Source organism: Prunus mume, linkage group LG8 (assembly GCF_029339155.1).
Source record: "Prunus mume cultivar Tortuosa linkage group LG8, ASM2933915v1, whole genome shotgun sequence".
NCBI classification, from domain to species: domain Eukaryota; kingdom Viridiplantae; phylum Streptophyta; class Magnoliopsida; order Rosales; family Rosaceae; genus Prunus; species Prunus mume.
In genome coordinates this window covers 20,868,657-20,940,745 of record NC_142705.1, presented here as the reverse complement: position 1 = coordinate 20,940,745, position 72,089 = coordinate 20,868,657, and the positions used below count along the sequence as shown (strand labels likewise).

General features: G+C 38.3%; 1 protein-coding gene and 2 pseudogenes across 1 annotated transcript; 1 reads left to right on the top strand and 2 right to left on the bottom strand.

The window, feature by feature from the left end:
* Positions 1-12,166: 12,166 nt before the first annotated feature.
* Positions 12,167-19,834, bottom strand: LOC148915019 (TMV resistance protein N-like). The gene is given in 11 exon segments (XM_089043378.1): positions 12,167-12,331; positions 12,508-13,189; positions 13,277-14,167; positions 14,306-14,502; positions 14,505-14,577; positions 14,672-15,086; positions 15,088-15,105; positions 15,417-15,421; positions 15,889-16,362; positions 17,358-17,370; positions 19,338-19,834. Coding segments are annotated over 10 exon segments (3,246 nt in total). The 3' UTR covers positions 12,167-12,331; positions 12,508-12,526.
* Positions 19,835-45,518: 25,684 nt separating this feature from the next.
* LOC148915018 (uncharacterized) lies at positions 45,519-46,767 on the top strand (annotated as a pseudogene).
* A 13,493-nt stretch (positions 46,768-60,260) lies between these two features.
* Positions 60,261-65,036, bottom strand: LOC148915017 (uncharacterized; annotated as a pseudogene).
* Between the last annotated feature and the right edge of the window lie 7,053 nt (positions 65,037-72,089).

Here is a 72,089-nt window from a genome sequence, read left to right as displayed (position 1 = left end):
CTTATTTTTCAAGGATGGCATGCCTCGAATCTTGACACCAGGAAGAATAGTAAATCTATGATTGGGTGGGAAATGTTTGGTCATACACTTGGCCCTTTTAACAAATGTCTTCCAACCTTCAATAGATTAAATCGTCAGCCAAAGAATCTTCCCATATCTCTAGACTGGGTGCAGCCATGAGCTCATGAAAAGTGGAAATTTGAAGATCACTAGACATTGGAGCATTCGGACAGGAATGTATAATTGGGCCCCCATTGTCGATATTAATACCTGCAAATTTCGCTCTATCTAGTGATGAGTTCAATCCCCACAGTTCTCTAAGTACCATATATAGTTGCTGGCCAGTTATCTTAGTTACATATAATCTCCCACCATGGCTATGCATGAAACGAAAGTACATGATGTTGACCTTATTGATTTCCGGTCCTAAACAACCCGGAAATGATATAGAAGTCTACTTAGAGCTATTGATTGATGATTTAAAATCTTTGTGGGATGGGATTAGAGGAGTGTTTGATGCTCATATAGGAGAATACTTTACACTCAGATCTGCATTACTGTGGCCAATTAATGATTTTACCACTTATGGAAACTTATCTGGTTGTGTCGTTAAATGATATAAAGCTCGTCCAATATACGACGATGATACACCTAGTCACAAGTTGAAAATGGCCACAAAATTTGTTACATTGGGCATAGAAAATGGTTACCAATCAATCATCCATATCGGAGGCAGCGTGCAGCTTTTAATGGGAAACCTGAATATGGCACGTCTTCTGAGCCATTAACCGAAGAAGAAGTGCTGCATATGGTTGAAGATAATTATAAATGGGGATAAAAAAAAGGGAGGTGGAAATGAAAATGATGGTGACAAAGTCTGTTGGAAGAAGAAGTCAAAATTCTTTGATCTTGAGTATTGGTAATACCTTCCTAGGAGGCATGCCCTTAATGTTATGCACATTGAGAAGAATGTTTGCGATAGTATCATTAGTATGTTGTTGGAGATCCCTGGAAAAAATAAAGATGAGATTGCTGCTCATTTGGATTTATTGAAGATGGGGATCAAGACTGATTTGCAACTCGAGTATGGAGAAAGATGTACTCGATTGCCTCCTGGGCCTTGGAATTTTTCAAGAGCCTAGCGGTGTGCAATTCTTTCTATGGTATGAAGGTCCTTGAAGGTTATTCTTCAAATATTAAAAATCTTGTATCTTTGCAAGATTCAAGACTTCTTGGGCTTAAATCACACGATTGTCATACCTTAATGCAACAGTTGCTCCCTGTGGCAATTCATTCTGTCCTAGAGAAGCCTGCAAGGTATGCAATAACTAAATTGTGCTTCTTCTTCAATGCTATATGTGCAAAGACAGTATATGTGCAATAACCAATTTGTTATGGCTTCTCAAGTCAAACAAGTATTTTTTGTTGAGTAGTGTTATCAATGCCTAATCGAGAATATAATGATGTTATTGGTTATGATGTCTTAAATGATGTGAGAATTGAGTGTGAGCCATTTACTAGAGGGATGCCAAATGTTGACACATTTGATGAACTAGCCTGTGAATCTGGGAGTCAAAATATTTGAGATGGGTGTGAAGATATATGGATTGAATGATGCTTGTAATTTATGACATTACTTATGCCCTGAATGGCTGTGTATAACATTAATTTTGTAAGAAATTGTATTGCATTTTTTTCACTTTCATTATACAGAGTTTGGGCGCAAAACTTTTAGCTGGTTCAAGTACCAAAATACGACGGTCCTGTTAACAGAATTGCAAAGACAAACCTCCAAATAGTATCAGACGTCGTTTTTTTTATCATACGTCATGCAATGGAAGACCTTAAAACAAATTAAAAACAATAACAAAAATACAAAACACGTCGGTTTAAATAAAATGGACATTAAAAAATTCGTCTGTGACAAATGAGACGACTGCGATGTACTTATTTTTATCTAAGGCATAACTCAAATGACTGCACATAATCACATAACAACGATGGTAAGGAAAAGACGTTATTAAGGCATATCACGACAGAGACTCCAAAGAGCCGACATTTAAAAGAAGATAACCTGACCTTATAACAACACACCGACATTTACCGTCGTCTTATAATATAATCACGACAATGTACTCTCAGTAATAGCCGTCTGAAAAATTTACCATGTCCCAATTTATGTCAAAGGAAAAGGAGATTTAGTGAAAAATAACCTTATAACAATACACCAACATTTACAGAGTAACCACGTCGTTTTCTAAATCTTCCTCGTCGTTTATATTGCGACATACGACACGGTGTTTATAATAACCAACGTGGTAAGGTCATTTCCGCTATCAGATTTAAAATAAATGAGTCGTAAGATCCTTGTTCTTCCCATAATTACTGCCGTCATTAAAAGTTTTCACGTCTCCTTAGTGTTTATGTGTCGTGAAATAGTCTACACAAACGTCTCTTGTCAAAAAGGGTGTGTAGTTGTATGTCGTACTAACGTCGTCTGTGTTGTACTATTAGACGTGTATATCGATTAGTACGTCGGCCTTTAAGTTATGGATGACGGTGTAAACTATTTACAACGTCATCGCTGGACATATAGATACACCTATATACACATATATTATATACGTGTATATATGTATATTATAATATAATATATAAATATATATTATTATATATTATAATGTATGTGGAACGATTCTTGTATAATATTTGTATCTCAAAGAGTTTCCGCATCATTTTCCATTGAAGATTCTAAACGTTGGTCAGCCACGTTGTCGACGTCGTTGTCAGTTGGGTCTAGTTCTGGTATAGCATACACATTCCTATGATCCATCTTCTGAACAACTTTCCAACCGCTCCCGGCTTTAGGGTCATCTAGATACACAATCTATGTTGCCATGTTTGCCAAAATGTAAGGGTCGTCATCATACCAGGTTCTGTTAATGTTCACAGATAGTAAGCCATGGTCGATTTTAACACTTCCCTGCCTATTTGGGTTGGTATCAAACCATCGACACTTAAACATGATCACTTGGTATCGGTCTTTGTAAAGCAATTGCACGACAGTTGTGAGTTTGCCATAGAAATCAATGTCCGTACTTTCGCCTCCACCTGGGACATGGACACTACTGTTTTATGTACATAGCTTGTCATCTCGTGCAGTCCCCAAAAACTTGATGCCGTTAACATGGCAACACGAGAACAATTCAACGCGAATCGAGCCGAATGCCAAGTTATATAACTCATCACTGTAAGTGGGGGAATTCGATGATTTCAACTTATTCACCTAATATTATACAAAACCATTCACATGTTATTTTAAAAAAATTAAATACTACAATATTTATTTGTCAAATACAAAACACTTATAACTTACAGAATCCAAAAACCATTGTGGAAACAATTCACGGTGTTTCTTGGCATACAAATGTGATGGATGTTCTCGCTTCATCATCTCTTCATGCTCATCTAAGTATGCTATTATCTCATCACAATTTTTCAATACGAACCAATGAGCTACCTCCATGTCATTTCTGGAAAACGACTCTCCTCGTCCAGGATCTCCAAAAGGTCGTGCGCTTTGGGCAAAAACAGAAAGTTTGTCATTTCTCAGACCTCCATCATCATTGCATTGAGGAAGCCGTTTCCACATATTTTAAATGCATTCCACAGAAAGTAAGCGACTCATATTGAACCCAAGCCTCTATAATTGATCCTTCGGGCTTTGCCCTGTTGAGTACACTTTTTTTAGCTCTCTGAGAAGCCTGTCAAAATAAAACTATATGATTCAAATTAGCAAGCGTGTGATAATGATGCATACACAAATGATAAGGATTATATAACTTTTTATTGGATACATCTATCGATAGTTGACAAGACCAACAAGCAATGCCTCTTATGGCAAGTGAACTATCAGGTGGATTATACTTGTGAAGAAAGCTGGATGGAATATCATCTCAAACTTGCATAGGACTTGGACAATGTCATGGCCAATTGATTAATGCCTGCCTTTTGCATCGTTTTTGTCATCAGTTGGGAAAAAAATCTGGACAACAACATGATTGGCTTCACTACATCTTCCGGCAATAGGTGTCGAATACCCACAGGAAGTAAGCGTTGCATAAACAAATGGCAGTCATGGCTCTTAAGTCCAGCAAATTTACCCCCGTCAACATTCACACAATGTGCGATATTAGAAGCATACCCATCGGGAAAATTTACAAACGATACAAACTTTAGAAACTCTTTTTTGCCATTCGGTTTCATAGAAAAAAAATGCAAGATCCCTTCTAGCTTTATCACTATCCCTATTCATCCATAAACCCCTTCGTATGCCCATTCTTTCCAAATCAAGATGAGGTTTGATCGTGTCCTTTGTCTTGCCCTCGATATCTAGAATCGTGCCCACCAATGTGTCAAATACATTTTTCTCAACATGCATCATGTCTAGATTGTGCCTCAATTTTAGTTTTGACCAATATGGGAGCTCAAAAAACATAGGCTTGTGCGTCGAGTTCATATGTGTAGAAGGTCTGGTCCGGCTAACTATTTTCCCCAACGGAGCAAAATCCAAACGGTTATAGTGTTCCAAGATCTCATCACCGGACCATTCTCTAGGTCTGAGGCGATGCTCTGTGTTCTCGTCGAACTCTTTATCTTTTTTCCGTCACTCGTGGTCCCATGGCAACCATCTCCGATGAGCAAGGTAACAAACTTTTCCAGCGTGCCAACCAGAAGTTTCATCTTCTTTGTATACAGGACAACCATATAACCCTTTGTGCTCCACCTAGAAACCATTGCATATGCGGGAAAATCATTCACAGTCCACATAACTGCTGCCCACAAAGTGAACATCTTCCTAGTTGATTTATCATACGTGCGCACACCGTTTGTCCATAAATCCTTTAGCTCATCAACCAACGCCTTAAGTAAACATCGATTGACCTGTCAGGATCCTCAGTTATCAAAACAATCATCATAATGTATTTTTTTTTCATGCATTTCCAAGGCAGCAAATTATATGGGAATACGGAAATCGGCCACATGTTGTGGTGTTGGTTTAGAACCCCATACAGATTGAATCCGTCAGTGGCGAGTCCGAATCTAACATTTCGGGGATCAACATCAAACTCGGGGAATGTTCGATCGAACTCTTTCCATGCCTCCCCATCAGCAGGATGCCGCATCACATCGTCGTCTACCCATTTTTCCTTATGCCATCTCATATTTGTGGCAGTATGCGTCGACTTGTACAATCGCTGCAACCTAGGTTTCAAAGGCAGATAACCCATGACTTTTTGTGGGATCTTAGTCATTCTATTCTGAGATGTCATTTTGAACCTTGACTCATTGCATGTAGGGCATGTATCCAATGTTTCATACTCTTTGTAGAATAACATGCAATTGTTTTTGCAAGCGTGAATTTTTTCATAACCGAATCCAAGACCATTCAACACCTTTTGTGCATGTTCATGGTCTTTCAGCAAACAATTGTCCGTCGAAAGCATTCTCTTGAAAACCCTCAAAAAGTAATCAAAACACAGGTTTGACATACGATACTTTATTTTTCCGTGCATTAGCTCCACAATGGTTGTGAGAACGGAAAAGCTCCGCACCTCGGGTATAACTCTTGGTTGGTATTTTTTAACAGTTTTTCATATTATTTGAACTCTGCACTGTCCATTGGTGTAGGCATGTCATCTTTCCATTCCTGATTCATGTTGGTCGATGCAAATGGAAAAGCATCATTTATAATATCCATGACTTGTTCATTAGGATCCACACTAGGTTCCACATTGTCCACTCTTATGGCATTTGAAGACGAAGCACGATCTAATTGTTCCCCGTGCAGGTTCCAAATGTTATATGTCTCAATCATTCCATTCCTTACTAAATGAAATCCAACAATTTCAATTGTCTCCCATAACGTGTTGTTACACCTCCTACAAGGACAACAGATTCTAGTTGCACCTGGGTTGTGTGTACATGCAAACTCAATAAAATCATCGATTCCATCCAAGTACTTGTCTGTGCATCTATTTGGGTTCCTGACACCACAATCAAAACACAACAATCACAACAACTTCATACGAAGTCATACTGTCACCTTATGCCTCCAGTAAGGGCCCTATCCCATTCGGAAATGCATAGTCATGTCACGTAATCTACAGCTACATGAGATCACATTTCGATGTGGATGAATTTTGGCAGCATCCCGATACAGTTCTTGAGGTGTACTGTAGGTATAAATACCTATGTACCACCCGAAGAACGTATAAAGATGACATTGAAATCTCCACAATCGAAACCTAATCTTGTAGCCATACATTACGTGACATGACTATGCATTCCCAAACTGTCCAAATAATGAGACAATTCAAGAATTAATTGGATCGCAGTCATGCTTTACGCATCCATGCACAAAATCCAACTAATCTCGAACGGGAAACTAAGTGTTACTAAAAATAAAAATAAAAGTACGAAGTTAATTTCAATTAACTTCGTACATCACAACACATTGTGCTACATCACGCACAATTTAACAACATAATATAAATATAATTTCACAAAAAAAATACAAACATAACAAACTAAGTTTAACATAATGTAATTAATTTAATATTTTTATAATAAAAATAAAATAAAATACCTTCTCAATCGTTCTCCACCAATCGTTAATTACAAATATCCCTAACGAGAACAAAATTAATAGTGTTAGTATGAATTTATATTAATACTTTTAAACTAACGACAAAAAATACTTACCCAATGAATATACTGAATTCCAGATATGAAGAAGAATGATTTCGCGTGACGAATCAATTTTTTCGTCTCGAAAAAAAAAAATTGTAGCGCAAAACCACATTTTCGTCACAAAAGTGGTCCATTTCGTCGCGCAAGTATGTGTCGACAACCCACTTTGGTGCAACGAAAAATTGGTTTCGTTGCTCAAATTCTATATCTCGTAGCACAAAAGCAAATTTTCGTCGACATCACATTTTACGCGACGACATAAGTTTCACGTCACCCAAGTATTTGGCGCCAAATAAAAAATCCTAGGTTTTTCTTACGTGACGATAAAGCTAGTCGTCGCCCTAAGTTGTCTTTTGCGACTACATTTGTCGTCGTGCAAGTGTTTCCGGCAAATAAAAAAACACATTGTTTTCTGTCTAACTTTACGCGACGAAATGGGAAACCATCGCGCTAGGTTTTCTTTCTCGATGATATATGTCGTCGCGCAAGTGTTTGGCGCCAACAAAATTAAACCCGCGTTTTTCTTTCTCACTTTGCGAGACAACTTTGTTTTTTGTCGCGTAAATTATCGTCAAGCGACAAAACTTTTGGTCGCGCAAGTTTTCGATAGTTTGCATGAAGAATATTTTTTTCCGTTGCTCAAGTGTATCTTGCGCAAATAGTAAGATGTAGTAGTGGGGGGCTAGATACGGCAATTCATGATGTCATGGGTCAGACAAAGCTGCCACCTTTTGATCTAGACCCTCCACCGAGGCTTCCTCCTAGGATGGCTTCCCCGAGGGCATAGATGAGACAGACTTTGTTGCGATTCGATGGTAGAAGAAGGAGGTGACCTTGGCGATGCATCGCCAGGAAGTGCCCCTTGTGAACGCCTTCCTAACTGAGGTGAAAATGGATGCGGGGGAGCTCGCTCGGACCAAGGCTACAGACTTCTTGGATCACGTCAAGAAGTCAATCCTTTCTTCTGCCAACATAAGTATCCTAGTACCTTGGTGAACTTTTTGAGTTTGTTTATTTGAAGCTGAGTCTTGACTGCTGATGATGTGTTTTTTGCAGGCCTTTGGGATATGTACCTCACCTTGGTGAGGGAGGAGAAGGAGATGGCCTTGGCTAGACGCCATTCCGAGACCGCGAAGGCCACCACCGTCGAAGCTTAGGCTGCCATTCGAGAGAGGAATGCACTTGATTAAAGGTGGGGAGCTTGGATCGGGAGCTGAAGGAGGCGGCTCGATGTCCGGAGGCGGTAGAGGAGGCTAGGGCTGAGGCTAAGATGAAGAAGGGCAGGAGCTAGCTGCTGCGTGTTCGAGGTGGAGGAGTACAAGGGTTACGATGAGTTCAAGAACCTTGTACTTGACGCCATGGTGAAGGAGCAGTTCGGTGGGAGAAGCTGGTGGCGAGGTTTAACCTGATTTGGATATAAACTTTGACACGGTGGCGTGCCTCCTCCCATTCCTCCGTGCAGGATTTACTATTTGTGTCCCCTCTGCGGATGCCACGAGTCCCCGATGACGAGGCGAGGCGGTGCCAAGTCAACGAAGGTGAGTCGATCCCAGGTGAGCCTCAGCCAAGAAGCGCCGGAGGAACGGCCGATGCCTGAGGGCCTTGTATTTTTGCTTTTGTTATGTAACTTAGTATTTATTTCAGACAGTTGTACTCGAGTGCCGATGGTGCTCGTCTTGTTTGGATGGATTGCCTTGCCATAAGGCAGGGTTATTTATATGATGTGTATGATAGCATGCCTTTTTCTTTCAGTTATGCTTGTTGTGAGTTGAATTTGGGAGAAAAAGTAGGAATAAGCCCATGTTAGACATTTCATTAAGTGGGTGCTGAAAGGCAGGAAGTACAAAAGAGGTATGAAGAAACATGAGGTCGTAGAGTCTAGGCATGCTTACTTATGGTAGCATTTGAGGTGATCAGCATTCCATGGATGAGGCAAAGGTTTGTCATGGGTATCACGAAGTTGATAAGTGTCTGGGCGGCAGACTTTGATAATCTCATAAGGGCCCTCCCATGATGGTCCCAAGGTGCCCTCGGCGGAATTCTTGGTGGCCAAGGAAACCTTGAGCATTACCCAGTATCCCGTCTTGAAGGTATGAGGTTTAACTTGGGAGTATAGTAGTATTTGGCGATACGCTACTTGTAGGCAAAGTTGCGCATGTTGGTTTGGTCACGAACTTGTCAATTAAGTCGAGGTTCAGGGCCAACTACTTGTCATTGGGTCGGCATCGTATGCAGAGGTTCAGTAAGATGGTTGGCCAATCTCTATAGGAACAACGGCCTCGGTGCCGAAGGAAAGGGAAAAAGAGGTCTCACCTGTAGATGTATGAAAGGTAGTGTGATAGGACCATAGGACTTCTGGAAGTAGTTTGGGCCAACACCCCTTAGCCCTGTCAAGTTTGGTTTTTAGTGTCTTCTTGATAATTTTGTTCACAACTTCGACTTGGCCATTGGATTGGGACGATCGCGCTGCCTTTGGCAGAGTAACGGTAAAGGTGAGAAAATAGTTACCCTTTTTACTAGGGTATTGTTCCCTATTTATAGGGAAGTGAAAATGGTGGAAATTAAGTGCTTATAAGAATACTGTTTTATGATTACTCTTTTTTTGGTTGAAACTGTTGTATGATAATTAATCACTAATAATTGGTTAGTCTTCTAATTGCATACCAGTTCTTCTAAGTATCACTGATAATTTTTAGTAGATCATGAACTAGACAGTGTTATTTCTATATTCTAATAGATGACTAATTTACTCTGATATATGATCTCCCTTACTAATTTTTGCCTCTTGAGAAAATAAGTTAAGGATGACTTTGCATTGCATTGGACTTGTCATTGTACATTGACTATTGATGCATGATCAAATAACCATGCCCTTGATCCGTTTTCTTGGCGGGTTTTAAAAGATTAAACAACAGCAGAATGTAAAGAATGTGATAGAAACTTACTGTAGTGAGGCTTCTTGCCTAGGTGCATATGATTGTAAATTTTTCAGTGTAATTAGAAGGAATGAAGTTTGTTATTTCCATATTTGTAAGGGGGCGAGTTCATAAGTTCTTATAGAGTGCCCATTGCCCATGCATATCTTCAAACCATTAAATACTGACTTTGATCACCACAAATCTTTCATTAATGATTAATATAATGTTTACTGGAGGGAAGGCTAACATGAGTTTTGGGCTGGGGTTGAGTTTATCCACAGAATTCACCATTTTACTCTGGTCGATTCCCTCAACGTCTCAGTGGTTTAGTTGCCAAAAACCTGTGAAACTGAGTTGAAAACGAAGGATGCAATGGAATAGCATCATCCAATTCAATGGTCATTGTCATATGAACTTACTAAATTGTATTACAGGACTTTCTAGGAAAGTGAATCAATGACCTAGGTTGCCTAGTTTCAATAGCTTTCCATTCGTTTAGAGGAAACTTTAGCTTGAAGCATGAACTTGCCACACTCAATGCGAAGATTACCCTGCTTCTGTGAGCATGCAATCTATTTGACCAAAAAGAAAAGAGAGCGAAAAAGAAAAGGACTTCTAAAGCTTATCGCTAGTCATCCGATGGCATCCAATAATAAATCAATTTATTGGAACGTTGAACACATCCCGGAAAATTATATCACCTTTTGGAGGGTGAGAGTGGAAGGTCTACTCCTTAGAGGGTTTGAGCGAGGTACAAAACTACCGCTTCTATTGTAAATAATCTTCAAACTCTTTTAACTGCAAATAGTGAATAGTCTCCTTCCCTTGGGATAGAAACTCCAGTTTAGACCACTAACTAAGGAATAGGGTTGCATAGTGGCTTTAGCAAAAAGCACCATAATCAGTATGCTTTGCTCTCAAACCGCACCATTAAAAATGGTGTGACTTGAGCAATAAAGAAGACAATTCGTTGCACGTTAACTAAACAAAATATTATATGAATCAGTGTTTTATTGTACTAAGCCAGAACGTTTTTGGTGGATTCATTATCTAACCTGTGGAAAAAAAAAAAAAATTAAATTTTTTTTTTTGTTTTGTTTTTTTTTGTTTTTTGTTTTGTTTTTTTTGAGGTGTTGTGTCTATTGGTTCATGATGCATATTTGTGCTAGAGGCATACGGTGGTTCATTATGAATAAAAGGTTTACATGCGCTGTACAGATTGAACATTAGGAAATTCTTTGTTTGTTCCCAAATTATATGTTCATTGTTCCTCCAATCAATGTTTTTTTTGGTCTGGACCACGAGGTGGTTCTAGATGGGCTTCAATTATGGGTAGCACCTTTAAGCCTTAACCACAACCCAGACTAATCCCCACTCACACCAGGTTGGCCCGTAAGGGGTAAAATGCTTTAAAGTGGTGACTCCATCTGAGAGCAGGGGTCGAACCCCTAACCTTCTCTTAAGGAATGAGAGTGCCGAACCACTCACACCAACCACCTTGGTTCCTCCAGTCAATGTTTTCATTGGTTCAATTAATGTTGAAAAGAACGATAGTGGGCGCTGGAATATCAGCCAATGAATCAGAGGACACCAGGCAGTTTTTTTTTTGGCTATTGGTGTTTTTTTTAATATGTATATATTTAGGAAAAAATACTAAGTATTGGGACAATATGGCTTTTTTTTTCTGGGGCTCACTCAGGCTGGTCATCCGGATCAGTGTACAAAGGGTAAGTGATAGGAAATGTAACTTATCAAACAGTATAGTACTGTTTGATAAGCTAACTGAAAATAGAAATGATCATCAATAACTCAACTGAAAATAGAAGAAAAAGTTAAAGGAATATATTGTCAAATTCGGAGAATTTTGTGGAATGTGAGACCTTATTCCTTATGAGGTGTTTGCTAGAAAGAAAAAAAAAAAGTAAAAACTGTGTTGACCCTGGGGTTTTGCCCCACTTGGTTTCTCCAGGAAGATTTTAACGAAGTCATCATTAACATGTTAGTTCTTATAACGTTCCTATGAATTTAATTAAATACCATCTTTTCTGTATAAAAAATAAAAATAAAATTGCGAGACTTGGTGAAGAGTTTTAATAGTTTATCACTCGTATTGATAAAGTGTTTTATTAGTGTATCAACAACAATAATATGTTGTTTCTTCTATGGATCAAACACTAATGAACAAATTAATAAGTTGCGTTTTAAGAAGATATTTCAATATTCTTTATAAAAACGATATTATTCTACTTTAATCTAATCTAAACTACGGGAAGGGAGATTTGAACTCAGGTGCAAAGTGGAGGAGCACATCCGCTCTAGCCAACTTGGCTAAGCCCACGTCTAAAAGAAAAATATTTCAATTTAAGAGGTCTAATATAATGTTGAAGTAATGAGACATGGTAACCACTATTATTGAAAACATAATTATTAATAGTTTTTATACATAAGATGCATCATAGTCACATAATGTTTAAATTCTTTTATTGTAATTTTTCATTTCCTTAATACTCGGTGCTTCGAAACAACGTACTAAGAAAGTACATAATGAGGCCACTTGCATTGGGAGGAAGGATCATTACTCTTGTTGTCCTAGTTGTGTTGGCTCTCATTGCTGTTGTGGTTCCATTCCATTCATCTGTTGAAAATCAACAATTTTATCCCTACATACAAATGAAGTAAAGCAAGCCATGAGAGAAAAACTAAGACAAAGAGGGAAAAAAACAGCCAAGATTACGCAACTGAAAGTGTTATGAAAATGTAATTTTGTAATTTGATTGATGAATTCCACATAGAACAGATTTTATTGACCTTATATGAAAAGGGTTATCAATGGTACCACTTGCATCCACTAGCTCCTACTTGTTTGTATAAGAGGGGAATTCTGAATCCACCTCAGAAATGGTGACATTGCTTCGGGTCCGGCGGCTAAATCTTGGGTCAAGCTCTTCCAAGTCTCCCTCGTACACCAGACGAGCTGCACACTGCTTCACTATTACTCCATGGCCAACTCTGGCCATAATTGAAAATGTAATCTGACCAAATATACCTTGCCACCACTCTGTGCCAGAAGGCAATTTAACCTGATCGCTGATACCCTTCCACAACTGAGGAAAGTGACGAGGAAAAAAGAGTACCCAAAGGTGATCAGACACAGCTTGGCCCAACTCTGCATTGAGAAACACAAATGGACGCCTACGTGCTGTCATCTCCTTTCCATTGATGTCCACTTTGCAAGTAATAATATGTGTATAATTGTAATCAAATCTAGGATACTTAAGAGCATGGTCGCAATTAGGTGATCGTTCCTGGATTGCAAAAGCAATGCACACCGCGAATCCCATCCATTTTTCAGTAAACCAACCTGGACATAGCTGCACACTTAATGGATACTCCACACTTTGAGGATTGAACCACTCCTCCTCATTGTATATATATTCAGCAGATTTATGATTGAACCACTCGGGAATTTCATTTCCAGGAACAACAAATTGAAATACGTCTTGAGTAATAGGGACTTCCTGCATCATAAAAAAAACAACGTCAAAACACTTAAGAAGCCAACATATTATTTAGCGTGTGAATGAGATAGAGAGCGCGAGAGAGACCCCAACGTATTGTTCCAGTAATGTAAATACCAAACTCCTAAAATTGTGCATCTCAGCAAATTTGAAGCAGTTGATACATTGTGCCCGTAACAGCAACTTGCACCTTTCTGTGGAACCTCTGGCAATTCTTTCTAATGAAATACAGTTATCAACAACTGCTATTACTGTTTGTGGAACCTCTGGCAATTCTTGAAGCCTCTCGCAATACTCCAAGTTAAAAAATAGAAGTCTAGAAAGTAGAGAGATGCCGTTGGGTAGGCTAACAAACTGGTCTCTACTGAGATCTAGGTCGGTTAATGAGGACAAGCAGCTAAGGTCATTAGGGACTTCCAAGAGATTGCAATCACTTAGAGTAAGTTTTTTTAAGGAAACCAAACCAGATAGAGAAGGCAGCAACAAAGGCGTGGGAACACGACTTCTTATTAGAAATCGCTGAAAAAGGGAGAGAAATAGGTGAAAAAGGGAGAGCAAATTCCAAAATTTAGGTGATGGTCCTTTACATCCACGAAAGTTTAATACTGTGAGGCTTTTCAACCGAACAATGGAGGAAGGCAGTTGTCTTATGGCAGTTCCACTCACATCAAGCTCCTCCAAACACTCTGCATTGCCCAACTCATTGGGCAACTTTTCGAGCTTTGAGCAGCCAGAGAGATTAAGAACTTTGACAGATTTTAAGCCATACACACTTCTTGGAAGATGCACAAGACTTTTGCAATCCTTCAAGTTTACATGAGTAATTCTTTCAAGCATTCCAAGGGATGGGTCGACCTTATACAATCGTATACAACCTTCCAGAATCAGATACTCAAGATTTGGAAAGCCTCTAAAGTCTGGGGTGTTGACAAGATTCAATGAGTGGCTGAGCTTAATGACTTTCAAATTGTATAAAATCTGTCAAAAGAACACAGAAAAAAAATTGTCTTCAAATTCTATGGAAGGCTGTCAAGTAAGAACATATAAAATAAAAATAAAAATAAAAAAAAGCTTCGATGTTTAAGGGTAATAGAAGATTAAGCAGCAATAAGATACCTTAACACCCGTCCAAAAATATTCAATGTGACTATGGCACATGTTAAGTTCTAGTAGTTTCTCTGGGTTGAAATGTGACGGGAAATATTTTGAAGGATACCCAGCCCATTCAAGACTTCGTAAATTATCAGAGAGATATTCAAGATCATTAGAGAGGTTCACATTAGCGAGATTGAGAAGTCTCAGTTTCTTCATCCTTGAAAGCATTTAGCATCCCCGTGCACCACTGGCCCAGTTTTGTCCATGGTTATACTTTCTACTGCATCTGTTCCCTATCAAACATGCACGGATAAAGAATAGTGAAACTCATATATAACTAACATATGAAAAGAACTAAACTCATTCGTAAACTAAGAGTCCCTTTACTGTATTTTTGCTCAACACATGCTTGGCCTCTTCATGGCACCACAACCTGCTGCGATTTCCTGGCTCATCAAGACACTCTCGATTGACTATTTCACGACCCATCTCTTGGAGCAATCGATGCATCCATAGAGTGCCATATGAATTAGTTAACAGAGATTTCTCAATGATGACATCTATTCCAATACTTGCACAAAAGCCGCAACTGTCTAGGATTTCTATAACTCGATCTTTTTTCTCCCCGTTAAAGAAACACACAATGTCTAGGAAAATTTTCTTCTCCTTGTCATCTAGATCATTGTAACTTATTTGAAGTGTCCCCCAAACTGTGTTACAAAGATCCCTTAGTTTACCCAACGCACTGTTCAAAGCAGTTACATGTCTTCCACGCAAAAAACTCCCCAAAACTTTAAGAGCGTGGAAGACCATCGGCATAACTCACAACCAGTGTTTTCAAAGGCATGCTTTTCGTCGGAACGCGCTCGAGCGAGGCGGCGGAAAACGCGGAGGCGGTCAGCTGTTTCGCGAGTTGCACGCTTAGCGCTAGGAAGGCGTGAGAAGGCGTTGCAAGGCGGAGCAAGGCGCGAGATCTGGACACTCAAACGGAAGAAATTTTCAGTTTCTCCAAGTTCGGCGGCTCTGCGAGAAGACATAACGCGAGGAAGATGACTTTTTTAGGTTTTTCTAACGAAACGTCGCTTTCGATTGAAGTGTTTAAAAAAACTTAAAGTGAAACGACGCGCTTCACTTGGACTGCTTTGAAAATAAACCACGCAAGGTTTTCTTTTATTCCCCTTTTTTTTTTGCCCCATTTGGAAATAGAAAAATAAACCTCTTGCAAGTGAAACGGCTTCCCTTCATCCAATATTCCTGCCTTTTCTATTTCCAGCCGTTTTCTACTTACTTTTTTTGTTTTTTTTGTTTTCTAAGTTAATATATTAACACATGGAATTATATTAACACATGGAATTATATATACATATTGTATAGTACAACCTTAATTTCTATCCTTACCAAATATTTTATTATATTTAAAAGATTGTTATGGTTCAATAAAAATTAGTTGTACAATTTAATTGTATTGTATTATTAAAAAAAATTCTTATTAAAATAAATTAATGTTCAAAAGGCTTACGCCTCAATGCTTCAAGGCTTGCGCCTCGCATAGCGCTACTAAAAACGCCTCGCCTATACGCCTCGCCTTTGAAAACATTGCTCACAACACAGCTAGACAAATCAATATAATTTTTTTCAGTGTGGTCTTTTCCAAAGGCTTTCCAACTAAAAAGCTTAAGAGCGTCATCATGATCTAGACGTTGAAATCTTCTCTCCACTCCATGTTCAACTAACAAATGCTCATTTCTGGTTGTAATAAGAACTCTACTCCCAGAGCCAAAACACTCTTGCTTTCCAGCCAAATAATCTAAATGGTCTGAGTTCGTCACATCATCGAGAATGAGAAGAACCTTTTTGTGATGAAGTAATCTTCTAATCATTGTAGATCCTTCATGAACATCAAATATGTCAATCGTTTTCATCGATATCCTTGAAAGAATTTCTCTTTGTTGGGATATTAGACCACCTTTTTGAACATTATCACTGACATTCTCAAGAAATATGCTCAATTCAAATTCAGGAGAGATTCTCTCACGAACAACTCTGGCAATAGTTGTTTTACCAATCCCACCCAAGGTCTAAAATATCAGGAGTTTCGGAAATATCGGTGGTCCAAAAACACGGATATATCGATGGAAATATCGAGAAAATATCGATATCGATAAAAATTGAATAAATATCACGGAAATTATGAGAAAAACTTGGAAATTTTTATTGAAACTTTAGAGGATGTTTACTTAGTCAATTGTCTATTATTTTATCACAAAAAATTGGAAGGAAATGCATGGTATGGTGGGTTTGAGTGATTTAAGTTGATTATGCAGCGACCTGACAAACACTGTGACTTTAGAAAATATGTAATAATTAGTGAAACTAAATAAAAAATATTTTTTAAATAATAATTTCACATTTAAAATCTAAAAAACATTTTTTTTAAGTTGCAGAGCCCCTCGTCTCTCTCCCCCTTTGCTCTCTCTCTCTCTCTCTCTCTCTCCACCGCTGTGTCTCTCACTCCACCAAAATCCATCTCAATAAAAAAAAAAATTCCCACATACCCCCCTCATCCTCTCCTGAAGTAGTTTGTAATCCAACAAAACACTCCCATTCCCCATCCTCCTCTGTGTCTCTCTCTCTCTCTGCCAGAAACCATTGAAACAATCGCAACCCAAATGAGATTAAAATAAAAAAATTAAAACCCATCGAAAAACTGTATCTTTTCTTGGAATTTTTGACACAGATAGAAGCAGTCCACAGAGGAAAAAAAAGAGAGAGAAGGTGGGGTTGGGCATAGGTTGCGGGTGAAGATGGGGTCGATCGGGTTGTGGGCAAGAAAAAAACCTGAGTTACACGGAGAGAGAGAGAGAGAGAGAGAGAGAGAGAGAGAGAGAGAGGGTAGCAGGGGAGAGAGTGGGGAGAGAGAGGGGCAGAGTAGAGATGGCAACGGGTCGGATTGGGGCGGGTATAACAATATCATTCCGTCTCCCGCTCTCCATCCCCACCCCGTCCCCAAACCCATCCCCTTTAATAGGTTTGGGAATCCCGTCCTCGTTCCCGTCAGGAACTATCCCCATACCTGCCCAAAACCCCTAATTTTTTTTTTACATAAAAAATATTTATCATACATTTTAACATTAAGTTTTATATTAAATTATCATTCAACACATCCAAATTAACTATAAAGTTGAACTCAAGTATTCAAAATCACATCAATATGAAATTCCAAAGAAGATTAGGAAGAATTAGGAGAGAGAGGTTAACTTATGTTAAACATAAATATTATAATTATATATTTATTTATTTTATTATAAACATATATATTTTCGGGTCAGGTTCGGGGATGGGGATGAAAATATCATCCCTTCCCCATACCCGTCGGAGATTTTTCAAGTTCAGAGATCCCCGTACCCGATATCCATTTTCCGTTTGGCTTCAAAATCTCCCCTCGTTAGGCTAGGGGACCCAACGGGGACCCACTCCCATGAGGATTTTTGCCATCCCTAGGGCCGAGAGGAAGAGGGCTTCAACTTAAAAAAACCAATTTTAAATATCTTTTAGATTTTTAAATGTGAAACTATTTAAAAAATAATAATTTTATCTATTTAGATTCACGTGGCATTATCTCATTGGATATGCATATACATGCCACGTCATCAATTTAATAGTAATTTTGATGGAACCTAACGAAATGGACCAAATTGATATGTGAAGTCAACAAGTACCGGCTTAATGCTATTTGGACATTTTTTCTTTTTATGCCAAAGTTAAGAAGGAAAAAGGGATAAACTCACACACATGCGTGTACAGTGATGGCTTAAACCCATAACCATTTGGGATGGCCAATCCAACTAACACCTCATTGTCATCTTATTTGGACACTCTAAATTATTTGACCACATTTAGTTAACCACATTATGTGGTAGCTAATGTTTTTGAAATTAACACATGTGCTAATATCTTTTATTAATTTTAATCTTTTAATTATGAAAAATAATTAATAACATTTTGTTTTTTTTTCTTATAATAATAATTTATTTAGAAAAAGGAGTTAATTATGGATATACTTATAGACACGGTATCAAGTCCTCAAGAAAGGTGGAGTAACTAATGCATATTTTTTGTTGTCTAAGACATTTTTCATAATTAATATGTATGTGTAATCTTCATGCATTTTCTATTTTTAGTTTTAATAACTAAAACAAATGAAAAAAAGGCAGAGGTGGAGGTAACTACCACATTGTAAGTCGGTTTTAAATTTTGAATTTTGTTTTAATATCTTTATTTAACTAGCCTCTCCACACGTGCTTCCGCATATGCAAGAGGCTTTTTATAAAAATTTATTTTATTTTAGAATTAAAAAAGATAATAAGTAGTTGTGTTCCATAAAAATAGGATCTATTATCTAATTTTTCTTTTAATTATGATTTTTTTTAATATGAAAAAGTGTGAATTTACCATGTTATACTCATTTAATTAATAATTGTAATTCTTAATATTAGCATTAACCAAGGGCATTTTTTGGTATTATAAATGTTTTACCATTCTCTACCTTTTGCTTTATATATATATATATATTATATAAGTATTTCACCATTTTACCCTTAGAATGTTAAATGGATATAACTTTTAGCAATTTAGTTAATCAAGGGTGTTTTTTGGATTTTTGAATGTTTTACCATTATTCTATGTTTCTGCCTTTTATATACTAAGCCCCTTTGCGTATGTTTTTAAATTATTTTATTTTATTTTAGAATTAAAAAAGATAATGGTTAGTTCTGTTCCATAAAAATAAGACTCATTATCTAATTTTGTTCATAATTTTAAATTTTAAAAATAGGATCCATATTATCCTTGTTTTACTAATCCTTCAATTTTTAATGTTTGAATTAACAAAAAGCTTTTTTTTGATATTTTGAATGTTTCACTATTCTCTGCTTTTTGTTTTATATATAGATATAGATATAGATATAGATAAATCATCATAGAAAAACACGGCTACTCTTTTCAAACTTTTGAAGAAACTTTCCTTGGAAAATAATAAAAATAAAATGTATACCAGTCCTTAGCCTTCCACCTAGAGAAATCTGCCACTTTCGCCAACGCAACTCTCCACTCTTGCACCTTCGTTTTGTCATCCGAACTAAATCTTTCTTCTAGTTGTGTAAAGGTTTTTTCAAAACACCCCGTTTGTTTTTGTACATGAGATGGATCAACATGATAGAAAATTGGTAGAACTGCTTCTCTCGCTTCCATGAATTTAAGAATGTGTAGAAGTTCATCCAAGCACCATGTTGAGGATGCATAATTTTGTGAGAGGACAATAAGCGCAAACCTTGATCTTTCAATCGCAGCAGTCAATTCTCGAGAAATAGCTTTTCCCTTCGAAATTTTAGGCTCATCCCTGAAAGTTATGATTCCTTGAGCTCTCAATGTTTCATATAAGTGGTCTGTAAAGCCCTTCCGAGTGTCATCACCTCTAAAACTGAAAAAGACATCATATTTCCATTGAGGTGTTGTAGATGGAGAAAATGTAGATGTTCTTCGTGTGTACATATCGCCACTGGAACGAACTTAATTACTTAGCTGTGGCAATTTCCTGAAGATTGGGATCAAATTCACTGCAAGTAATCCCAAAAGTTTCGATCATTTAAGAAGTCCCTTTTTCGACGCAGAAAATAGTAGAAATGTTAAAATTAATGCAAACTGACCTAGCAAAGTCAGTGAATCCAAAATATCATGATATCGAAGTATGCTTTAGTATAAAATAATCAAAGTGCTGTAATATAATAAACTGACCGACTAAGGTAAGTCGGTTAGAACTCTCCCATATATAGGCAAAGGTGACGTTGAGCAGGAGCAAGGTGAGCAACAGATCAAAAGTCTCACTTTGATGAGGGCCCCACAATTAATATTAATACAAATTTAATTATATACTCAATCTTCGACATAGTCTTATAAAGAAATACTATACTATTTAAAAACTATAAACACACCAACAAAAAAAAACTCAAAAATCGACAACTGCATATTTTTTAATTTAATTAATAACATGAAATACTTTTATTACTCTTTTAACATAAAATTGGAATTCTAATCCATTTATCTGGAGTTGAAGCCATAGCGTAGGTCATTTCATGAGCTCCAGTCTCTTATCTTCATCTTCAACCCTGATTTTTAGTTTTTGTTCTTCCATTTCTTGTTTTGAAATCATCTATCCCTTTGGACTTTTCGGATGGTGCAGATGTCTATTTCAGAGCCGACAATGGAGAGGAGACATAGACATCTCCATTGTCAAGTCGGTGTCGTTGTGCAAATGTCTATGTCTCCTCTCCATTTTCGTCGTTTGGTTTGGACTTAAGGTTTTTGATCTTTTACTTCAATTATGTGTTTCTCTTTGGATTTTAGTTGATTTAAGGAATGTATTTTAAGCTTTGATGATCTATTTATCTTTTGTTACTATTTAAGTTATGGACCTCATTTTTGTTTAATAATGTATTCCTATCATAGAGTATTAACAAGACAGTTCTATGATAGTGTATTAACAATGTATTTCTTTGACAAATTTATTAACAATGTAGTTCTATGAAGAGCCCCCTGCTTGGTTTTTGTGAATTTGTTTTTAATAAATTGTTTGGGTTTTTTAAAAAATCTGGGTTGGGCTTGTTTTGGTTTTTTTTTTTTTTTTTGGTTGAGCTTTTTGTGTTGGGATTTTTTTAAGTTAATCAGTGGTAATCATGTAATTTATAAGAACTTCAACAACCATTTCTTATGAAGTGAATGGATTTTGGGTGTGTTTTTAAAAGCGTTTTCTATATAGGGCTTGTTTTTTAAATAATTTCAGTTCCTATTTTGGGTATAATAGCGAAGTTCCCTAATATTAATTAAGATACTAGGGTAGCCTATATCCTAATAATATTATTAGTTTAATAAAATTAATATTGACTTTTGAGATAGACTTAGAAAAGGGTGGGCCCCATATAATAATATTAGCCTAATAATAATGTTAGTTTTCCCATTCCTATTGAATATTGGTTTTCTTATTCCTATTTATTTTTTTTTAATTTTTTAATTTAATGATAATTAGTAATTTAATAATCACAAGATTTTGATTATAGAGTTTTACCTTTTTCATAATTTTTGGTTGAAAACTTTATTTTAGGAGGCCCTCTTGTTATTTTGGCACAGGGCCCCTAAAATTTCAAAGTTGCCGTTGTATATAGGCTTGTTGGCTTGATAAATATGTAAGATGAAAACTACCAGCTCTCTTATATCCCATCTTCCTCTTCTGAACTTCTAGCTGTGTTGTTACCCTTCAGGGTGGCTTCTCTGCCACCTCTCATGTGGCCTCTCACTACTACAAAAAGGAAAAAGACGACGGGAATTCACTGTCGTGTATTACGTTTTCAAATGGTCGTGGAATTCACCGATATCTTTTCCCTAACCAAACCACAACGCTAAATACCCGTCGTTGTTAAAACAAACAACGTCATCAACAAATAAAAACTGACGTCTTTGTACTGCAAAAAGAGATAAAAAAAACAGTCGAGGATGAGAATAGACGACCAACTCTAACAAAAAAACGTCGTTAAAAAGGCAACATATGACATATATTAATAGAACATGGCCGCAAGATACACATACAACGACGAGAACTAAAACTCAACGCCATTAAATACACCTTTCACGATAAATAAAAATATGACGTCTTTAAATACATAATAGATGACGTTATTGACACTTACTACGTCACTACATTTCCAACAATCGTCGTGAAATAAATTTTCCACTTCGATTTTTCTATGAATGATGACGTTGAACTACATAAACAACGTCGGTTCCAAATAAATGAGAGCCGTATTACAGAATTTATACGTCATATTTTAAAATATAGACGTCGTCTAATGACTCTGAGACGGCATCGTTTCTCATTCCACCGCCGTGTAAAATAATTTTAACGACACGATCTGAAAATAAACGACGTGGAAAAAATGTTGGGATCATTAATTACGACACATTAATTTATAAAGACGACGCTATCGTCAATATACAACGTCGTTATCATGAAAAAGACAGTCGTGTTTCATAATTTATACATCATCATTAACAAACTTACCGTCGTCTAATTCATATTTGACGGCGTTGTTTATCCGAAATTCGCCGTGTAAAGCAATTTTAACGACATTATCATAAGAAAAGAGACGTGGATATGTCAATATAACATTGTTTTTTGAAAGGAACGACGTCCAAATATATCTTAACGTCGACAAATTTACCAATGGACTTCAAATACCGTCGTGAATTCATCTTTTCCACTTCGTTTATGAAAGAACACGCGACGTGGTAAATTTATGATGACGTCATCTTTTGTAACGTTCAGGTTAGATATCTCGTATTTTAGACGTCGGTATTATGGGATTGGAGTCGTGTTATTTTGAATTACATGGCGGTTCTTTATGCTTCTTCGACGTGTTATCCTGAATAACTGTTTCACAACAGCGTTGTGGTTCTTCATTGTTACGTTGCTTTAAGACGTCGGTAAATATATTGTGGTCGTTGAATGCTCCAAAACGTCGTTTTTTATTAGAACAGACGTTTGTTTTTCACATTTTTATCAAAACCGTCGTGTTTGTAATGTGGAACCAGTAATTTTTGTATTGATTGTTTTGTGGCCAAAACCTGTATAATGAAAACTTTTGGTAGTTAGGGTCCCAAATTTCTTGAATGACACCATAGAAACCCATATTTGAGAGAATTAGGTTTTTATCCTTGGCACTAGCAACTTGCATGGTATGTGCAAGTAAATAAACTCCACTATTTTGAGTTGTCCGCACATCATCTTGTGCCTTGATGTTGAATTTAATACCTTTAATAAGATAGCTCCTATATAATGGCACTGCCATGTTTGGTCCAGCTTGCTAGCCACCTTAAATTTTCTGATACGCCATGATTGTCTTCCTCATTAAGTTCACTTTGAATCTGCAAATTAATCATAACATAATTCAATCTAACATAGAAAGAATAAAATTAAAAGTCCAATATGGTATTCAATAACATATACCTTGAAGCGTAGCAATTGAATGAAAGTGCTATTGTGCTTATCCTGCAGCCACTTTGTTCTCTTTCTAAATTTTGGATAAGCGGTCTTGATGTGGATCATATGTTGCATACATGACATGAAAAATTCAAGCATTACGATCCCAAACATATAAGATAAACATAAGAAATAATTTAAAATGGAAACTTAAAGAATAAAACTCATACATACTCGATATAAGGTAGGACTTCCTCTGTATTCTCCAAGACATATAGATGTGCTTGATTCAACAGGTCCCGATCAACTACGCTCACTGTGCAACCTGATAATGGCTTTGAAACTCTCATCTTTTGGCTTGAAGGCACTCCAACTGTACTAACATCAGATTAATGCTCGGTACAAAACTTTACAGCTTCTTCAGCTATATACCGCTCAACAATGCAACCTTCGGGACGAAACGATTCTGAACATACCCCTTTAGCACTTTCATATATCTTTCAAGCGGATACATCCATCTAAAATATACTGGCCTGAGACGAACTTCTCTAACAAGATGTGCTACTAGATGAACCATGATATCAAAGAATGAAGGGGGAAAGTACTTCTCAAGCAAACACAAAGTAACTACTACATCTTCTTCCAACTTATCTAGCTTGGAAACATCAACAGTCTTTGCACATATAGCATTAAAGAAGAAGCACAAACGAGTTATTGCATACCTTGCAGGCTTCTCCAAAACAGAACGAATTGCTACAGGGAGCAATTTTTGCATTAAGGTATGGCAATCATGTGATTTAAGGCCAAGAAGTCTTGAATCTTGTAAAGATACAAGATTTCTTATATTTGAATAATAACCTTCAGGGACCTTCATATCATAGAAAGAATTGCAAACCTCTCTCTTCTCTGCTCTTGACAAATTCCAAGGCCCAGGAGGCAAACGAGTACGTCTTTCTCCATACTCGGGTTGCAAATCAGTTTTGACCTCCATGTTCAATAAATCTAATCGAGCAGCAATTCCATCTTTATTTTTTCCAGGGATCTCCAGCAATGTACCAATGATACTATCGCAAACATTCTTCTCAATGTGCATAACATCTAGGACATGCCTCACAGGAAGGTATTTCCAAAACTCGAGATCAAAGAATATTAATTTCTTCTTCCAACAAACTCTGTCACCATCTTCAACCATATGCAGCACTTCTTCTCCGGTTAATGGCTCGGGAGGTGTGCCATGTTCAGGTTTCCCATTAAAAGCTGCACGTTGCCTCCTATATGGATGATTGATTGGTAACCATTTTCTATACCCAATGTAACAAATTTTGTGGCCATTTTTCAACCTATGACTAGGTGTATCATCGCCGCATATTGGACAAGCTTTATATCCTTTAACAACACAACCAGATAAGTTTCCATAGGTGGGGAAATCATTAATTGTCCACATTAATGCAGCTCTGAGTTTAAAGTATTCTCCATTATGTCCATCATACACTCCTCTAATCCCATCCCACAAAAATTTTAAATCATTAATCAAAGGCTCCAAGTAGATGTCTATATCATTTTCGGGTTGTTTAGGACCGGAAATCAATAAGGTCAACATCATAAACTTTCGTTTCATGCACAACTATGGAGGGAGATTATATGTAACTAAGATAACTGGCCAGCAACTATATCTGCTACTTAGAGAACTGTGGGGATTGAATCCATCAGATGAAAGAGCCAATCTCAAGTTTCTCGGCTCATTACCAAACTCGGGCCATTTATCGTCAAGAAGTTTCCAAGACGGGGAATCCATCGGATGAGACATCTGACCGTCAATTGATTTTCTAGCAGCATGCCAAGTCAAACTCTTAGCTGTCTCATGTGATCGAAATATCCTTTTAAACCTTGGAATTAGAGGAGAATACCCCCTTTTCCAATATTGAATCTTTGCCTTCCTTCCACCTTGAGATACCACAAGTAGGACAATTAGTTGAATTCTCATACTCCTTCCTATACAAGATGCAATTATTGGGGCATGCGTGCATTTTCTCATAACTCAGCCCCAATGCACACAAAGTCTTTTTTGCCTCATACATAGAGGCCGGTACTGTATTTCTTTCTGGAAGCAAACCGCCTTGAAGTATCAATAATTCTATAAAACAGACATCACTCATCCCATGTTTTGCCTTCAAATTATACAACTTCACTAATGCCGATAACTTCGTGTACTTTCTACAACTAGGGTACAATGGTTGATCTCCATCCCCAATCACATTGGCAAACTCATAAGGATCAGATCCAAAATTACCAAAATCATTATCATCCATCTTTATTTCTTCAGGACACAAAACTGTACCTACTATGGTCATCATCTTCTTCAACATTTCTATTAGCATTAGTAGTTGCTTCCCAAGGTTCTCCATGAAATGTCCAATTCTTATAGCTTTGGTCAACTCCATTAAAGTATAAGTGATCCCTTATAATTCCAACCCCAAACAATTTCAAATTAACACATTTAACACATGGACAACGGATATGTGTTGTAGTTAGCAGATTTTCTACAGAAAAGTTCAAAAATGCTTCCACCCTTAACTCATATGCCTTCGATCTTCTATCCGAGTGCATCCATGACTTATCCATCTCCGACACTATACCCTATTATATATAATAAAGTGAAAAGACAAGCAATGACCATCACTATAGCAGATTATATAAAGTTCTAATAGCAAGTAATATACAACACATACGACGGTTTTTAAACAAAAACAGACGTATTTGACATATATAAATGACGGATTTTCAACAAACGTTGTCTAATTATAACCACGACCATAGTTAAAGAACACCGTCGTGTATAAGTAATACAAACGACAGTTTATGAAAAAACCGTCGTCGTATGCCTACAAACGCGTCGATATCCCAGTTTATTTTCAACATCCCAAAACCCTATTAAGAACACAACATATACATGAAACCAAGCATGAAACCAACATATATTAAGCATGAAAACAATAAATCCATTCCCAATTCAACATAACAGAGACTGATTAAAAGATCGACAAAATTAAATCCATTCCCTATTCAACATAACAGAGAGTGATCAAGAAAACATTAAACAAAAAATCCATGAACCCATACCTCCAACAACATTATTAATAGATTGCAAAACATATATCTAAAACCCTTTAACAAAACAACCTAATATCATTCAATGAATTTACAAGGGGAAGATAGGGTTTGTACTTACAGGTTGGCAGAGCTCACAGATTATGGCCTACTTGGATTCGACAGAGCCTGGAGAGCCCAACTTTGAATTAGAGATGAAGTGAGAGAGCGAAATGTTATGTTGCACGAAATCTGAAAATTTTAGGGTTCAGGGTTACAAGTATAAAACTAAGAGCCAAATCTGAAAATTTTAGGTAGCACGAATATTTTTAGAAAGCGCCGTCTTTAAAACATCGACGGAAAAAACAACCGTCGTTAAAAGTTCACTTTAAACATGATGCTTATTACATTAAAGAGATCGTGGTAAAACTATGTACAATGCTCAAACAAAAGTCGTCAAAACTAAGAAAAACCATGTCGAAAGTTCTACCAAAACCGACGTAAATATAGTATTCCACGACGCAAACACTTGATCTAATGCCGTTTATTTTGAAGAAACCACGTCGTCTATTAAACCAATAACGTCGTTAGAATAACCTTTTACGTTGGGGTTAATAAATTAACGATGTTGTAAATTATAATAAACGACTCACTTGAAAAAAGGACGTCGTTTAAAAGAGATACGATGGCGGATGTTTCACCATCCGACGTAAACTCTATATTCCACGACTCAATCACCGTCGTTAAAAGTAATACCCTAAACCCTAAACCCTAAATTATATATTTTTAAAATATAATTTTATAAAATTGTTTATGGTTTTACAGCCTAATATATAACAAACATAAACCCTAAACCCCAAAAATTATACTTTAACCCTAAACCTTAATAAATAACAACCCTAAACCCCAAACTCTAAACCCTAAACCCTAAACCATCAAACTATAAGTGATGTTATGACTCATCAAAACAATTTTATTTTGGGTGGTCATTTTAAACTTTTATTACTTAAACTGCATTTTTTTGAGGTTTAGGGGCAAGAAAATATATCAATGACTTCATAGGAGTTGAAGTTGCATTTTTTGGATTTATTTTAAATTTATTTTGAATATTTTGAATTAAAAATAATAAAATATTCTTATATCAACAACAAACCACGTCGGGGTTAAGTAATTAACGACGTTGTAAATAATAATAAACGACTCACTTGTAAAAAGACGTCGTTTAAAAGAGAAACCATGGCGTATGTTTCACCATCCGACGTAAACTCAATATTCCACGACTCAATCACTGTCGTTAAAAAGTAATAACCTAAACCCAAAACTCTAAATTATACATTTTTAAAATATAATTTTATAAAATTGTTTATGGTTTTACAGCCTAATATATAACAAACATAAACCGTAAACCCCAAAAATTAACCTTTAACCCTAAACCCTAATAAATAACAACCCTAAGCCCTCAACCCTAAACCCTAAACCTCAAACTATAAGTGATGTTATGACTCATCAAAACAATTTATTTTTGGGTGGTCATTTTAAAATTGTATTACTCAAACTGAATTTTTTTAAGGTTTAGGGGGAAGAAAATATATCAATGACTTCATAGGAGTTGACATTGCATTTTTTTGATCTATTTTAAATTTATTATGAATATTTTGAATGAAATAGAATAAAATATTCCTACAAACACAACAAACCACGTCGACTTTAAGAAAGTAACGACGTTGTAAATATAATAAACGACTTACTTGTTCAAAGGACGTCGTTTAAAAGAGAAACCATGGCGAAATTTTCACTAAAACGACATCCCATGGACGTACAAACGGTATATCACGACTTAAACAAAAAAGATGTCGCCGTGTAATTTAATTACCACACCATATCCGTCGTCTAAATATCCTTTTACTTCGGTTTTTGACATAATTATGTCGTTGGAAAGTTATTACACGTCGGTTACACAATTTGTTTTTTCTTTTAAATTATGAAAACCTCAACAAATTTTCAGGGAAAAAAAGGATGTATATTATAGACAAAATTTGTACATTATATATTATAGACATCTGAGATCGCCAAATGTTCGGGAGTTCCTCTATTCAATCCTTTTCCTTCTTCTTGTTGCTGGATATCTCGTTCGTACACATCTTCTCTTTGTTTCTCGAGCCAATAGTGAGTTACAGACAGAGTTCGAAAGGGTCAAATCTTTGATGATTCCATCATACATGATTGAGTTGCGAAAACTTCTGGATAGCTACATTATATAAAAATATCAAGTGTTCCAAAAATCCTCTACTCCATATGAAGGCAAACAAACTCTGCCCATTCATTAGGACTTCATCAATGGCTGCTTGGGGGTATGGCGCTTGCTCTTTTCCCTTGGCAAACTGCAATCCATAAACAATGATTATTAAGCTTTATAAATAAAAAGAAATTCAATCATAGACGACACTATTTTTCATTACCGACGTAGTATATAGATTCAACGACGGTAATTTTAAAGGACCGTTGTTGATAATACAAAAAACCACATAAAATGTATCTGAAAATTTTCTTCTTACCTTCTTCTCAAACTCCAAGGAAGGATCCATGATGATGTCCCTCATGAAGCGCATCACATAATATCTGCATTCGATCTGCTTTGGGTTGCTTTGGTGTGCTGCAGAGTTTTCCAAATTGGTGCTTTACGGCCTGGTACGCCTATGTGGGAATTATAAATTTTAAAGCACTGTTCAAGATGTTTTGGCCTCCTCATCAACCACGATTTCCAGGCGGAGGATCCAGAAAATAGACAGTTTCCCTCTTTGCTCTCACAATCAGCAAGACCCAATGACGGCTGCACAAAATTAACATAAAAAACGACGGTTAATATAAAAGTCAGCACAAGAAAACAGAGCGGCGGTTATTTATAAAAACGGCGTATTATAATTTCACATGACGAAATAACGTAGAAATCGACGTCATTATAAATTTATCACGACGGTAAATAACTAACGATGTGGTTAGTAGTTTCAAACGACTTAATAAATAAAGCACCGACATGGTTAGATGTTTCAAATGGCAAAAAATTATTTAAACAGTTTTATACGCAGTCAGTTAGTGAAAATCATACAAACAAAATCTTGTTAAGGAGACTAACCCTGGATTGTAAGGCATCATGAAAATCTGTTCACCATCTGTCTTCTGAAGTTGATATGCTACCAATCGTGATCATCGATTAGTGACCGCGTTGGCACTAACTTGAGCGGGTCGATAAAGCCAACCATGCTGCACATATTTGCTTCTCTCAAACGATCATATAAGCACCTAAATATATAAAACAAAGATATATAAAAAAGTCAGCACAAAAAACACACGACGGTTATTTATAAACAAACGACGTATTATACAATTTCACACGACGAACTGAAATAGAAACAGACGTTATAACTAATTTATCACGACGGTAAAAAAAGAACGACGTGGTCAGTGGTTTCAAACGACTCAATAAATAAACCACCGACGTCTTATGCTATAATGATTTTTTTTTTTGAAACACAAATTTGAGTGTGAAATAAATATTTGATAAGGACAAACCTCATATATACTGCAACCACAGTACCCCCAATTTCTTCCCTGCCTACTAACTGTGTAATATCTTCAGGCAAGACGAAGGTACTGCGATCTGCACCAAACACCTCATTCTCAATTGTGAAGGTCATGAGGCGTTAGTGTCGTTTCCACATAACGACAAAGGGATTGTAAGGAAGATGGCACCTCCACATTTGAATAATCAACTACTTCAGTACCCTGTTTAAAGAAATAAAGCAAAATAAAATGACGTGGTAATTCAATAAAAACGACGGTTTAAAGAAAACAACGTCGTCTGATAATAATTTAAACGACGGTAATAAAAAACCATCGTGTTGAATAATTTATTACGTCATAGGAAACAAATTCCGACGTCTAATTTGAATACAAACGACGGTTTAAAGAAAAATATCGACGTCTGAAATTTGAAAAATAAATAAATAAGGCAAAGTTATGAGAATATACCTCTTTGTCATGCTTTTCTTCATCTTGTTTTTCTTCTTTCTTCTCTTCATCATTTTTTTCATCCTTTTTCTCTTCATCTTTTTTTCTTTTTTTTCTTCCTTCTTCTCTTCATCTTTTTTTTCTTCCTTCTTCTCTTCATCTTGATTTTCTAAATCCCAGATTTCTATTTTAAGTAATAAAGAAATATATATATATAAGACAGATTGTACAGAAAGTAAAAAAATTAAATCAAAACGTCGTGGTAAGGCATAACATAAGGCGGTATGTAAGAATTATGGATGTCTTAAAATTATTAAACAATGGTAAATAATAAACGTCGTGGGATTTGTCTATTACGTCGGTAAGGACTAAAACCGTCGTCTAAAAACCACAAAGTACGACGTCTAATGGCGTGTAAATCAAGTAAACTAAATACGACGTGGTATTGAAATACAAACGACGGTTTTCTTCATAATAACGACGTCTAATAGTTTTTAAAAAAATAGAGAATTCAAAGTTCAGATATGTTACCATTTCTTCCTGATGTTTCCCATTTTTGGCAGTATCATCCTCAAAATGTAGGGATCTCACATCAGCCCCAGAGCAGCTTGCTTTGTCAGACATTGGATTTTTGGGACTTTGGTTTTGACAGGGGCTAGTTTTCGGTTTAAGCATGCTTGGATCAAAATTGGGGATGAGTTGGGAAAGCTGACTTAGTAAATTTTTCCTCTCAGCCTCTACCAATTGCTTGGTTCTAGCCTCCATCCTTAAAGTCTCTTCCCTTGACCTAGCTTCCATCTTCTTAGTCTCTTCTTGAAGGACAATTCTGACACTTTCCTTTAAATGATCAGCAAACTTAATCCCCTGTTGTTTGGGTAAATTGAAGTACGCCTAGGGAAATCCCAGCACCTACCCTCTCACTCTCCCTGGATGCTCGGGACCCGAAGCCACGGTCAACACATCATTGCTGCCAGATACACTAAGACTGCCTTCCGAGACTCGTTTTTGCAATTCATCCTAAAACAAAGATATATAAAAAAGTAAGCACAAGAAAACATACGACGGTTATTTATAAACAAACGACGTATTATAAACTTTCACACGACGCAATAACATAGAAGTCGACGTTATTATGATTTTATAACGGCGGTAGTTACTAACAACGTGGTTATTTGTTTCAAACGACGCAATAAATAAACCACCGACGTCTTATGCTATAATTACAGAAAACAGAGCAGTGATTCCATATTTAGACTTTTAACGACGTTTTTTAAAATATTCCGAGGTAGTAATATCATTCACACGATGCAAAAATTAACCACCGACGTCTTATGCTATAATTACAGAAAACAGAGTAGTGATTCCAGATTTAGACCTTTCACGACATTTTTTAAAAAAATTTGACGTAGTAATATCATTCACACTACGCCAAAATAACATATGACGTAATAAGAATTATACACAGTTTAATAAAATAGAATAGACCTTTAACGACTTTTTCAAAACATTGCGACGTAGTAATGTCATTCACACGACGATAACATAAGACGTAATAAAAATTATACACAGTTTAATAAAAATTTAAAATAGAGTGTGTAGGCTTACAATTAATTTTGCTTTCTCTGCCACCTTTGGATCCGGAATGTTACCATGTTTGTCCTGTCTAGCTTTCTTTCATAAGGTAGATCGATCAATTTCTACCCCAGGCATGGTTTCCTCCAATTGATCCTCCAAACCAGCATATCCTTTTCGAGACAATTGATGATTATACTCAAGTTTCTCCCTAATCTGTGAATGTTGAGAATGCACAGACTCAAATTCTTTGGATAACCTTGAAGCTACAAAGGCATCCCATTCTGCTTTCTCTATGAATTTATATATTTCAGGGGGTTGGCTTAATTACTCCCTCTCCTTGATGTATGGAAGGATATAATGCCTCGTTAGTGTAGACTTGAAACCTTTCCATTTCTTGGCAGCAGAAGATAACACCGAGTTCTTGCCTCCTTGACCTACCACAAAAGCCATGTCAACGGCTTCCCAAATCTGCTCCTTTAAATCCTTGGGGATTTCAGCCTATTTCTTGTCCACAAGTGGGACTCTGGAGCGTGCCAACACACCAATGTAGGACTGCATCTCAGTATGTGTAGGGCCACATCCTTTCCCCGGTTTATTGTACTCAACAACTGGCTTGATTTTCTGAATTTTTCTCTTCACAACACGAAGCATTGTGCTCATACCTTGACCTGACTTTGAATCCTCGAGAAATTGTTGTCGTCTTTGGTTGGTTCTGTCTCAGGATGAAACAAACTTCATCTTCTTCAAGGGCTTGTCTTGAGGTTACCATTCCAAGCTCCTTACCTCCATTTTTTGGAGCGAGTCCTTACTTTGGTCTTGAGAAACCATGGTTACAGAAAAAACAAACCTGCAAGTGAAAATATTTCAGGAAAAAATTAAGAACACAAACAACGGTTATTTATAAAACACGACGTATGATAAGATTTTACACGACGCAATAACATAACATCAGGCGTAATAAATGTTTAAAACGAGAGTACTTAAACAACGATGAAACAATATAAAGGAAGACGTAATAAGAACTTATTACGGCGATATTTACACGACGTCGTGATATTTAAATTCTGAGGACGTTAATATTAATATAACATCGTGGTATGGACATTCACATGACATAAATAATAAGATACCGTCGTCTTTATAAGAATCCAAAAACCTTTTTCTTTCTCTGTGAATGTTTGATTGCATGTTTAATTTCTCTGAAACATGGTTTTTGTTTTTCCTAATTTGATAAAATACAAAGAAAAAGAAAGAAAGGTTTGGCATCTTATATAGACGATGGTATCTAATATAACGTCGTGGTATTAACATTCGCACGGCGACAATAATAAGATACCGTCGTCTATATAAGATACCAAACCCTACTTTCTTTGTCTTTGTATTTTATCAAATTAGGAAAAACAAAAACCATGGTTCAAAGAAATCAAACCTGCAATTAAACAAGCAAATAAAAAAACAACGGTCATTTTAAAAAGGTAAAAAGATTTTACACGACGCTAGGACGACTGACGAACCATCGTGGTCTACATATTTAACCACGTAAATAAGAAGCTACCGTCGTCTTATTTAGTTGAAGTTGTTGTGTTCAAAGTTGGAAACTTTCCCTCTTTGTCTGTATATTTTATCAAACTTGGAAATAATTAAAATGATTTTGGCCAGAAAAAAGGTAAAAAGATTTTCAAAACAAAAACCGTATGAGCATGCAAAATAGCAACAAAAATAGTGAGAAATGAAAGCTTACCTTTTGCGTGCAATGAAAGCTTTCTCTCGGAGTTTGGTGTTTAAGTTCAGAGACGACGACGAAGACGATGAGATACTCTGTGATGCTCGACAAGGAAAAAGGCGAAAAGTTTTCTCTGGGAGATTAAAATTTTTTCTCGGGTTTGGAAACAGTGCATGTGTAAGTCAGGTAGACGAAAAGTTGTATATATATATATATATACAAACCATTTCATAAAAATAAGACGGCGGTTTACATAGAACAACGACGTATAAATAAACAAACTACGACGATAATTTGAACTTAGGACATGGTAAATAAATACTACAGTAGTGTTGTATGTACCGTCGTAGTAAACTCCAAAATAAAAGTCGATAAATTAATATCTCGCGTCATGGTAGAAATATTTAACACGTCGTTTTTTTTTTAAGATACTGACGTTTTTTTTTATAATATACGTCGTTTTTTGTAATATATCGACCTAGATTTTTGAATTAAATGGCGGTTTGTGTGTAAGGACCGCCGTGGGTTTTAAAAATTTATTGTATAAATTTGTCGCTTTCTTTCAGTTTCAGTTTTCATTTAGGTTTCCAAGTTCTTCCTCTCTCACAGACACTCTCTCTCACATCTCAAAGACAATAATTTGGACGTCTTTCTCAAAGAGAAATGGAGCTTACTCTCCAACAAATCTATGTTCACAAGAGGAAGCTTATCAAGCCTGACAGGAGACTTATGCAAGCCTGGCCTCCACTCATTGTCGAAGGAAAGTTCACTTCTCAGAAACACGAAGATCAGATGTGCTCTTTTGCTCGATTTTCTTGGCTAAGAAGATCTGTCAGATTTGTGATAGCCTGTTCCTTTATCCGTAGAGCTTCTGAAGAAGAAGATGGGTTTTCAAGAATGCGATAAAGAATAGAAATGGCTTCAGGATGGCCTCTAAAGCATGAGCAATCGAATTAGATGGCTTCAGTTGTCAATGCTTTGAACTATCCAAGTCCTGCAGAAAGAGAATGGTTAAAGAAATTGAAACAACGACGGTTTTCTGTTCTACCATCGTCTTTTTTGGTCGTCTTTTTTGTCGTCGTAGTATATTAAAGTAAGATGGCTGTAGGTTTATAATTACCGACGTAGATTATCTTGTTAAACGTCGTTAAGTGTAATATAACCGACATGGATTTTATTTTTAATTATAAATAGAGTTTTTTTTCCCGAGTTCTTTCAGTTTTAGTTTTGATTACAAAGATTGCCTTATAAATAGAGTTTGTTTTCAGAAATTTAAAATGAAAATTAATGTTCTAGAATTTGTAAAGTTTTTTTGGGTGGTGATTTAAATCAAATACGAATATAAAAACAACGACTGTTTTTTGTTATACCGTCGTCTTTTTTTGTCGTCTTAAGTGAGACTAAGAAGATGTAATGTTTGGGAGGCAATTGCCTCTCTGATTGCAAATCTGTGGCTGCCGTCATGAAATTTTAGGAGGCAATTGTTTGGATGTTGATGTGTGTGTGCATTTGTGTAGATACACAAACGCACACACATCATCAACTTCCAAACAATTGTCTTTCTAATTGCAAATCTGAGGCTGCCGTCATCAAATTTCAGAGGCAATTTTTTGGATGTTAATGTGTATGTGCGTTATTGTCTTTCTGGTAAGATTATGATGAGGAACAGAGTTCCATCTTGTAAGATTTCCTAACCCTTGTGATCTCAGAAAAATCTAATTATGTCGGCGGTTTTCTATATAAACTGTTGTGGTTATTTCAATTCTTGTCATTAAGTAGATCTACTGATGTAGGATAACAAAATCCAAGAAATAAATTGTTAAAAAAAATTCTTATTAAGACGACGGTTTAAATATAATGTATGACATATAAAGTGAATAAATACGACGTTAAATTTTATAATACGTCGTTAAATGAAAACCCCAACGTGGTGAGATTTAAAGATACCGTCGTAGAACTATACGAGAAAGACGTCATTATATTTATCTTTGCCGTAGTTGTACATTAATTTAATACGGTGATATTTTGTATTTTACCGCCGTGGATTTATTTGTAATTATACGGCGCCTTATACGAAAACTTGGTCGTGTTAATTTCTGGGTAAAGCGGCTTTTTTTGAAATCGTCGTCTTTACTTTCTACCTCGGTCGATTCATAACTTGTACCGTTCTTTGTTGGCTTTGATTTTACTACTCGGAAAATCCTATTTCAATAAGACGTCGGTTTTTTAATTAGGTACGTCGTGTTTTAGGAACAGCCATTTGAATCTCCATTTTTTAGGTGTCTAAGGTATTATTACACGACAGTTTTATAGAACCGTCGTCTTTTAAAAACAACGATGGTTTTCACTTAGACCAAATCGTTTTTTAGTCGTCTTTGTCACTTTTTGTAGTAGTGTCTTCGCCACCCTCTGGAGTGGCATTTTTACATTCCTTTTTTGTCGTTTATTTTAGGGTGCTTTTTCTATTTTGTTTGTCTTGTTGTTGGCCCAGATCTCCTCATTCTCTTCTCTCCCACTACTCTATAGCCATTTCACCTATCTCTCCCCCTTCTCCTTTCATCCACCCACACCCTTTAGCCCATTTCTCTTTCTTTCCCACGAACTCTTTAACCCTAAACCCCTTTCTTTTTCCTAGGATTTGCTTGGAAAGAGAAACACAAACACATCTTTTCTTTATTGTGAGGGACCACAAGTAAAATTATTATATATACTTCCTAAAATCTATAGGAATAAAGGACCAAATGTCAAATATTGTCAAACTTTTGAGAGGGCCCAGGCCCCTTCAGGCCTTCAAATACCTCCGCCACTGGGGATGATAATTAAGAATGTTTATAAAACAAAACCCTAACAATCTAAGCATAGTAGGAGAGATGAAAAATGGCTCACTTGACATGCATGTATGTAAAAATAGGACCACAGTGATTACCTGATCTTACGTAGCAGAGATTAGACCGGTCAAATGATGACTTCTGAGAAAACTAGGTTGAACAGCCCCAAGTTATCTACCTTATTCCCAAATTCAGCTAGGCTCCTAATTTTTCAGAGGTTTTTTTAATGTTTTTTCTGTGCTCCTAATTGTCTGTTTTCTTAGTGGGAAAGTGGGGAAAATGGGTCTAGCTACCATAAATATTGGATTCCTTTCAGTTATGAAAAATATATATATATATATCTCATGCAATCAATGTTGTGTTTTTGGTCCAAGTCCAAGTCTATGACAATTACTTTTGTTGCTTTGTCAAAACATTCACACCTAGAGTGTATTTTGGGGAATTCTTTATCCAATCTTTCTCATTTACTTATTAAATTACTTATTAGCTAATTACGAACACACACAGAGACAAATCAGAAGAAAAAAAAAATATGCTAATGACTTTTGATAAGCGTATTATTTCCTATAGTTTTATACTTCTTATATTTGATTTTTGTAGGGAAAGTTAATTAAATAGAGCATTATTACCTTACTTTCCTTATTTTCAACTATTCTGTGCTCTTGGAGAAGGATTTAGACTGAAAATCGACTTTTCAAATCAATTTTAGGACAAGGCTAATTGAAAAAGAAAGCTAAGACATTGATGAACATTGTATCAAAGTTTCATAATTTTCTATCAAGCCAAATGCTCTAGACTTGCAAGTCAAGACAACCTAAGTTGAAATCCCGTCAGAACTGTACTACTGTGGAAGATTGAAGATTTGAAGACTTTTCCAATTTTTCCTAGTGGCATGTGGTATGTGCATGGAAAGCTAGAGATTCAGATACATTTCTCATATTTTTTCAGAATTTTCTATGAAGTGAACCCAAAACGTGCGTGAGAAGAAATGGAGATGATTGAGAAGAATGAGACTTCGGAGCTAGTGGACAGACCAAGTGAGAAGCCTGTGATTGGTGTTAAATGAGTTTATAAAACCAAGTTGAACCTTGATGGCTCAATACAGAAGCATAAGGCTACGCTGGTAGTCAAAGGCTATGCACAAAAGCCTGGAATTGACTTCAATGAGACTTTTGCTCCTGTGGCCAGATTAGACACCATTAGAACACAAGACTATAAAAATCGAAATAGACGACGGGAAACCACGGTCATCCAGAAGGTTTTCCAACCGTCGTGAAATCGACCGCCATCTTTTGTACAAAAAACAACAACGGTTAATACCCGACGTTGTTAAGGCATTCAACGTCCAAATTTATTACGAACCGACGTGTAACTACTATATAATTAGCCTAAAATGAAATCTTCCACAATATTAGATGACAATTTTACGAAAACTGAGATGTCTAAAGAGTGTTACATGTCAAGATCAAAAGAAGAAGCTGCGTCTGAGATAATTATCCACGTCCTAAATGAAGGAAATAAGACATGGATAAGCTAGAAACTGTCGTAGTTAATTTATACTACGTTAAACGAACAAAGACACCGACGTCTAAAACATAAACGATGACGTGCACAAAAACCAACAGACGTTTAAAGGGTATTACATGTCATTTGTCTCTTAATAACTGCCGTAACATGACATAACCATGTCCTGCACATGGCATCACTGACGCTTATGTAATTATCCACGTCACGAAATATAATAGAGACCAACGTGTTAAGTTTATTCCACATTTGTTTCTTCCGAGAATCGTCTTTTAAATTGTACAAAGAAGCCCCTTTGACTGAGTTAGACGTCACTTTTTCTGAAAAACCGACGTCTAAATGATTTAAAATGCCATAATATTACTCAATATCGACATACAAAATTGTTCCCACGTCAGTTTTTGTCAAAGGATGACGTTATAAATAATATTGAAGGCGTGGATAGGAAAACAACCGATGTGGATTATATATTCAGCGTCGGTAGCATTAAAATAAAGGATGTGGTTAATTAGTTCACTACGTCTGGAGATCCACCTGCTTGACGTTGTAATTTCTTACCACGTCGGTTTTGATTACATAATGACGTGGTTGTCCTTTAAAAGTCACTTGTTTAACTTTCCTTGACGTATGTATGCCTAGAGACGTCAGTTGTTTTAGACTAGCCGATGTGCAGAACATCTGTCACGACGGTTAATGAAACTAAACAGCCTTTACTTCTTTTGGGGTTGTTAGAGTTTTAGTTGAATTAGTCAAAGTTTATTCAGTTAATAAATCCTATTATTTAGGATATGTAGGTAGAGTCTGACTTTTTCCTTAAACAGTTACCATGGTATTAGGATCAGTAAAACGTGGGTTGTTTGTTTCAATCTTATCTCATTGTAAGGCTTATATAAGCCAACAGCTTGTTTTGAATACAAGAAGATTTTATCCAGATATTACTTCTGAATTGCTTTGTGCTTAGAGTTTATAACAATCTGGTATCAGAGCTCCATCACGGGGCCTAAGTGTGAGAGAAAAGAAACTGCAGTTTCTTAAGAAAAGAAAGACGAGAAGAAAGAGAAATGGAGGTATGGCAGCTGAAAGTAATTTCGTTCAACCTGGAATTCCTAAGTTTGATGGTCATTACGATCATTGGTCCATGCTTATGAAAAATTTCCTTCGTTCGAAGGAGTATTGGAGTTTGGTGGAGAATGGAATCCCTGCTGCAGCAGAAGGAGTGGAGCTTACGGAAGCACAACAAAAATCAGTTTCAGACCAGAAGCTAAAAGACTTAAAGGTCAAGAATTATTTGTTCCAAGCCATTGATTGAACCATTATAGAGACGATCCTCAATAGAGACACTGCCAAGCACATCTGGGACTCTATGAAGCAGAAGTACCAGGGTTCCACAAGAGTCAAAAGAGCACAACTCCAAGCTTTTCAGAAGGAGTTTGAGGTTTTCCAGGTGAAAGAGGGTGAGAGTGTTGATGCGTACTTCTCTCAAACACTCTTCATAGCAAACAAGATGAAGATTCATGGTGAAAACATGCAGCAAGTGGTGATCATTGAAAAGATCTTGAGATCAATGACCTCAAGGTTCGACTATGTTGTGTGTTCAGTTGAAGAGTCTAATAACTTAGACACCTTAACCATTGATGAGTTGTAGAGCAGCTTACTGGTACATGAGCAGAGGATGAACGGGCATGGAGGAGATGGCGAGGCATTACAGGTGACCTTCGATGAAAGAATTGGTGGAAGAGAGGCAGTCAAGCTCGTGGAGCTTTTCGAGGAAGAGGCAGAGGGAGAGGCAGACAAGCATTCAACGAAGCTCTAGTTGAGTGTCATAAGTGTCATCAATTAGGGCACTTTCAATATGAGTGTCCTGAATGGGAGAAGGAAGCGAATTATGCTAAGCTTTAGGAGAAAGAAGAAATGTTGTTGATGTCATATGTGGAGCTTAATCAATCAAGGAAAGAAGATGTCTGGTTCCTTGACTCAGGGTGTAGCAATCATATGTGTGCGAATAAGGAGTGGTTCTCAGATCTCATTAATCTGTGAAGCTTGGGAATAATTCCAAGATGGTTGTGTTGGGAAAGGGTCACATTAGGTTGCAAATTTCTGGAGTTAATCAGGTAATCACTAATGTTTTCTATATACCTGAGTTGAAAAATAACTTATTAAGTGTTGGACAATTACAAGAAAGAGGTGTAGCTATTTTGATACAACATGGAGAATGTAGAGTCTATCATCCCGAGAAAGGGCTTATTATGCAAACAACAATGTCTGCAAACAGGATGTTCATATTGCTTGCAAGAATGTTGCCGAAAGCTCCCCTTTGCTTCCAAACAATTCTTGAAGACAATACTCACCTTCGGCACTGCAGATATGGACATCTAAGTTTTAAGGGTCTGAGAACATTGCAATATAAGCAAATGGTGAGAGGGTTACCACAGTTGAAGGCATCATCGAAAATATGCATTGATTGCATGGTGGGAAAGCAACACAGGGATGCAATTCCAAAGAAGAGTTTATGGAGAGCATCACAAAGACTACAGTTAGTACATGCTCACATCTATGGACCCATCAAACCTGTTTCCAATAGTAAGAAGAGGTATTTCATAAGCTTTACTGATGATTACAATCGTAAGGTGTGGATATATTTTCTTGCTGAAAAATCTGAAGCTTTTACTATCTTCAAGAATTATAAAAACCTTGTTGAGAAAGAGACAGGAGCCTTCATTCGTTGTCTGCGCACAGATAGGTGTGGAGAGTTCACTTCTCACGAGTTCAATGTATTTTGCAAAACTAATGGTATTAGCAAGCGGCTCACTGCGCGCCTACACTCCCCAACAAAATGGAGCAATGAGCGCAAGAATAGGACAATCATGAACATGGTTAGAAGTATGTTATTTGAGAAGCAAGTTCCAAAGAATTTCTGGCCAAAAGCGGTAAATTGGACAACGCATGTGCTCAATAGAAGTCCTACATTGGCAATGAAAGATATGACCCCTGAAGAGGCTTGGAGTGGTATCAAACCCAATGTTGATTATTTTTGGGTTTTTGGATGCATTGGCCATGTTCATGTGTCAGATAGTAAGAGAAAGAAGCTGGATGATAAGAGTTTTCAGTGTGTGCTGCTAAGGATGAGTGAAGAGTCTAAAGCATATAGATCAGATGATCCAAAGATCCAAGAAGATAATCAGAGAGATGTGTTTTTTGAAGAAAATGAGTGCTAAGATTGGGGAAGAAGTAATGAAGAAGCAAGACTTGATATCCTTGAGTAGGGAGTTAGTAATGAAGAAGGAAGTGAGCACGATCAAAGTGAAGAAGAATCTGAAGAAGAGGTGGCAGCAGAGGAAGAAGGAGGAGAGGTTAGCTTATCTTCAAGTGAGTCATCTGGAGAAAATTCTCCAACATCCGAAGAAAGCTCACCAGAAGGGAGGAACAAAAAAGTACCATTTTGGATGGAAGATTGTGTGACAGGGGGAGAATTTTCTGAAGACGAAGTTGAGCACAACAATTTGGTTTTGTTCACCTCACATTCAGATCCGACTACCTTTGAAGAAGCCATTCAGAGTTCCAAATGGAGAGATGCAATGGACTTGGAGATGGAAGTGACTGAAAGAAATAGGACTTGGGAGCTGACAGACTTGCCTAAAGGAATGAAGAAGATTAGAGTAAAGTGGGTTTTCAAAACTAAAGTCAATGAAAATGGCGAGGTTGACAAGTTGGGATACATTATGGCATAGATTATACTGCAACATGGCATAGATTATACTGAAGTGTTTTCACCTGTGGCTAGGTGGGATACAATTCGAATGGTGATTGCTTTAGCAGCTCAAAAAAGTTGGAGTGTGTATCGAGCGTCAAAAGCGCTTTCTTGCATGCAGAGCTAAATGAAGCAGTGTTTGTTGAGCAACCACAGGGTTATGAGAAGAAAGGTGAAGAGTATAAAGTGTACAAGTTGAAGAAGGCGTTGTATGGCCTTAAACAAGCCCTCATGCATGGTATAGCCGGATTGAAGCATACTTTATCAAAGAAGGATTTGAGAGGTGCAGCTGTGAACACACCTTATTCAGAAAAATAGGGGATGGAGGTAAAATTTTGATTGTTAGCTTATATATTGATGATCTAATTTTTACTAGTAATGATGAGAGTATGTTTGTTAAGTTCAAGAATTCTATGAAACTTGAATTTGATATGACTGATTTGGAAAGATGAAATATTTTCTCGGTGTGGAGGTTTTTCAAAATCCTGAAGGCATTTATGTTAGTCAAAGAAAGTATGCCCATGAAGTTTTGGAGAAGTTTAAGATGGAGATGAGTAATAGTGTGAAGAATCCCATTGTTCCTAGCATTAGACTAATGAAGGATGAAGAAGGATCCAATGTGGATGCTACCATGTACAAAAAATTGGTTGGAAGTCTTATGTATCTAACTGCAACAAGGCCAGACTTGATGTATGTGGTGTCTCTCATTAGCAAATTCATGGCAAGTCCAACTGAGTTACATTTGCAAGCTGCGAAAAGTGTGTTAAGATACTTGAAAGGTACTGTGGATTTGGGAGTCTTTTATCGCAAGAAGGGTAATGGAGAATTGATGGCATATATACAGACAGTGACTATGCAGGAGATGTAGATGAGAAAAGCACTTCAGTTATGTGTTTCTACTCAAGGTGAAGGAGCTGTGTCTGGTCCTCTAAAAAACAGCCTGTAGTTACCTCGTCCACTACTAAAGCAGAGTTTGTGCCAGCTGCCTCTTGTGCTTGTCAAGGGGTGTGGATGAGGAGAGTATTGGAGAAGCTCGGTCATTCTCAAGGCAAATGTACTACTGTGTTATGTGACAACAGTTCTACCATTAAGCTATCTAAGAACCCAATCATGCATGGACGCCGCAAACACATTGATGTAAGGTTTCATTTCTTGCGTGATTTGACCAGAGAGGAGTTGTTGAGCTGAAGCATTGTGTCACACAAGAACAAGTTGCAGACATTATGACAAAACCACTTAAGCTGGATATGTTCTTGAAGCTGCGCGAGTTAATGGGTGTGTGTGTGGTATTACCATGACTAAGTAAAGCATTACTGCAATCAGTTTAGGGGAGGAATTGTTGGGGTTAGAGTTTTAGTTGAATTAGTCAAAGTTTATTCAGTTAATAAATCCTATTATTTAGGATATGTAGGTAGAGTCTGACTTTTTCCTTAATTAGTTACCATGGTATTAGGATCAGTAAAACATGGGATGTTTGTTTCAATCTTATATCTTTGTAAGGCTTATATAAGCCAACAGCTTGTTTTGAATACAAGAAGATTTTATCCAGAAATTACTTTTGAATTGCTTTGTGCTTAGAGTTTATAACAATTTCGCACTTTAGACGATGGTTTATTTAAGCAAACCAACTTGATTTATGTTTCAGATGTCTGTTTTTTTTGGTTTTACGGTCTTTTGCCTTTTTAAAACCCGACGTTGTTTTAGTTTAGATTGTACTTTACAGCTTTAACCTAGCTTTTTTAATTTTTGATTTGTCGTGCTGTTTGAGCCTGGTTGAAGTTTAACCGGGTCAGGCTCGAGATCCGACAATTAAACTAATAGTGAGCCCAAGCTATATTTCGGTGGGCCTAATCAATAAGGCCGGATAGAAGCCCAAAATCATAAATGTAGCAGAATATCTACATGTGGTGGAATACATCAATGTGGCCGAACACATCAATGTGGTCAAGAGCATAAAAGTGGTTGAAAGCCTATATGCGGCCGAAAATGTAGATACGGTCGGAAGACTAAAAGCGGCCGAATACATAAAATCAGTCAATGCTTAAATAAGGAGAGAGATAATCCGTAGGAGGATTTTCATAGGTTACAATTCAAATATGGAAGGAATTATGCCAGCTTGATGGTCAATTGAAGTTATCAAGGGAGAGCTCAAGATGGAAGGAAAATCAAATCAAATATTATTCATATTAAATCACAAGCATGAGACAAGGGATTGAAGATATTCTAGAGCAATTATGATTGATTTGAAGGCCAATTGACGAACCAAATTGGGACGCACCGAAGCCCCTATAAATACCAAGCTTATGGAAGAGAGAAAAGACCCCCGACACAACACACAACTTATCATTTTACATTCTCTTCAATTTCTATCCTAGGAGTAGCATAATGTAACCATAGCCTAGTTCTTATTTTTCCCGTTCTAGTTTCCGTAGATTTCAATTATGCCTTTACATTCTTGTTCTTGTTTTTCAATTCTATTTTAATTACAGTAACTTCAATTCATGTTTCTTTACTGTTCTTCGCAATCTAGTTTACTTTCCGCCCTTTACTTTACGCACTCGCATTTCAATTATTTAATTTACGCAATTTACATTACGCACTCGTCTTTAAATTCTTTATTTCACGCACTTTACTTTCCGCACTTGTCTTTCAATTATATTTAAATTCAAGCACCTTTTACTTTATGCACGTGTTATTCGTTTCATTACATTTCACCTTCAATCTTCATCTCCATCCACTCCACATCATTTGGTTGCTCACATAAAGCCTTGACTCTGAGGTAGTGAAAGAGCCTAGGCCGTGAGGAGGTTCCTTCCTCGGCCGAACAATCGTTTGATTAAAGTCCGATCTCGAACACAACACATCCATCTACTCACATTCCATTCAAGCCCAAATTGGGGCTTGGTGGTATACCACTCAAAAGAAGAAGGACCAAAGTTCCTGGCCGCCGGAAAAGAGGGTAACATAATTTGGCACGCCCGGTGGGATCACTAGGTTTTGTATGGTCGTAAACACTAGGAGGAATCCTAGAAGAGATCAAGAATTTGAAGAGTCTAGACTTCGGTCGGAATCAGAGACAATCATGGCTGGTTCACTCCCTTTGAATACTCAGCCACAAAATGTTCCGGCCACTCAAGAGCAAAATGGCCCCGGCCAAACACGTGTTGCTACGATCACGTGGTGGTTGAGGATATTACGGAAGTCGCCGGGGGACCAGTATTGAGGCCGAATCCGGCCACTTCATTGGAACTCCAACAACTCATGCGTGTCATGGAGACAATGGCCCAAACGATGGCCACTCAAAGTGCTCGATCAACAGAGATTTGATCGATGGTTAGGCCAGCAAAATGGCCAAAATGGAAACCAAGGGGCGCCTATTGGAGCACCAGCGGTTGGGCCAAGTGGAGGCCCAACCAAATGGTTTTGGAGTAAATCGCCCCAACTTAATCCACGCTGGGGGCAACCAAGCCCCAGTGGTTAATATTCCGCCGATGGACAACAACCCATATGCGGCGGTCAACCAATTTCAAGTGTTCCCGCTGATATAATCAATTCCGCCCACAAGCTCACCAAGCGGCTGGGGCCAATTCGCTGGGCCTCATATCAACCAATTCGGAGTTGGTGGTTGGAATAACCCCGGCGGGAATGCTAACAACCCATTGCTAGGGAATCAAGCAATCGACCGAGGTGCGGTCGAACAAATGATTCAAGATATGGTGCCCCATGCTAGGAGGATTGGTAGGCCAGTCTACCGAAGGCCATATCCGGAGCATTTTGATCAAGAGGAATTTCCGAGGGGCTTCAAGGTTCCGGATTTCGCACTATTTTCGGGAGATGGGCTCCAGTCGACCGTTGAGCACATTGGCCGATTCACGGCCCAATGCGCGGAGATTGGGCATCGCGAGGCCTTGAAACTAAGGCTATTTCCGAGTACCCTTACGGGGGCAGCTTTTTCATGGTATGTTAAGCTTCCACAAAATTCCGTCCCGAATTGGCAAGTTATGGAGCAAGTCTTCCACGAGCAATTTTATCGACCGGAGCCGGAAGTCTCAATGGCCGACTTGGCAAAGATAAGTCAGAAGCCAAGTGAGTCATCCAAGAATATTTGAGGCGGTTTAGAGAAGCAAGGGCTAGGTGTACGGTCAATATGCCGGAGCACGAGTTTGCAAAATTGGCCCAAGGAGGATTGTTGCTTGACCTCCGAAAGAAATTCGAAGGAATTGAGTTCCGCGACATTTATGATCTCTTACTTCGAGTGGATCGATACGAAGCCCTTCTAAAGGAGGAGCAACAAAAGGCGGCGGCACCCTACCGACATTTTATAGGATTCAACCAAACCTTCGAGTCTAGGACCACGGCGGTCCATCTGTAGAACATTGGAGATATAGACTCAAGAAAGAGGTGATGAAGTTTACTTAGAGGAGGAAGAACAGATCGGTAGGTAAACTTGGCCGAGATTGTGGCCAAAGGGCCATATGTGTGCAAGGCTTTGTCTAAAGCCTCTAAGGATCAAAGGCCGACCACGGCCCAAATGTTCAAGTTTAGTGGAACCTCCCAAAAGGCGGTCGTGACTAAGTCCTACACATTTGATATTTCTAAAGTCGAACAAATTTTCGACCAACTTTTGAAAGAAAAGATCATAAAATTATCTAATGATCATGATATTCCGTCGGCTAACGAACTTAGAAATAAAACTTATTGCAAGTTTCACAATGTGTGGTCTCATACGACTAACAATTGTTTGGTTTTTCGGAATGCCGTGCAGGATCTCATCGATCGGAAGATCTTGAAGTTTCCGAAGAAAGCTACAATGGGCGTCGACAGAATCCTTTCCCAAATGCTCAAGTCAACATGGTGAATGCTAACTTCCCAAGGCCAGACCAACCTAGGCCTAGGTTGGACTTGGGTGGCTCAGCAAGGGCTGCGCGAAAGAAGGGCAAGGGAAATTCCGGCGGATCCTAAGGTATGTAGTTGATGCCAATGTGAGGTGACTCTCGAAGTGGTTTCGCCAAAGCCCAAGGGGCCAACCAAGGAACCCATCAAGGGGCTGATTAAGGAGCAAACCAAGGATCAAGTCCAAGTGGGCAGATCTAGGAGTTTTGAAAAGAAGATGATAACAAGTCCGGCCGAGAATTACGGCCCACATAGCCTGTTAAGGGGTGAAATGGAAATAAGGTCGAACAAATGGCCATTGCATGAGTACCAAGATAGGTATGAGAGGCCGAGATATCAGCCGAAGAGGAGAAATCAACATGCCCCTTTAAGATATGAAGACATTGATTCGCCCGATTCAAGCCAAACCGAAGCATGTGGTTTCGGTGGGAGAAGGCAAAAGCCGAGATGTGGCATATGTATCAAGACCCGCCCGCAGACGGTGGGTGTCCCAACTTTCAAGGTGCCAAACACAAAGGTGGACCAATGGTATAGAAGCGAGGGGCCCAAAACTCTACTTTGTACCTTTGAGCAAGACTCAAACAAGAAGGGCTTAAAGGCAATATGCCACTACTTGCAAGCGAAATTAGATTGGGCGGATAAAAGGCAAGCTCAACTTGACCGATTGGTGAGCCGCGAAAAACCATTGGAGGAGTTAGGTTGGCCAAGGCCGATGCCGTCGCTTCTTTGGAGGCACCGCGGCCGAGGAGATGAAAATACGTCGAGAATGGGTGAATGGCCGAGTTGTAGTAACGGCCGGAAGAGCCAATCTCGGAATTGGAGGCCCATTTGACTGGGGCTTTGAGGCAAATAACTCTAAAGTAGAAGCTAGTGAACCGACTAAGAGGAGAGGAGATAAACCTCTCAAGGTTCAAAAGGCAAGGGAGGCTCCACCAAAAGCCAAGCCTCTGGTCGCCAAGGCCCCGGCCATGACCAAAGTGGCTCAACCCACCAAGGTTGAGAGTAAAGAAGAAAATGACCAAAACATGGTTCAAGAAGTTAGGATGTGCCCCATAAAATAGTAAGCGAGCCTAGGGCGGAAGAAGACCAAGTTATGGTCGACGCTGAAATTAATGTGGTAGAAGAAGAGGCCGAGCACACGGCCGAGGAAGAAGCTAAGGAGCCATTGGAAAATCTCGAAGGTTCGGCGGCCGAAGACGAAGAGATATATGGGGAAGATGAGGAGTATGCGGACGACGAATACTTAGAGGATCTGTCGGAGGAAGCTATAGAACACTTAGAGAAAGAACGGAATGAAGAGATGGCCAAGTTTGAGAATGAGCTAAAAGTGGGCAAGGTCAAAGTAAAGTTTGGAGACTTTGACGAGATAAATGCCATGGTTGTTACACTCCCATTATTTTTCGAAGCTACGGGGATCAACCTAATTTTATGGACGGAGATGTGTTCGATGAGGTTGAGTCCATGGTCCAAATGGAAGGGGCCAAAGAAATTGGGATGGCCCAAGAAACTCCAAAGGAAGGGAATGCCCAACCTTGCATCATGGTGCCCGAAAAGGAGGAAAAAGTGCCCGAGAAGGTGTGCTATGACATGCCCACCAAGAAAATGTCCTCCCACCTTAAGCCCTTGTATGTGGGAGCTCATTTCGATGGAGTTCCGGTGAGTAAAGTCCTTGTGGATATGGGGCTCACGGTCAACATCCTACCAGCCTCAATCATGAGGAAATTAAAGAAAGGGTCGATGAGTTAATCCCGACCGAGACAATAGTCAGTGGGTTCGTGGGAGACACCACGACTCAAAGGGGATTCTCCCACTCCAAGTTAGAGTGGGGCAAAAGTTAGAATGACTGCCTTCTTTGTAGTGGAGACAACGGCCCATTTCAATGCTTTGTTGGGCCGAGATTGGATCCATGGAAGCATGTGCGTGCCCTCTTCACTTCATCAATTTTTACAATTTTGGCACGAGGATGGAAGTGTAGAGATTGTTCAGGCCGATGTACGGCCCTTCATGGCCTCCGCCAATGCGGTAGAGGCAAAGTTTTATGAAGATTGACATTGGGCCCCTTTATTTTACTGGTCAGATAAGAACGGCCGACCTCACGGAGTCTCGGCCCAAAGTTGATAGACTTGGGGGCACATGATGCCCAAGCGGATGGAGAGCGTCCCACTATAGCTGATTTTTTCTCCCTCAATGAGTGATACAAACATCGAGGAAGAGAAGAAGGCTGCGGTGGAAGACACTTTGAGACGGCTATATGGTTTTTGGGCAAAGAGCGGCCGAGCATGGGTTCGTCCGATCTACATAAGTGGTCTAATGGAGCCAGAACTTCGGGCCAAAATGGAAGAGCTTTTGAGAGAGTTCAAGGATTGCTTCGCTTGGGATTACACCGAGATGCCCGGATTGAGTCGTGACTTAGTCGAGCATCGCTTACCAATGGTGGAAGATTTCAAGCCCTTCAAGCAGCCGCCCGAGGATGTCGCCTGAAGTAGAATTACAGGTTAAGGAAGAAATTGTAAGGCTTGTAAAAGCCAAATTTATTAGGCCAGCTAGATATGTAGAATGGCTTTCAAATATTGTACCTGTAAAGCAAAAAAACGGGAGCAATAAGAATATGTGTTGATTTTCGCAATCCCATGCCCATGGCCGACCTCTTAGTCGATGGGGCGGCCAAGCATGAAATTTTATCATTCATGGATGGGCACCCGGCTATAACCAAATTTTTATAGCCGAGGAGGATGTCCACAAGACACCCTTCAGGTGCCCCGGATCCATTGGAACTTTTGAGTATGTGGTGATGCCCTTCGGCCTGAAAAATGCCGGGGCCACATATCAGCGGGCAATGAACGCTATTTTCCATGACATGATCAGTCGAAATTTAGAAGTTTACATCGACGATGTTGTTATAAAATCGAGTCTAGACTAGGCCACTTGGATGACCTCCGGTCGGCCTTTGAAAGAATGCGGCGGCATCAATTGAAAATGAACCCAAAAAAGTGTGCTTTTGGGGTATCCGCCGGAAATTTCTTAGGATTCTTGGTGCACCAAAGGGGGATTGAGATTGATAAAAATAAGGCGAAGGCTATCATTGATGCGCCTCCCTCCAAAAAACAAGAAAGGAGTGCAAAGTTTATTGGGCCAAATTAACTTCCTTCGAAGGTTTATAGCCAACTCACGCAGGGAAAGTTGAGCCTTTCTCATCTTTGCTAAAACTCAAAGATGAAGAGAAATTTCGGTGGGAAGAGATTCACCAAAGGGCATTTGACGCCATTAAAGAATATTTGGCCAAGCCTCCGGTGCTCATTCCACCAAAGCGTGGCCGACCCTTGAAACTATATATTTCGGCCGCGGAAAACTCCATCGGAAGTTTACTAGCCCAAGACAATGATGAGAAGAAAGAGCAAGCGGTATACTACCTCAGCCGAATTCTAACGGCCACCGAGGAAAATATTCTCCGGTGGAGAAACTTTGCTTGGCCCTGTATTTTATCACGACCAAGTTAAGGCATTACATGTTGCCCTCCGTGGTGCATATAATCGCCAAGACTGATTTGATAAAATATATGCTCACTCGCCCAATCATTAGAGGGCGAAGGAAAATGGACAATGGCATTGGCGGAATTCACTTTCCGATATGTGCCCACAGAGTTAAGGGGCAAGCTTTGGCCGATTTCTTGTGCGCCCACCCTTGTGTTGAAATGGAGGAGATGGATTTCCTCGAGGTGGGCACATTGAGTTTATTTCCATGGCGCCTTTATTTTGACGGGTCTCGAACATTTAACATGGGCGGGGCAGGTGTCATCATTGAAACGCCCAAAGGATTCCGAACTCGTTATTCTTTTCAATTGGATTTTAATTGTACCAACAATCAGGCCGAATACGAGGCCCTGATCATAGGGTTGGAAATTTTGAAAGAGCTTGGGGTAAAAAGTGTGGCGGTCATGGGAGACTCAATGTTGGTCTTAAAACAATTGTCCGGCGACTACAAGGTAGACTAGCCAAGCTTTGCTTGGATATCATGCGTTGGCCAGCCAATTGATGGAAGGATTTCGATGATGTGAGACTCGCCCACTTACCGAGAGAATATAACACTCAGGCCAACGCCATGGCCCAATTAGCATCCGAAGTGGAAATCTCGAGGCTCTCGAGAGCTTTTTAAAGTTGAGAAGCGATCTCTCCCCTCCGTCTTTGAAAGAGGGGTACCAGCAGAAGTTATGGTGTTAACCATAGCACCAGGAGGATTGGAGGCACGACATCGTGCAGTATTTGAAAAATCCAAATGGGTCATATAGCCAACAAATTCGGCGAAGGGCCCAATATTATGTGATAAGGGATGAAGTCTTGTTCCGCATAGGTTCCGATGACTTGCTCATGAAATGTTTGGGCAAAAAGAAACAACTCGTAGCAATGACCGAGGTCCACGAGGGGATATGCGGTGCCCATCAAGCTGGCATCAAGATGCGGTGGCTTTTAAGGAGGCACGGGTATTATTGGCCGACCATCCTCAAAGATTGCATTGAATATGCTAATGGTTGCAAAGATTGTCAAAGACATGAGCCGATCCAACATGTTCCGGCCGGACCAATGAATCCGATTGTCAAGGCTTGGCCTTTCAAAGGCTGGGCGATGGATGTGATTGGCCAAATCCACCTAAAGTCAACTAAAGGCCATAAGTATATATTAGTAGCCACCGATTTTTTCACAAAGTGGGTTGAGGCCGTCCCACTCAAGCAAGTTACTCAAGTTGAGGTGATAGAATTCATTGAGAAGAATATCATCCATCGATTTGGCTTGCCCGAGTCCATCATGACTGACCGAGGAACGGCGTTCATGGGCGAGGCTGTTCAAGCCGCCACAAGAAATTAGGGAATTAGGATGGTTCAATCCACCCCATACAATCCCCAATCAAATGGCCAAGCGGAGGCTAGTAATAAGGTGATAAAAGGGATTTTGGAAAAGTGATTGATAAAAATCCCAAGGAATGACACTCTTCTTTCCAACTCTCTATGGGCGTATAGAACCTCGAAAAGGTCTGCCACGCAAACAAAGCCATGCGCCCTCACCTATGCCCATGACGCCGTCCTTGCCACTTGAGATTTCAGCTTAAGTCCTTAAGAGTGGTTAGCCATGCCGAATGGAGTGAGGACGAATACGGGCAAGCTTATGGCACAAGAGTTAGATGACCTTGACGAGGACACGCTAGATAGATTGAAGGCCCAAAAAGAGGCCGTGGCTTGAGCATACGATAAGAAGACCAAGGCCAAGAGTTTTGGGGTTTAAGATTTAGTATGGAAGACCATTCTTCCGGTGGGATCAAAGGATCCAAAATTTGGCAAGTGGTCTCCAACTTGGGAAGGCCCATTTCTCGTCCAACAAGTGTTAGGAAAGGGGGCGTACAAGTTAAGTGACCAAACTGGTCGGGTCCATGATGCGCCGATCAATGGTCGATTTTTGAAAAAATATTACCCAACGGTTTGGGAAATGGCGGAGAGATAACCTGCCACGAAGAAATATATCACAATAAAATAATGATCTTTATTGGAAGAATGGGCATCATAAAAGAATTTCTTCCAAAAGATATCACATATATATATAGGTGGGCAAAAGTCTACAACAAAATGGGGCCAAGTAATGGCCTAGATATCCACCAAAGGTTCAAGAAATAATAACTAAGCTAGTTCTACCACATATGGTGACCAAAGAAAAGGAAACTAGCTAAGTACAAAATGGGCCAACCAATGGCCAAGTATGAACCTAAGCATCGGGGAAAAGGGTGCGGAGGGCAGCCCTAAAGCTCTCCATCGCGGTATCTCCGGCGGACAAGGTAGACTGAATCATCAACTTCCTCTCGATATGCTCCCGCCGCCCTTTGCATCACCTCCGTAGAAGTTGAGCCTCGAGAGGCCTATTGCTCGGACAATCTCGGAGACTTTGGCAACAATGCCAGCCTTCCTTTCTTGAAGTGCCTCACCATGCTCATCAATATCCGCAGCCTCTGTTGCATTTGGCGGGCGATCTCGATCTCCCTCCTCATGGTGGCACTACATGAGGTAATCCGCTGCTCCAAGTCTTGGCCTATCCTTTGCTCCTCTAGAAAAGGACGGCGGCGGAAGCGAATCTCTCACTGACCAAAGAGATGAGTCATCATAGCCCGTGGCGTGGATCGGGAAAAAGCGGGAACTCGCCAAAGTCTCAATGGCGGCCTTGAGCTTGCTTTTCTCATCTTTGTCCTCCAAGGACATGAGGTCTCCATCTCTGTATGACCGAAGTATGGCCTCACCCAACTGAATACAGTAGGGCCCCTGGTCGATGTGGAAGAAGTGGCAAGGCAGTGGAAGCCTCCAGCGGAGGATATAGATGCATCCCACCGATCTAGAAGTCGGAAATATCACCAGATGGCTGCAAGAAAAATGGGCATTATATTTCAAGAAAGGGAAATAAATTGCATATGTGCATATATATGTATTTCTTGTTTCATACCTGATCAGGGGATGGTAGATGGGGCCTCTTTTGTTGCTGGATCCGAGGTTTGAGGGGGGTTCCAGTCGGCCAACCTTTAAATGGCTTGGTGCTCTCCCAAACGGATGCCCATGTGAAGTTTGAAAAATAAGTTGGGCCACTTCTTGGTTGCATCACCCACACTTTGGCCACCTCCTCCGGATAGGCAGAGAAAAATGGGCCAAGAATATATTGGGCGGAGTTGGGAAAGGCATTGAGAAAATAAGCAAATACTTGCTTGCCCAAGTCTTTTTCCATGGCCACCTTCATATCTTCAAAAAATTGGCCACTATCACTTGGAATGGATTCCATCCTACAAACATGGTGTAAAATCGAATCAAAGAAAAATATAGTGAAGCAAACAAGATTCGAATCAAGAACACGAAGAACATCATGGCACTATTCACATATTCAAAGTTTCAAGTCTAAACTTTTGAAGGCTATAGATGCATCAAAATCATACCAAAATCAACCAAGAATTAGTATAACGTACCTAGAAACTTGCAAATTCAAGTTTGATGTTGATTCGGGTGGATTTGGTGTGTGAAATGATGAATGTGAAGATGAAGAGGATATGGGTTTTGAGAAACCCTTCTAAAAGCCTATAGCTATGGTAGAAATGTGCTTATGTGAAAATGAAAGAGATCTCATATTTGTAATATCTAGGGTTTTTAATCTGATAGGAAGTTCAAAAGTCCCTCCAATTTAATTGGTGTCTTCCTAAATTCCTACCCTATTCAAAATTTAATAATGCAAGGGCTTAAAGAGAAAATTCAAATTTCAGAAATTAAGTTTTAGTTTCAATTTGCTTACTCTACACCAATTCCAAGCTAAACAAATCGGGGGCAATGTTTGGTGGTAGAAACTCACCTAATCCGGCACTGATATTGGATGGGCACGAGGAGAATACGGTCGGTCAACAAACTTCTAAGATCGCACCGGTTTTGTTCGAAAAGGCCGAGACCGAGGTTGGCTGGCGTTTTTCACCAGCATGACCTTAAAAGTTGGGTATACAAGATGCGGCCGACAGCTCAATGGAGTTGAAAGTAGCGGCCGGGCGTGATGAATATGCGGCCGGGTGTGATGAATAGGCACCTGGGCACGATTTGGTGTGACCGGAGAAGAAGAATTCCGGCCGGGCTAGTGCATATGGATTGTTCGCGTCGGGCACCCGCCAGATTGGAGGAGTTCGAGTCGCGCGGGATTGGAAGACCCGCCGGTTCTCGCTGGAATCTAGTGCGCCGAGATTCGCTTCTAATTGAGGTCCTAATAGTTAAGCACAATTTAGTGCGGTCGGGCACAAAGGGATGAATGCGGCCGCCAACTTATTGACCTAATATATATATATATATATTAATATTGTATATCACAATGGATGGCTTCACTTTATGAGCCCATCCGCATGGGCCAGGCATTTCAACCAAGTTGTCTTGATTCATTCACCCATATATGCATATATTGGTATATATATGTATATAATTATTTGTATGCATATACAAATATATGTAAACCAAGGAAACTGTTGGGCACGACTAGCTTTCAAAATTGAAGCCCTTCCCATCCTATTCTAGATTTTTGGAGGATAATGTGCACGACTGAGGCCTCACAAGGAAAGAAATCAAGGGAGTTTTTATAGTAACTCCGAGTGTTCCAAAACAAGGAAGAATCAAGCATGTCAGAATATCAACGCAATCCCACGGATTTAGGAGGGCTTCGAAAGGAAAGATTTTAAAGAAGAGTTGACATTTGGCCATTCAATGGCTAGCCCATGGGCTGACGAGTGCCCTATATAAACCTTGCTCCATGAAGACATCAGACACACAACATCAGACAAACAAACCTATCTTTCGTCTCGCACTTTCTTTTCCTAGACTTAGGATTTTATTTTTCAAGCACCTAGTGTAGTGAGTTCTTCGTTTTGCTAGTGTAAGTTTATATTTTCCTTGTCGTTTAAATTCTTGTTTCAGTTTATATTTCTTGTCGTTTCAATTCAAGTTTATTTCAATTTTACATTTAATTGTTATCGACTTGGATTAAATTTAATTTCAAGTTTATTTCCTTTTCGCTCTTATTGTTCTTATTGCTTTTATTTCGCTTCTCGCTTATTTATCGCTTGATTTATTTTATTGCATTTTAATTCTTGTCTTTACGTTTATATGCATATTTAGTTTAATTGCATTATTTTTACATAAACCATAAAAATCACAAAACATCCGCATTTAAACTCTAACCATTCTCGAGCCCGAGAAAGTGAAAGAATCTAGGCCAAGAAGAGGTTCCTTGCTTGGTCGATCAATCGTTTGCTTAGAAGTTAGAAGCGCAACACATCCATCTATTCTCATTCCATCAAGCCCATTCCTTCTGTGGTGGCACCGCCCGATCCAAAAGAAGAAGGACCAAAAGTTCCTTTTATTGACCTAATATATATATATTAATATTGTATATCACAATGGATGGCTTCACTTTATGAGCCCGACCACTTATATAAACCCCAGTGAACTAATCAATGAAGTACATCACCCCTATAAACACCAAAAGTGTCTTTGGCTATTCTCAAAGGTAAGCCACTTCTATCACCTCTTCTTCGGTTTCACTTCTATCACATATATATCTATATATTTCTTTACTCATTATTTTTCCTTTGCTTTTCTGGCACACAATTAGGATTTGAAAACCATGCGCCTCGTTCAAAAACTCTCTCAAGTTCGTGAGTTTTTCAATCTCGGCACTATACCTTGTTAAGGTATTTATCGTTACTTTATATATGTATATATATATACGCACGTATAGGTATATATTTTCTCTGATCATATGAATATGGACCCTGACATCTTCAATATCCCACAATGCATGCTTTTATTCTAATTGCCTATATGGCCATTTGGCCTTCAGGGATGCAAGGCCATTAAGATGGCTTTTGTTTAATAATTTTCTTTCTTTCTTTTTCTTCACGCATGGCTAATTTGAATCATTGTTGTGGCTGCAAAGTTATGAAGATTTCTTTGGCCACCGTGCCATTTAATGGCCTTTTATTTTATTATTTTTTATAAACATAATTTAACATAGCATGCAAGTGACCATTGGCCCAAAAGGCTATCATTTTGGTCGTGGATTGTTTATTTGACTCAAAGATGTAGGGTCAAATCATATATAATATATATACATATATATGGGAATTTAATATTACTAACAAATAATATTTTGCAGATTACCAATCTTCCGTCTTGTTATCGCTCTTCAATGTCCCCAAGAAGCAAGAGAGTACAATAATATATTGGTTGATCTAATGAAGATGAGACCGCTTTCCAATGACTTTATGATTTTGCGCCACACGCACTCCACGCAACATGATCCTTGGTCCCTATTTTTACTACGTATGCTCACTGTTAAAGTCATGCGACCGCAAAAAAAGACATTTGTTTGCTCGAAAATACCTTTTAATTGGCAAGGTTGGGACCCACCTGCTTATGCGAGGGGTTGGCCTACCAAATGAAAATGAACAAGTGGCTTGACGATCACAAGCTTGTGTGATACGCAAAGGGAGGGAAGAGGGCATCTATGATGCAATCATGCTTTGTAAGTCCGGGCCATATGTGACCGTAATCTCGCCGCAGCTGGGTCTTTGTTTTGGCCCACTTCTACCAATACTATGAAGTGCAGATTTGGGATGATGACCCCAACTCTTTCTGACTTAGCTGCCATGGCGGGTTTTCACCATGTGGTGGTGAAGTAAGTGCTTTATCTTCATCAAAATGTGAGGTTGATTTGTTTCACCAAGAACAAAAGCTACAAAGTTTTCATAAGCTAATGCTCAAGAAACAGGCCACCTCACGATAAAGAAATACAACTTTCCTCATGATTTGGTTATGCAAGTACGTCTTCGCATGGCGCCATGCAAGTTACTTTAGAAGTTCAAACGTCCAAGCACTAGCAAAGGGCCATCCGCTGGCCCTTGGGCCAATGGTGTTGGCGATTTATATTGAGGTCTCATATGGTGTCACCCAACCCAATGAATTGCAATACTACCGGGCTGATTTGGTTGTTTCAATTGTGGCTTCAAGTATACTTTCCAGAATTACGACCAGCTCATGCTATATTTTCTCCTAACTCTTATTGGAGTAAATCTTTTATCTCTACCCCTTCCGCCTTAAAGTTGAAGATTACTTTGGAATTTTATACAATCAGAAGGCTGCCTCGCATTTAACAATTTTCTGTTTGTCTAGACCGAGAATTTCCTTCTTATCTTGGGTTGAAACTAAGTTCTTCTTTCCCACCTGCCGATAACGGCCGAGATGCTTTCCGAAGAGCCTTTGGGCTAGCATTTTATTGAGTAGAGACTTACACTCGGCCTGTCAGTGGGTACACATGCCAACTACCCATGCGGGGTTGAGGTTTATTTCCCTTCTCGCGACCGGCCGTCACAATTGGGTTTCACCCAAGCTATCCTCTTCCGATCACAGATCTTGCAATATAGGCACATCTCACGAGCTAAGTTCAAAACAAAAGTCAATGAGATAACGTGGTTTCAGAGATAGCAAGTAATGCGAAAACTTTCAATCTGCATATTCGAGATGTCAACTTTAACTCTACAACCCACTTTGATACTTGGTGGAAACACGTCACCCGTGATTGGTTTACATCAGTTGCTAACATTATTTTTGCCAAGCTTTTTCAAAATGGCCGTCAACGATTAAGGATGCTACTTCCTGCAACTCGGTGAGCGACACCGGTATGCGCTATTCACCGGTGCAAGTTTGATTTTCAACGCCCACATTATAACGATTCTCAGCAATTTTTATCTCGTAACGTATGTGGCCAAAGAAATAAGTTCGCTTCGCCAAAGATTACCAAAGAAAATACTGCTCAACAAGTTTAAATCACTCAACCATGACTGTAGTAGCGCCCCACTTCTTTGAACATGTTATTCTCAGTGAATTAATTGATTATTTGGCTTTAAATCGGAGGATTCATCTAGTCATAGTCAGGCCGCTGCTTCGCCAAGCCTAAAGTAGTCTCAAGGCCTAAATCCTTGTCATTCGTAGTATGTCCCTGCCCCTTCTCCCCTAACTTCTTTTCTTTGGCTATGCAATAACATAATAACTTTACTTGTCCTGTAGCTGGCCGAAGACTAGCATGACGTGTCTGACGAGTCAAGTAGTGATGAAGATGATGATGGAATAGCAAAAGCTCCAACAAAACGGCCCAAGAAAGATCCCGTCATTGAGGTACTCTCACCTAAAGAATTATGCTACCATTTTTATAATATTCTTGCACAGGCTAACCATCATTTTTGTAGGATCTGCCTGACCTTTCCTCACCCGGCCATTCTCAAGAATTTATAGGCTTTGAGACCGAAGACCAATTTGATTCGCCGGCCGATAATACTATCATAGCTGAGGTTAATGAGGCCGTTGCTGCGGCCTTAGCTGATGACAATCTAGGCAAACATATCTCCCCTTTCAATGTGGTTGAAATAGTTAAGGATACAACGCAGGTATACTTCTTTTCTTAATCAAATCTCCTTCCTTATCCCTTATGGATGTTCACCACTTGATTTTTTTTTCGCAGGAAATTAATGTTGGGATTTCAAAAACTGTGGCTCTATCAAAGACTCCAGTCGAAGTTGAATTTGCTCAACCTATTCAAGACACTACTGCAATTACAACACATGAAATGAGTGTTCTGCAGCCTAGAAAGGTACTTAATTTAATATATATATATATATTAATATAAAGTGAATGCTCGACTGCCACTATGTTGCTTATGTTATGCATCCTTGGCAGAAAGCACTCCTCGCAGAGGCTATATTGGAGTCACTTCAAGGCATGAGAGATTACTTACTACAGCAAAAGGGCGCCACCACTTCTTCATACAATTCTTCCTTAAATATTGCAGCCAAAGCCACTGTCCAAACCATCCTTGACAAAGACCATGCAGATTTAGCTAATGAAGCTCAACATACTCGTCTTTGCTCGTCCATTCAAAGTCTCCTTGATGCCCATTTTTTTTCAACTGAGGAGGAACCCACAATCAAAGGTTTCATGAAGTAATTGGCCGAGAACATCCAGGGCTTACAATCAAGCCGTGATGGAGTACAATGATGGCCAAGCCTTGACCAAAAGATTCAATCAACTAGCCATATTCTGCAAGCCCATCTTCATATATGCCACGAGGGAAAAGAAGAACTGGACAAACTTGAGGAGGAGCAGAAAAAGATTGAGGCCAGAAAATCAACCATCCTTGCCAAGATTGACAATGCGGTCCAAGACTCTCGGCCACATCAGGTCAAACTAGAAAAGTTTATGCAACAACAGGACGATTTCCAAGAGAAAGAAGACGACTACAAGACCTTAATGAGTACAAGGGCCGAATTATGGGTTAACTTCAAAACCATCATCCAAAAGCATCTTTAAAACCTGTAATGGTCCTTTTGTGATCGTTTTGTACTTTTATAGCTAGGCTGCATTTGAACCTCAAACCATTTCTCTTTTATTTAGTTGATGAACCTTTGATTTCCATCAATAAATTTCAGCCTTTACCTGTGGCTTTGGATATGACTAAATTTCTTGTTTTTGAAGAAAATAGTATCAGCCTTCATCCAACATTTTGCATCTAAGCTTAGGCCGTAATCGCAACTTAACACATTTGCATGTATTTTCTTCACAAAAATGATTTGCGGCTAAAACAATAAACTTTAGTTCGGCCGTTCTTGTATTAAAGAAACCCTTGACGGCCGACACTATTCGGCCACTTTTGTCTGTGAACTTTTGTAGTGCCCAAATCACTAACAAGTTCTTTTTCATATATATATATATATATTTATGGCCATAATATTAACATGACCTTTATTGGGAACGTTGTCGGCCTACTTATTTGGGTAGCGGCCGTTGAAAATAATATTTTTATGGAGACCAAGGGGGTGGCCATCCATGTTTAATTCCACGTTGTGAGCCCTTCTTATTTTCTGTATGGATTTCACGATTGCGCAAGCTGTAAATTGGTGTGCAAGTCACCTTGATATCACTATAACCATTTTTTCCTTTTATGCTGGCCGAATTTCCTTGCCCCAAATTACGCTGATTGGGTGAACTTGGCCTTCTGTTGGGGTTTGATAAAGTCGACCATTTCTAATTGTGGTCTAATCACATCTGATTGGTCCCCTACAACCATGTCTATTATAACTGCTTCAGGTTGGGTCTTATTCGTACATTTCTCTTTTTGATCCTGTCGATCATTAATTTCAAGAATGGATGTATCAAGTTGGGCCATATTTTGGTGTTCAACCTCGACCGCTTGTTGGACCGCATTCTCTTGGGTGGATCTTTCTTCCTCAACCAACGTGAGAGTTTCAATAGGAAAGTCAATTTGAGTTTTCAACTCTAAGGCCAACTCGTCTACTTTTCTCTCATTCACATATTCTTGACTGACTTCATTTTCCTCTGGGGAAGTTGGTGAAACAGTGGCCGGACTGCAACCATACCAATACTTTCCCCTTTTTCAACCAATGTGAGGTTTTCAAAAGGTAAATGGGTCGGAGCACTGAATTCCAAGGCCAATTCATCCACATCCTTTTCCTTTATATATTGTCGGTCAACCTCATTTTCCTCCACATAGGTAGGTAGAATGAGTGACCGTAATTGTAGTCACTTGATGGTTTTCTTGCTGTGGCTGAGATTTAAGATTGTGACTAAGAGCTTGCTCTTCTACTACAAGTCGCGAGGTGACTTCACGCAAACCTTGGAACAAAAGTTCGTTGGAAGCATGAAACTCATCCATCATATCTTTCACTTCGGATATTTCCTTTATGAAATTTTTATGTTCTTTGTCCATACGGTCAACATATGGCCTTTCACCTATGTTAATATTATTTTGGTCGTTACAGCCAAAAATCTGATTAGCTTGGTGGAGGCCGTAACAAACGATTATAAATATTGACCGAATTATTTTGTCCTCCGGCCACTTGATTGTACTGGCCATTATAACCATGTTGGCCATTCGCATAATTTTGGTATATTATATTATTTTGGCCATGATTATTGTTTCCGCCATGTTGGCCATTGAATTGGCTACCGAACCATATTGATATGTAGAATCGTATACCGCTATAGGCACCTTGATTGGTTTGGCCGCCAAAGCCATTTTGATCATTCGAACCATTTTGGTTCATAACATCATATTCTCCAATATAGTTGTGCCCACTATACTGTCACCAAATCCTCCAACATAGTTGTGCCCTCATATTGGCCGCCAACCGACTACTTGAGCCATATTGGTTGTTAGTGCCCGCTTGATGGGTAAAACTATATTGCCCATAGTATTGGCTGATGGATTGGCTATTCGCCATAAGAATAATAGTCGTTATAGTTCATCGGTGATAGGAATGTTGCCATTCTTTTGGTCGCTCATAGAGTGTGTCCCACCGGCGTACAAATTATGTTACTTTCTTTTCGGCCGGGCGGCGACTGAAGGAACTTTTGGTCCTTCTTCTTTTGATGCGGGCGTGCCACCAAGCCCGAAATTGGGCTTGAATGGAATGAGAATAGATGGATGTGTTGCGCTTCTAACTTCTGAGCAAACGATTGATCGACCAAGCAAGGAACCTCTTCTTGGCCTAGATTCTTTCACTTTCTCGGGCTCGAGAATGGTTAGGTTTCGTAAATGCGGATGTTTTTGTGATTTTTATGGTTTATGTAAAAATAATGCAATTAAACTAAATATGCATATAAACGTAAAGACAAGAATTGAAATGCAATAAAATAAATCAAAGCGATAAATAAGGCGAGAACGAAATAAAAGCAATAAGAACAATAAGAACGAAAAGGAAATAAACTTGAAATTAAATTTAATCGAAGTGCGATAACAATTAAATGTAAAGGAATTGAAATAAACTTGAATTGAAACGACAAGAAATATAAACTGAAACAAGAATTTAAACGACAAGGAAAATATAAACTTACACTAGCAAAACGAAGAACTCACTACACTAGGTGCTTGAAAAATAAAATCCTAAGTCTAGGAAAAGAAAAGTGCGAGACGAAAGATAGGTTTGTTTGTCTGATGTTGTGTGTCTGATGTCTTCATGGAGCAAGGTTTATATAGGGCACTCGTCAGCCCATGGGCTAGCCATTGAATGGCCAAATGTCAACTCTTCTTTAAAATCTTTCCTTTCGAAGCCCTCCTAAATCCGTGAGATTGCGTTGATATTCTGACAGGCTTGATTCTTCCTTGTTTTGGAACACTCGGAGTTACTATAAAAACTCCCTTGATTTCTTTCCTTGTGAGGCCCTCCGTCACGTGCACATTATCCTCCGAAAATCTAGAATAGGATGGGAAGGGCTTCAATTTTGAAAGCTAGTCGTGCCCAACAGTTTCCTTGAGTTTACATATATTTGTATATGCATACAAATAATTATATACATATATATATACCAATATATGCATATATGGGTGAATGAATCAAGACAACTTGGTTGAAATGCCTGGCCCATGCGGATGGGCTCATAAAGTGAAGCCATCCATTGTGATATACAATATTAATATATATATATTAGGTCAATAAGTTGGCGGCCGCATTCATCCCTTTTATGCCCAGCCGCATATTCATCCGGCCGCACTAAATTGTGCCCAACTACATTTGGACCTCAATTAGAACGAATCTCGGCCGCACTAGATTCCAATTAGAACCCGCCACATCTTCCCTCCTGCGGGCTACGAACTCCTCCAATCCTGGCCATGCCCAACAGAACAATCCATATGCACTAGCCCAGCCGCAATTCTTCTTCTCCGGTCACACACTAAATCGTGCCCAGCTGCCTATTCATCACACCCGGCCACATATTCATCACGCCCGGCCGCTATTTCCAACTCCATTCGAGCTGTCCGGCCGCATCTTGTATGCCCAACTTTTTCAGGTCATGCCCAGCGAAAAAACCTTGGCCGCAACCTCAGTCTCCAGCCCCTTTTCGAACAAAACCCAGCTGCGATCTTAGAGAGCTGTTCAGCCCGACCGTATTCTCCTCGTGCCCATCCAATATCCCGTGCCCGGATTAGGTGGGTTTCTACCACCCCCAAACACGTGCCCAAAGCCTGCGTAATGAAAATGTGATCAGAATTAAAATGATGTACAAAATTATTAATTAATGTCATACAATTAACTGAATAACTAATGTCATACGCTACAACAATCAATCAATCCAAATATCTTCACACCCACCTCTAATATTTTCATTCCCAAACTCACCCACTAGGTCATCAAATTTGTCAACATTTGGTATCCCTCTAGTAAATGGCTCACACTCAATTCTAATATCACCTAGCACATCATCACCACTAGCATCATTATATTCTCTATTAGGCATTGATAACACTACCGACCAACCAAGATGCATTGAGTTGTCAACATAAAATTCTTGTTTGACTTGAGAAGCCATAACAAATTGGTCATTCTTATGTCTAATTTTACTCAGATCTACAAGGGTAAATCCAAGTTCGTCGACTAAAAGGCTCGAAGTGTTATCTATGCCATCACACCTCAAGACTGGGATTCTAAACTTTTGGTAGTCAAGGTCCCAAATTTCTTAAATAACACCATAAAAACCCATATTGGAGACAACAAGGTTTTTATCTTTGGCACTAGCAACTTGCATAGTATGCGCTAGTAAATAAACTCCACTATTTTGGATAGTTCGCACATCATCTTGTGCCTTGGTGTTAAATTTAACACCATTAATAAGATAGCTCCTATATATGATGGCACTGCCATGCCTGGACCAGCTGCTAGCCACCTCAAATTTTCTGATACGCCATTATGCTCTTGCCCATTAAGTCCGGAATGAAAGTGCTATTGTGCTTATCTTGCAGCCACTTTGTTTTCTTTCTAAATTTTGGATAAGTGGTTTTGATGTGAATCATAGGTTCCCTACATTGACACGAAAAAATCAAGCATTATGGTCACTTGTATATAAGATAAACAAAAGTCATATGCACTCGATATAAGGTAGGACTTCCTCTGTATTCTCCAAGACATATAGATGTGCCTGGTTCAACAAGTCACGATCAACTAAGCTTACTGTGCAACCTGATAATGGCTTTGAAACTCCCATCTTCTGGCTTGAAGGCACTCTAACTATACTAACATCAGATAAATGCTCGGTGCAAAACTCTACTGCTTCTTCAACTATATACCGCTCAACAATGCAACCTTCCGGACGAGTACGGTTCTGAACATACCCTTTTTGCACTTTCATATACCTTTCAAACGGATACATCCATCTAAAGTATATGGGCACACATAGATGAACTTCTCTGACAAGATGTACCACTAGATGAACCAGGATATCAAAGAATGAAGGGGGAAAGTACTTCTTAAGCAAACACAAAGTAACTACTACATCTTCTTCCAACTTATCTAGCTTGGAAACATCTACCGTCTTTGCACATATAGCATTGAAGAAGAAGCATAATCAAGTTATTACATATCTTGCAGGCTTCTCCAAAATAGAACGAATTGCCATAAGAAGCAATTGTTGCATCGAGGTATGACAATCATGAGATTCAAGTCCAAGAAGTCTTGAATCTTTTAAAGATACAAGATTTTTTATATTTGAACAATAACCTTCAGGGACCTTCATACCATAGAAAGAATTGCAAACCACTCTCTTCTCGCTCTTGAAAATTCCAATGCCCTGGAGGCAATTGAGTACATCTTTCTCCAAACTTGGTTTGCAAATCAGTTTTGACCCTCTTGTTCAATAAATCTAACCGAGCAACAATCTCATCTTTATTTTTTCCAGGGATCTCCAGCAATGTACCAACGATACTATCGCAAACATTCTTCTCAATATGCATAACATCTAGGACATGCCTCACAGGAAGGTATTTCCAATACTTGAGATCAAAGAATTTTGATTTCTTCTTCCAACAAACTCTATCACCATAATTCTCACCAACACTTCCCTCATTTTTCGAGCCCCATATGTAATTAATATCTTCAACCATGTGCAGCACTTCTTCTCCGTTTAATGGCTCAAGAGGTGTGCCATATTCAGTTTCTATTAAAAGCTCGCATTGCCTGTCTCCGATATGGATAATTGATTGGTAACCATTTTCTATGCCTAATGTAACAAATTTTGTGGCCACTTTTCAACCTGTGACTAAGTGTATCATCGCATATATTGACAAGCTCTATATTCTTTACTTGCACAACAAACAGATAAGTTCCCATACAGGCGGAAAATCATTAATCATCACAATAATACACCTCTGAGTGTAAAGTATTCTCCTATATGTGCATCATACACTCCTCTAATCTCATCCTACAGAGATTTTAAATCATCAATCAAAGGCTCTAAGTAGACGTCTATATCATTTCCATGATGTTTAAGACTGGGGAAATTAATAAGGTCAACATCATGAACTTCCGTTTCATGCATAGCCATGGTGGGAGATTATATGTAACTAAGATAACTCACCAACAACTGTATCTGCTACTTAAAGAACTGTGGGGATTGAATCCATCGATGAGAGAGCCAATCTCAAGTTTCTCGGCTCTTTACCAAACTCAAAGCCATTTATCATCAACAAGTTTCAAGACGGGAATCACTGATGAGACATCGACCATCAATCGATTTTCTAGTAGCATGCCAAGTCAAACTCTTAGCTATCTTATGTGATTGAAACATCCTTTTAAACCTTGGAATTGGAGGTACCCACTACCTTCGTTGGGACACCCTCTTTCAAGATTGAATCTTTGCCTTCCTTCCACCTTGAGACACCATAAGTAGGACAATTAGTTGAATTTTCATAATTCTTCCTATACAAGATGTAGTTATTGGGACATGCGTGGATTTTCTCATAACTCTTCCTAAAGGCAGACAATGTCTTTTTTGCCTCGTACATAGAGGAAGTAGTGTATTTCCTTCTGGAAGCAAATCTCCTTGAAGTATCAACAATTCTGTAAAACAAACATCACTCATCCCATGTTTTGCTTTCAAATTATATAACCTCACCAAAGCCGACAACATCGTGTACTTACTGCTACCAGGGTACAAGGGTTGATCTCCATCTCCAATCACATTGGCAAACTCATAAGGATCAAATCCAATATCGCCTAAATCATTATCATCCATCCCTACTTCTTCAAAAACAAAACTGAACCTACTTTGCTCATCTTCTTCCACATTTCTAGTTGCATTAGTAGTCCATTCCCAAGGTTCTCCGTGCCATGTCCAAATCTTATAGCTTTGGTCAATTTCATTAAAGTATAAGTGGTCCCTTATAATTCCAACTCCAAACAATCGAATATTCCCACATTTAACACATGGACAATGAATATGAGTTGTATTTCCAAGATTTTCTATAGCAAAATTCAAAAATCCTTCCACACCTAACTCATATGTCTTCGATCTTCTATCCGCATGCATCCATGACTTATCCATCTCGCACACTATAAAATCATACATATAATAAAGTGAAAAGACTAGCAATGAAACACTACTATATTGACAGAGAAGAGAACAAAGTGGAAAAAAGAAAAAAAAATTCCACAAGAATCAGACAACAATTTTCACAAAATAATCGTCTCGTAACATAGATTAAGATGATGGCATGTCTATTTACCGTCATCTTTAAGCAACCTAACAAGATATTTATATTCTTTTTGAAGAACCAGGTCTCAAGCAGGTTATGGTCGCCTAACAATGACGGCGGCGGTAGTAAATAAAAAGCCGATAATAAAAATTTAGGCTAGACGAAATTGTTTCCATCAAGCTGCCGTAAGGTTTGCAAAAAACCAAAGCCCAATTCTTCCATCCCATTCCTTTTCAAAGAACCCTTAGAATCCAAACATCAAAACATAAAAGAACCCATATATAGCTCCCAATCAAGAACCCATAGCTCCCAAAACATAAAAGAACCCATGTTAAGAAACCAAAGGTGAGAGAATATACAAACTAACAAAATATTTAGAGAGATCTGAGAGAATATACAAACTAAGAGAATATTGAGAAAGAGTTGAGAGAATATACAAACTAATAATAGAATATTAAGAGAGAGCTGAGAGAATATACTTACATGGATATTGAGAGAGAGCAGAGAAAATATCAAGCGGCAGAGAGGCTAGGAGAATATACCCAATGCTTTGAGAGAGAGCGAAAACTTTAAGATAGAGAAAACTTTAAGACAAATTTACGTTGAAGAGAGAGAAGGAAATTCTTTAGGGTTAATGGGAAATTCTGAAAATTTTATATCCCGATCAAAAATTTCAAAGGACCGCGTTTATCAAAGATGACGGTAAATACAACCCAATCGAAATCTTTTAATTTCCTTATTTACAACAATGGTTTATATTACAGAGACGCCGTTGTAAAGCGTTTTGACTTCGCCTATACAAAAACCAACATCTAAAGTATTAAATAATTAGATTTGGGGTACATTTTAAAGGATTGAGCGTCGTAATGACCAAAAAGGGCGAGAGAAAACCGGCATTGTTTCAATAAAACCTAAACCCTAAATCCTAAACCCTAATCCCTAAATTTTACAATAATTATAAAAAAATACACAAGTGTGATAAAAATGAACCCAGTACTCTGGACTCCCTTACAGCAATGCCTTCTATATTAGTAGGCTAAAATTCGTATTAAATAATTTTGAATTTTATGACCACCAATGGATCACATAAACCTTAGGGTTATGTTATGGAAAGTATAATGACTATTGTTCTTTGTCTCTAAATCTTTTTGACTTTTGTTATCAGTTCTAATTTTGAAATCTAAAATTATCATTTTCAGGCATGTAGGGGGGAGATATTGTCTCAATGAGTGCATAGAATTTGTTGGTTTATTTTTTGAATTTTTAAAAATATATTATGAATATTAGTAATTAGTGCATGGTAGTTGTCAGTTTATTTTATGGAATTTTTTTTGAAATTATTATGAATATTAGGAATAAAACATAAAAGTCATACAAAAAGTAAATGAAAACGTACATAACCTAAGCGTTGCATCCGTTTACAACGACATTAAAAAACACATGACGTCGTCCTAGATCACATTCGGCGTCGCAATGTTTCTCACACCCATGAGTGGTTAGTAAGTTACAACGTCAATCTTTTCTGAATAACCGACGTGGGTAGAATTTACACCGTCGATTATTATGTTGATGACAACATTGTTTCGATATACAACATCACATTTTAACATGTAACGAACATTGTATGCCTTTAACACATCCTCTCTGTTGTACTAACGGACGTAGTATATCTATACAAATTTTTTCATAGATTTCGGTTTTAAATAATTTAATTTGGAAAATATTTTTAATTGTATTTAATTACTAATGAGTGCATGGTAGTTGTCAGTTTATTTTATGGAATTTGTTTTGAAATTATTATGAATATTAGGAATAAAATATAAAATCATACAAAAATTAAATGACAAATGTACATAACCGACATTGCATCAGTTTACAACGGCGTTAAATAACACATGACGTCGTCCTAGATCACATTCGACGTCGCAATGTTCTCACCGCTGTGGTTAGTAAGTTACAGCGTCAACCTTTTGAATAATAGCGAGTAGAATTTACCGTCGATTATTGTATTGATGATAGCGTTGTTTATATACACAACGTCACATTTTAACCTATAACGGACGTTGTATGTTTATACAAATTTTTTCGTAGATTTCAGTTTTATATATTAACCGTCGTGTATAACAACCTTGCATGATGTTTTTTTAGAAATGCCCTCGATGTTTTCTTTCCTGCTATAATAAGACAGTGGTTTTTTTTATAGATATGAGACGTGTAAAAAGGAATAAGATGTCGATTTTTGGGAATTAATTTAAATTTATGAGTTTTTTTTCATTTAATGACATAAATATCTTATATAAAAAAAACTAGAAACAAAAATATATTTCATTTGATTTTTTTTATGAATGTTCAATTAATTACCAAAAATATGTTTATATACATTATCAAAAAATTAAAATAAACCTAAACATTTTTCAAATAAATTATATCACTTATTGTTATGTAATTGCTTGTTCATGAATTCTGCCCATTCCAGCCTGACTTCGTCAATATGTTCTTGAGTATACACAACTGATTTCTTTTTCTTGTCAAACTGTAAATAAAGAACAAAAATCGACGTGTTATAAATATTAAAACGACGGTTTTTAAAGAAAACGTCGTGGTATTAAAATAAAGAAGTTATATCTTAAATTTTACTTTCTTCTCAAATGCTAGGCCTGGATCATGAATTATATCTCTCATGAAACGCATCATGTAATAACCACACTCTACATTTGTTGGTTGTCTAGGAGTGCCTTGTCGATTTTTCCATATGGGTGATTTACGTGATGATTGTTTGCATGTGTGAGAGTTATACATTTTGATTGAACTATTTCAAGAAAACAAAAAGTGTTAATGGCAAAACTAAAAATCAGCATAAAAAAATATTAACTGTCATGGTAAATAAGTGAAGACAACGGTTTTGTAAAACAAATTATGTATTTTATTTCAAACGTCGGAAAATAAGAATCGTCATTGTGTATCATTCTAACATCGGTGATGACGTATAACCAAAGTTGTTTTTAAATGAAAGTTGAACATAAAAAATTAAAACGTTCTAAAATGAAAAACACAAATGACGTGGTATTTCATTTAAGATGACGGTTTCAATAAAATACTGACGTTGTAAATGATTTCAAACGTCGATTATAGTATACCGTCGTTGTGTTTTCACTACAACGTCGGTATTCGAAAAAGCTGTCGTATCATTGAAATGCAGAAATATAAAATCTTAGATCTTCATAAATAAACTTACGTATTCACTATATTTCTCCTATGCTCGTCAACAGAGCAGTTTGGCAATGAATCCATGTAATAGACAGTCTCCTTAGTTGGTCTCACAATTATTAACACCCAATGACCCCTACACAAAATCATCCATATAGATTAAATATACTACAAAAAAACATATTACAAGGGACCAAGTATAGAATGGGACTAACCCTGGATTATAAGGCACCAAGTAAAATTGATCCCCGTCTGCGTTTTTCAAGCGGTCTGAGAGATGTTTTGAATGGTGAGATAACGTTCTAGATTGAGAGCTAACTTATCCAGGGTCCACGAGGCCAACAAGGTTTACCATATTTGCCATTTTTAAATAGACAAATAGGTACCTAATTAAATATATGAAATTCAATTACCTCATGTATAGTGCAATCACTGTGGATCCAATCTCAACCACGGAAGCAAACTGTAAAATGTCTTCACTCAAGAGCCAGGTATCATGATCAGTGCCAAACACTTCCTCTGGCATGTGAATTCTAATAGCCTCGTTAGCAGGCTTCAATTTGGTCTTGACATATTGGCATAGGGCTAACAAAGGAGCTGGCATGTCAAGCTTTGAGAGATCCTGTAACAAGAAATAAATAAATAAATAGAAGTTAGTTTGTACATGAAGTAAAATAAACTACTCCAACAAATCAACAAAACCGACGTGGTATATAATATCAACGATGGTTTCTAGAACATACTACGAGGTAAAGGTTATGAGGCAATGATAAATAAATAACAATCGTGATGTAAATATTATAAGTCGCTACACAATAGACAGGTCATCTAGGTTAAAATAGATGACGGTTGTAAAATAAAACCCGACGTCTTTTTATAATTTAAAAATCAGAAAAAATCAAATGTCATAGATTTTACCGTTTCATCTTGACGGTTTTCAGCAGTATCGGCATCAACATCATTCGTGGGATTGTCTTCCTCCAAAACGAGGGCTCTCACATTGGAGCAGCTTGCTTTGTCAGACATTAGATCTTTGGGCTTTGCTCTTGAGGAATTGGAGGAATTGGTGTAGTTGGAGTTTTACCGAGCAAGTTGGGATCAAAGTTGCGAATTAGTTAACTGAATTGTTTCAACAAAATTTTCCTCTCAACTCTGACTGCCACCATAACACTTTCCTTTGCAGCCTCCATCTTTTGGTTTCTTCTCTCACTTTGCCTCATAACACTTTCCTTCAATTTGTCGACAAATTTTACTCTCTCTGTCTCAAGCAAATTGAAGGGGTGGTTAGAAACCCGACTCAACACCTCGACTCTCTCACCATGCTCGGGGTTCCCAAAGCCAGTCAAAACATTGTTGCTCCCAGTCGGTGAGTGCCCTCGGAGACTTTTTCAAATCATCCTAAAGTAGAGAGAGAATGTTGAACATATACTAAAAGTGATTAAATAAATAAATTCATAAAATTATTAACCGACGTTTTAAAGAGGTTAAGATGACGGCTTATTTAAAAAACAGACATAGAAAATCATTTAATACGTCGGCCCAAAATAATGGTCTTTGTATATATTAAAGCGTTGGTCCGTGAAAAAATCGTCGTTTATTTGACATCAGAGATAAAAACACTTAACCAAAATATTCATTGATCCAAAAATAGTGTACAAACCAATTGCAGAGAAATAGAGAGGGAGAGAGAGTGTGTGTGCATGTGAATATGAGGAAAGTTAAAAATTTAATTTAAAAACCCTAACACGAAGCATAAGCCGTCATTGTAATTCAATACAGACGTCCGTTTCATAAACTTACTTACGTTATATCTTCTTTAGAAGGCGGTAAATAAAAACCGTCATGGGGTTTCATGTCTAACGACGGTTACTTAAAAGATCGACGTCTGAATAAAAAATAAAACCTCTGTTTTACAAGTTTAAACAGTCGGTGAGACATACGATTAATTTTGCCTTCTTTGCAACCTTTGGATCCGGGATGTTTTCCTGTTTATCTTCTCTTGCCTTCTTCCATGGCAGAGATCGATCGATTTCTTCACCGGGCATGGTTTCTTCCAATTGATCCTCAAACCAGCGTACCTTTTCAAGACAACCTATGGTTGTACTA